Source organism: Salvia splendens, chromosome 11 (genome assembly GCF_004379255.2).
Source record: "Salvia splendens isolate huo1 chromosome 11, SspV2, whole genome shotgun sequence".
NCBI lineage: Eukaryota > Viridiplantae > Streptophyta > Magnoliopsida > Lamiales > Lamiaceae > Salvia > Salvia splendens.
In genome coordinates, this window is record NC_056042.1 from 29,578,403 (window position 1) to 29,639,350 (window position 60,948).

A 60,948-nucleotide genomic window follows, 5' to 3' on the forward strand; every position below is an offset into this window, starting at 1 on the left:
TCGTCGCAGACACTCACCCACGCCTTGGCAAGCGCAATGTTCTCCGCGTCCGTCCACTTCCTCCGGACCCGGCTATCCTCCTCCGGCTGCGACGACTCGCCGACCTTCTTGGCCTTGCCCTTCTTCTTACCTCGCCCTACTCCCTGGCTTTGAATGAGAGTTTCCGGAACCTCGTTAATATCAAAACCCAAGTCCACTAAGGAGAAGGTCTCCGTATACTGTGCATCCGTTGGGGTCGATGTGTGCGAAGAACCGGTGGAAAAATCAAAAGTCGATCGATAGGCATTGTCCCCCCCGGGCGTCCCCTGCGGCGGTGAAATCATCTGCTGCGCCGGTGGCTGTATCCCGGGTGCCCACCCCGGCATCATCTGCATAGAGGCTGCATGCCGGGTGCTCACCCCTGCATCATCTACTGCCACGGGTACATGTTGTAGTACCCGGTCATCGGAGGCCAACCACCTCCCCCAGGAGCCGGGGAAGTCTGGGACCCTACCCCGGGAGTCGGGGGAGTCTGAGACCCTACCCTGGGAGTCGGGGGAGTCTGAGACCATCCCCCGGGAGTCACTGGAGTTCCTGCGTAGTTGTTCTCCATTGCTCGTTATTGATCTTGTACAGAAAGAAAGATAGAGAGAGTACTCGTTAAAACAAGTGGTGCGAATGAAAATGACGTTCAAAGCGCGTATATATAGTGTTTTCGAAAAAAAAAATAAAAAATTAAATTCTGACGCCGGTCTGACGCCGATCCGGGGCCTACAATGGCACCGTGAGGATCGGCGTTAGAACCGGCGTCACCACACGAATCGGCATGGGTACGCCGAAATTGACGCCGATTTCGTCGACGCCGGTCGCAATGGTTCGGCGTCAGAACCGGCATCGGCGAAAAATCGGCGTCGCGGTTTTGACGCCTCCATTGCTAATGCTCTTAGATTTCAAGTAAAAAATATAGACAATTATAGAATAATGAACATAAAAGCTGATTTTACAAATTTCGAGTCCAAATGCTTAGATGTATTCTTTAATTATCAATTTCACCCATAGATGTGGTCATTGAGTAATTGACCTGAGATGACGCAGTAGAGTGTAGCTTATTGACACTGAGCTGTGATTCTCGAAATCTAACAATAAATTGATTGCAACCGTTATTCAAATTTGTTTTTTTTTTGAAAATGTCATAGATTATGATGTGAAATTGTTAAAAATATAAAAGAAAAGAAAAAAATAATTAAAATAGTATTAATAGATAGTAAGAGTCATATTATTAACTATGTGATATGTGATAGTATTAAAGACATGAAGTTTATTAATTTGAAGGACAAAATTTTGAAATTGGTGTAAAATGATATGTTTGGATTGTCGACTGTAACAATAGTTTGATATTGTCCGTTTTGGGTCAAGCGTGCACGAACATGTTTTTGGATCACTCTCAAAAGGCCTCAAACTGATTGGAGTTAGACACGAATTATATACAACTTCCAACTTCTTTCAAACTATCGATATAGGATGAGTTTGTACTGAAATGATAAACTTGGTACAAACTAAGAGATTAATATTAATACAACACTTCAAACCAAAATTCATTTAAACTAGTGCTTAATTGTTGTAGTATGATTTAATTTGAATGTTATATGTTTGTTGAGATTGCCAATCTTCAATGAACTTAATTTTTCTAAATATGCTTGTTGATTCATTATCTTTAACCAGTAGTACTACTTTTTACTTTGACTCTTGCACCTCGATTTCTTTAAGATTTCTTTAATATACAGTGAGTGTGTTAGTCAAAAGATTCAAACTGCAAAGAATTCTACATATTTTTCATAAAAATATTATGGTTACCCAAGTAGTTGTTTCTTAAGCCTAAAGGTTACGTGCTCAAACCAATCACACTTAAGTTTTTTTGCAGCATAGATTTATTTTTTAGTTTTATTCAATGTGCACCAGCGATGTGGACTCCAAAATTCTATAAATTGAGAAGAAAAAGACATAAATCAATAATCAAATAGACAGAATTTTCCCGCCACCGCCAGCAACGTGGGCCGTTGATGAAGTTCATTTTATTGTGAGGCGTCGGATTATTTCGGCGCAGTTCAATGGATAAGTGGAAAAGTCATAGAAAAGAAACCAGTCATGTTCACATAGCATGTGCCATGAGCAAATGTGTTTTAGACTTAAATGCATCCAAATTTCTTCATTTATAAAACAAACACAAACAACAAACTACCCATCCTGAATTACTCTACAATATGAATGAAATCACAAGCATGGTTGGAAAGTCCAGATTAAAATTCTGTTAGTTAGAAGTCATAAAAATCGAGAAAAAAAATCTAAAATTTACGGCACCATACTCACAAAAGAATGCCACGGACGCAAATTGGTGACTACTTATTAGTGTATTCATTTCACAATAACTTATTTCTTTTTTATAACAAGAAACCTCGAACCGCAAATGACGTTGAATAGAGTCAGAATACTGATTAAAACAAACAAATAAAATGAACATTAACCAGTAAGTTAAAAGCACAAAGCAAGAGAGATACGCTAAACATAACTATGCACAAAACAAAAAAGGAAAAACGAAAACTATCAACTTCGTCAACAAAGAATCGAATGAAAATCACATCACGACATTTTCAGGGCCCAATTTCTGATTTCCCACCTCCATATTGAATTTTTAAAAAATTCTCAGTCCAAACATTTGATTCCCTACAATTAATTAATTAATGTAGATTACACAGTCACAAGTAATAACCATCACTAAAATTTGGTTGAATATAACAATACACACTATCAGTCTATCACAATTCACAAAGCCTATCATCGGCAATTAAAGCTTCAAGCATATATTACTAATAAGGTGTTAAGTTTTCTAGTCGTGCCAAAAAAAAATTCTTTGTCCCTCCTTATCAACAAAAGGCTTGCTTTCTTTCTTTCTTTCTCAAAATTTGATCGTTACGAGCTGGATTTTAGGTACGGACTGGGTGAGCGTAGCAGTAATGTCGCTCATGGATCATATAATTATGCTGAACGACAGAAGCAACGGTGGCATTGAAGCATGGGTGTGATCTATTCACAACGATACCATATGAGCTACTAATGTGATCTATCCACGTTAACCGATGTTTGTGAAATCGATCACGTGATCGACTGACCCAAAGAGGGAGGGCATTGTTTGCTCAAAAACAAGAGATGCCATGGAGGGACGTTAGTTGAGATATGATGAAGTAGGAAAGCTTAAACGTGAAAGTAGAAAATTAGGTACAAAGTTACTTTGTGAAGAATCGAATAATGGGGATGTTTATTGTATTGTGATTGTTCTCTCCTAATTACAGAGTTTGTAGCCTTTTTAATAGGCCAATAACCTAATTTACATAAGGTAATACAACCAAGGATCCTAATCTATTTCCGGAGAATGTTCAATTAGGATCAATCACATTAATGTGTGATTTCTTTCCAACACCCCCCTCAAGTTAAGTAATGGGATTCCCAATGCTTAACTTGCCCAATACTTCTCTGAATGACTTGGAGTTCACCGCTTTAGTCAGAATATCTGCTAGCTGATCTTCTGACTTAACAAATGGCAACTCAACAATCTTAGCTTCAATTTTCTCCTTGATGAAATGCCTATCTACCTCCACATGTTTGGTTCTGTCATGTTGAACCGGGTTCTCGGAGATGCTAATCGCAGCCTTATTATCACAAAATAGCTTGCACGGCTTGGGTGTGTCAAGATCAAGCTCTGTCATGAGCCTCTTCAGCCAAAGTATCTCGGTGAGACCACTCCTGATTCCTCGGAATTCTGCTTCAGCACTTGAAAGCGCCACCACTTTCTGTTTCTTGCTTCTCCAAGTAACAAGATTTCCCCCAACAAAGGTAAAGTACCCGGCAGTGGATTTTCTGTCATTCGGGTTCCCCGCCCAATCTGCATCAGTAAAGCCATTGATTTCCAAATGCCCATGTTTCTCAAACAATATTCCATGTTCAGCAGTGCCTTTCAAGTACCGGACAATCCGTAGAGCAGCCTCCCAATGTTCTTCATGTGGGGAATGCATAAACTGACTTACTACCCCTACAGCATATGATATATCTGGTCTCGTGTGGGACAAATAGATGAGCTTCCCTACTAGTCTTTGATATCTCCCCCTGTCTGTGAGTCTCGCCCCTCCAAGTATCTGCAGTCCGTGATTCTGTATCATCGGAGTGTCGGCTGGCTTGCAATCTATCATCCCGACTTCAGCTAGAAGATCAAGAATGTACTTTCTTTGGTTGATGAAGATCCCTCGTTCGGATCTCAAAACTTCAATTCCTAGAAAGTACTTCAGGAGGCCGAGGTCCTTCATCTCAAACTCCTTGAACAAGTTCTTCCTCAGTTCTTCGATTTCTTTTTCATCGTCTCCCGTGATGATCATATCATCAACATAGATGATAAGACAAGTGATCTTCCCATCCCTCTTCTTGATGAATAGTGTGTGGTCCGAGTTGCTCTGTTTATAGTCATACTTCTTCATTACCTCGGTGAACCTACCAAACCAAGCTCTCGGAGACTGCTTCAATCCGTACAACGTCTTCTTGAGTTGACATACTTCCCCAGGCTGGAATTCCTCTACAAATCCCGGGGGAGGGATCATGAATACTGGCTTCGGCAGCTCACCATGTAGGAACGCGTTTGTAACATCAAACTGGTGGAGGGGCCAGTCTTTGTTTGCCGCGATGGAGAAGAGGACTCTTACTGTATTGATCTTGGCCACTGGTGAGAAGGTCTCTGCATAATCAACTCCATATGTCTGCGTATATCCTTTTGCTACAAGTCGTGCCTTGTACCTCTCAATTGAGCCATCTGGCCTTCGCTTGATTGTAAACACCCATCTACATCCGACTGCTTTGACCCCTTTTGGCAGCTCTCCCTTCACCCATGTATTATTCTTCATCAATGCTTTCATTTCAGTGAACATGGCTTCCCTCCAATGTTTCTGCTTCATTGCCTCTTCTGCGGTTTGTGGAATTTCTTCTTCCTCATAGAGTGCAGCCTCGAAAGCTCGAGCCATTTTAGTCAGATTTCCCTGTACAAAGTTCGCCACTCCATATCTGCTCCTTGCACCAATCTTCTCGGGGGAGTACCTCTTCGGGGGAATGCCTCGGGTGCTCCTAGGTGGAAGAATGTATCTCCCAGTATCACTATCCACAGTGTTATCCACATCTTCTGCATCGTTAGTAACAACTGTAGTAATCTCCTCAGTCTCAGATTCAGAATTTACCTCGGATATTCTTGGAGGAGGATGCGGAGGCGATGGACGAGAAGACTCTTGTGGGGAGGCGTGCTCGGCGGTAGTGACGAATGCCTCTGTTTGATCCTCAATTGAAGGATTTGGAGGTAGCACAAACCAACTTAGACAGTCCCCGTGATTAGTTTTAAGATTTTCTCCCCCTGACTGCTAAGGTGGTGTGGGTAAAAGTACTCAGTTTCAAGGAAATTGCAGTTTATGGTAGTGACAATATTCTTAGTCGACGGATCAAAGCATCTGTACCCTTTCTGGTTTACCCCATACCCAACGAACACACATTTGATTGCACAAGGGGAGAATTTGGTTCTCTCGTGTTTAGGAACGTGGACATAAACTGTACATCCAAAGACTTTTGGTGTCATGCTGAGGGATTCGGGTATTTTGGCTTGGGTGGATAGAATATCGAGGGGAGTTTTCTTGTGTAGGATTTTTGTTGGCAATCTGTTGATAAGGTAGACGGAGGTTGCTATAGCTTCAGGCCAAAGAAAGGTTGGAACTTTAGATTCAATCATAAGGGCACGGGTAACTTCGAGGATGGTACGGTTTTTTCTCTTAGCCACCCCATTTTGTTCTGGTGTATAGGCACAAGATGTTTGATGAATGAGACCCTTCGTTCTAAAAAATTCAGACATGGTGTTGTTAACGAATTCCCTCCCATTATCTGACCGAAGAATTTTTATGGTGGTTTGGAACTGAGTTTGGATCATATGGAAGAAGAGGATAAATTTGTCGGGCACTTCAGATTTGTGTTTTAAAAAGTAAATCCACGTCATCCTAGTGCAATCATCAATAAAGGTAACGAAATATTTGTAACCATTCCCCCCAATAACAGGTGCAGGACCCCAAACATCAGCATGCACTAGATCAAACATAAATTTCATACGAGTATCTGAGGGTTTGAAAGATTGTCTGTGGCTCTTGGCCAAAACACATGTCTCACACGAAAAATCTTTAGGAAGTGTGAAATCAGGAAACAAAAGTTTAAAATAACCAGGGGATGGATGTTCTAGTCTTCTGTGCCACAGCCAAGCCTCTTCTTTCGTGGATCCGTGAGCCAGCATTGCACTGCCATGGTGAGCTACCCCATCCACGTAGTAGAGTCCTTGGTTCTTAGTGCCACGCCCAACGATCCTCCTCGTCCGAATATCCTGCAAAACGCAAAAACTCGGATGCATTAGGAGTGTACAGTTCAACTCTCTCGTCACATGACTTACAGACATCAATCTCTGAGATAAACTTGGAACAAATAAGCAGTTTGATAATCAAAGATTTGGTGAAATCTCAATAGTTCCAGTCCCGGCAACTGTAATTAGTTCCCCATTGGCAGTCCGAATAAACGTTTTAGTAATTTCCCCAAAGTCAATAAAATCAGTTCTCTCTGGAGTCATAGTATCTGTGGCGCCACAATCGAAAATCCAACCCTTTCTATTTATCCTATCCCCATTTTGTACATTAAACGCAGCGGAAATATTCTTCAGAGGTGCAAAACGATTTCCGATCCTAATTGTATCTTTTTCTGGGGCTGACTTGATGTTAAAAAATCTCGTGGGTGGTTTATCACGTTTTAAAAAATCAGGGGGCTTATATGAAAAGTGGGGTGTCTGGTGCAATTTAGGCAAACATGGAGGACTTAATTGAAATAACTGAAAAGTGGTAGGGTTTGGTGGGTGACCAAACCCTTTACCTCCATTGTTCACGCCGCCTCCCCAATTCGTCGTCCCCTCCGCTCCAGTCCGTTCCACAAAGTTCCCGAGCCGGATTCCACCGCCTCCGCCGCCGCCGTTGTTCACGCCGCCACCTCTAGGGTTGAATTCGAGATGGTGGTTGTTCTCTCGTTTGTTCCCGTCGCCAATCGTCCCCTCCCGCTGGGCGATTTGGGCGTTCTGCCTCTGGTCCGCTTCCGCGATATTGGCGATGGCGAACTTTGCCTGAGCCCGTGCTCTCTGTCTCTCGTCCCACCAATCCGGGTATCCCACCCGTAGAAAGCAATTCTCCCTTGTGTGTTTGTTTTTCCCACAGTGTGAGCACCATAGCTTGCTTTTGTCTTGTTTTCCTCCGTTCTGGTGGCTGGCTCCTCCGGCAGGTGGCGGTCGCGGTCCATTCCGGTTGTTCGGTCGGTCTTTTTGCGCTCCAAATCCGTAACCTATCTCCCCAGATGATGCATCGGCGCTTCCCGCGCTAGAGAGGTCTCCGGTGATTGAAGAGGACGCCGGTGGCATGATCTTTCGTCGAGCCGCCTCCCTCTTCACAATTTCGTAGGCCTCTTCGACTGAGGGGTACGGCTCCAGCTTGAGTATGTCCCTCCGAATCCCGTCGAATTCCTCATTCAACCCGGTGAGAAATTTGATTAATCTCTTCTCGCTGTAGAACTGTCGGAATTGCCTAACTCCTTTATCGCAGCATGTTACTGGCGACTTCTGGGTTCGGTCGACACTCACCCACAAACCGTGGATTCAACGGTAATAGGTTTCGAGATCCATATCTCCTTGTCTAATCGAGATTATCTTGTCTTCCAGGTCGTATATGAGATAAGGGTCAGCCTTGCTCTCGTAGGTGACTTGTAAGTTGTCCCACAACGCCTTGGACGTCTGATGATGGGCAAAATCCGCGAGAATATCAGTTTCGATATTGTCGACGATCCATGAGAAAACCACGAGATCGGTTTCCTCCCACTCGCGGTATCCCTTGCTATCTGGTTCGGGTGGTTCGTCGGTGATATGGGAGTATCCCCTTCGACTCCCTATCGCGACTTTCATTAGTCGTGACCACAACGGGTAGTTCTTCCCGTTCAGTTTGAACGCCACGGTAACATTCCTGGTCGTTCTCAATCTTCATTCGGTTGTAGGTTTTTCCTCCTCGGAATCTGACATATCTGTGTTTAAGGGTAAGGGTTGGTACTGTGTTTGATTTTGGTCTCTTGGTCGAGAATTAGTTAGGCGATGATGAAAGGTTTCTGAGCCAGAATCTCTCTTGCTCTTGATGCCATGAAGAATCGAATAATGGGGATGTTTATTGTATTGTGATTGTTCTCTCCTAATTACAGAGTTTGTAGCCTTTTTAATAGGCCAATAACCTAATTTACATAAGGTAATACAACCAAGGATCCTAATCTATTTCCGGAGAATGTTCAATTAGGATCAATCACATTAATGTGTGATTTCTTTCCAACACTTTGTATTGTAAAATTTGAGTAGTACTATTGTACGAGTATTGGCTGCTTTGAAAACCTACGTTAAATTGTTTTGCTACTTCCTTCTTCCCATAATAACTATACATTAGCCAATATAAAAATCTACGTTTCATTATTTACTACTCCTTTCGTCACATAATAAGAGTACATTTTTATCATTTTTGTTTGTCCAATATTAAGACTCCCTTTTCACATCTATTTTTACTCATATATTATTATATCAAACTCGTATTGAACTAATTATTTTCACCATTTATTTTACATTTTTAAAACTTTTGCTTGAGTCAATCATGAACTCTTATTTTGGGACGGAGGGAGTACAGTTATACTCTTTATTATCTAGCTAAATATGACTCACATTCACAAAACCACCCCAATTTTAAACGATGTTTTATCCATCATATGCATTAATGGTGATCTGTGGGAGGGATGTCGATTGCTCCCAGGGACGGAATCAAATTTTTAAATGAGCTGGTGCTAAAAACATTTAAAAATAGTTTGATTCTTGGATACCCTCCGTTCCTGAAAGTTTGTCCCATTTTTTCATTTTCGTCCGTTCCATAAAATTTGTCTCATTTCACTTTTTACCATTTTTTTAATAGTGGATCACATATTCCATTAACTCATTCCTACTCACATTTTATTATAAAATTAATATATAAAAGTAGGACCCACTAACCTTTTCAACTCATTTTCCATTACTTTTCAAAGTGGGACAATATTTGAGAGATGGAGGGAGGACAATATTTGAGAGATGGAGGGAGTACGTTTTAAGAGTATTAGCGATGGTGCGGATATCCCGGCGGACATCCCTGCGGACATCCCAAAAACACCTCCTGCCACGTCATACGGACATCCCACTGCGGATGCCACCTCATACGGACATCCCACTGCACAATGGTGGAATCCCACAATAATAAAAATTCACAAATTCACAAATTAACCAATTTCCGGAACTAAACAATTTACGAAATTAAAATTTCGACACAAATAGGGAAAAAATATTCCATTAAATAAAAAAAAGAAAAGTACATTTCACCAAATTAAAAAAAATACATTTCAATAATTAAAAAACTACATTAACGACGACCTCTCCGCTGCTATACTTCTTCAATAATATCGTTCTAGAGTCGAACATGAGCTTGTTTTTGGCGCATGTCGACAAATGCACGGACTCGATCGACTTCGTCGTGGGGTATCCCCATGCGTACATTGCTAGTGGCCACGCTGTGGCTTGGACCCGCAGCATCAGCATCATCATTGGTCCAATCAGTCAGTGCTAGACCTTCATCTTCGACAATCATGTTGTGCATGATAATACATGCGTACATGATGTCGGCGATGCTGTCAACATACCATAGCCGTGCTGGACCCTTCACTGCCGCCCATCGAGCCTGGAGCACACCAAATGCCCGCTCCACATCCTTGCGCGCTGCCTCCTGACGACCCGCAAAATATATCTTCTTTTCATCTGTTTGGCATCTGATCGTCTTCACAAAGACGGGCATCTGCCAAATAATAGCCCATATTGTGTTGGTTGCCGTTGGCGATGAAATTGACGGTCAGACCAACGCCCATGCACCGGTCGTTGAAAAGGGGCGACGACTGGAGGACGTTAATGTCGTTGTTAGACCCGACTACTCCAAAATAGGCATACCAAATCCACAGCCGGTAGTCAGCTACCGCTTCAAGGATCATCGTGGGATTCTTGCCCTTGAAACCAGTAGTGTACATCACTTTCCAGGCAATGGGGCAGTTCTTCCACTCCCATTGCATACAATCTATGTTGCCTAACATTCCCGAAAACCCGTGCTGATTCTCGTGCATATCCAGCAGAGCCTGACAATCTTTGGGGGTAGGCTTCCGAAGATACCTATCCCCGAATATCTCCCTAACGCCCTGACAAAAATACTTCAGGCACTCGCGGGCATTCGTCTCGCCGATGTGGAGGTACTCGTCGAACATGTCGGTCGCGCCTCCGTATGCCAACTGCCTGATTGCGGCAGTGCACTTCTGAATCAGCGTGTGGCCGGGTTTACCAGCCACATCCTTCCGCACCCTGAAATACCCGTATCGACGCTCTAAAGCGCCCACGATGCACAGAAAGAGCGAACGATGCATCATAAAACGTCGCCGGAACATGTTCTCCCCATATCGTGGCTCCGAAGCAAAGTAATCCTCGTACAACTGACGGTGTGCAGTGAGGTGGTCCCGGGGTACTATAGATCGACGATGGATGGGTCGAGGTACTGCCGGCTCTAAGGCCGCTTGTTCCTCCCTATCCGCTGCCTTCTGCACACGTGCATGAATCAGCCGCATCATGTGTTCACAAATGTTGATTACTACTCCTATTTTAGTATTTAATTGCAATATTTCCCCAAAGGATGAGGAGACATAATGTTTGTACTGTGCTAATTTTATGTATTAAGATTGAATGCATTGTTAGAATGGAAGAGGCCATTGGACAAAACAGTATTAATATGAGAGAATTTTACTTAGTTTAATGTCAATCGAAGAGATTGATCTGATTAATATATACTCTTTACTATAACATCGAAAATGTTAGTACTATATAGTTAGAATATATAGTTAGAATATAGTACATCGAAAGGAAAAGATGTACATATATATGCAATTATTATGTAGTCAAACTTTAATACAGGATCACTCCATGTATAATATTTTTAAATATAAATGGCGTAATGTTTTGTTATACTACTGCAAACACAATCATCTCCTTCCCCAAATCCTCAAAATCCTGTGTACTTGCTGAAATTGAGGATGTCTCGAAAACTTATTTAGTGTTAGCATCATCTTTCTTTTTCATAAATTTCATAACCCCGTCCCTCACATACCCTGTGATGGACATTGTTCACATTTTGTCTCATTTCTAATCTAGTTGACCTAGTATTGCTCAACTATGGTATACTAGTGGGATCTTGAGTTATGTGTAAAATGAACTAAAGACTTAACTTACTATTCATCTTTTTATTAGGGCTGACAATTTTCGATATAAAAATCCACCACGAAAAACACAGAGTTAATAGATTTGGGCCAAGTCTTATATGATTTGGATCCTTAACGGATCAACTCAATAAAAACCCTATGATTTCACGTTGGGTATGAGTACTCCCCCTGTCTCAATGAAGTTGAGGCAATTCTTTTGCGCAAAAGAGATGAAGAAATTGTGTTAAATGAAGATAAAATAAATTGTGAGAGAATAAAGTAAAAGTGATTAGATATTTCGGGTTTTGATAAAAAAAAGAAAAAGGAAATGACTCAACTTAGTTGGTATGGAAGGAGCATTATTTTATTGAATTAAAATAAATTGTACTTAATATTATTATTTAGATTTATATAGCGATAAAGTTTTAGTCGTGTCATATCATGTTTTAATTGTATAATAGTTATCAGATTTTATCGTGTTATATCAAGTTTTAGTCGTGTAATATTAAGTTTGAATCGTTGTCGTGTCAACTTGAATGGTATCATATCGTTAATGGTAGCACAATTTTTTTTTGATATGACACGAACACACACACACACATGTAATTATGTAAATGAGCTTGAGTCTTTATCAAGTCGAATCAATAAAAACCTGATGATTTCGGGTTGGGTTTGAGTAGGTAGACTTTATTAGGATTGAGTTGTTATTGGTTTTTCCGATAACAATTCAATCTGTCCGATTTGCCAACCCTGGCCATTCGCTTCACAGGGGTACTGATCCTCTACATTTTAAGATTCAAGGTACTTTTGTCTTGCTACAAGGTACTTTTGTCCTGCTACAAATATTTATACGTAATTCAGAATAAAGGGACTTTTCTGAAAAATTTTTAGTTCATGTTATTTAAACTGCATTTTTGGTTTCTAGTTTGTTCGTTAAGTTAGGTTCCCTTTAAACTCGAGTGTAAAAAATAGAATAGAAAATATTAGATGATGTCGCAACTATTCAATGTAAGACTCGGTTAAAACGACGTTATATTACATCTTAAGAAATGAAAACTGGAATTCGACTTCAACAATAAAATAAGCATATCACTCAGTTTCTTAGAAAATTAAGCAGGATGACTGACTCACGACTCCATTCCATAACCATATTCATAGCAGCACATTCGTCTTATCAATCCTAAAGTATATACTAGCACATATTCCTTTAATTATAGGCCATCTCATATAATGTGACATGGTTTCTTTAATTTAAGACTCCTTAATTATTCCTAACTGTAAATGTTATATTTTTCATACTCTTTTACATTAATTTTTAAACTTTTCTGAATATCATATGGGAGTACTTGGAGCGACAAAAAAATGTTGTGAATTTCGGTGCAATAATCCGTTTTCACTTAATCACTTCCTCACTGTGTCTACTGAGAGTGTCCAAAGTTGGCCCGGTCACCAAATGTGGCTCTCCATGGCCCTCCACAATGTTAAAACCCAAAAATAACAAGGGCCACGAAATGTGGCCTTCTCCAAAATAAAAATTAATTTGTTTACTTTTTTTAATGATATTTTTTAATTTAACTACAATAAATTTTATTAGACTATAATTTGTGATATTTATAATTTTAATTAAAATAAAATAATTTGGATTGTAAAAAAAAAAAATTCACAACCTAACCAAAAAAAAGTTTAACAAGAACTTCGTTGTATTATATTAAAATGGGAAAATTATACAACGAAATTTTTCTAGTTTAAAAACAACAACCCGAAAACCCATATCACTCTGCGGCGCTCCTTCTACGGTTCCATACCTCTTCAACCAAATCAGCCTGCAATGTTGTATGCGATATTTGGCTCCGCATATCAGTGTACCGCTGGATCAAGTATTCATTAGTACGTGGTACACCCATCTGCAGGGGCTCCATGACAATACCCAAGCTCGAACTAGCACCATCTTCCGGTGCCCATCGCTCTGCAGCAAATCCTTCGTTAGCTATTATCATATTGTGCAATATAATACATGCAGTCATGATGTCTGAGACATCATTTTCGTGCCATTGTCGAACCGGACACCGTATAATGGCCCATCGCGCTTGGAGGACACCGAAAGCTCGCTCAACATCCTTCCTAGCACCCTCTTGTTTTTTCGCGAAGTAGGTTTGCCTCTGCCCAACGGGTTGTCGGATCGACTTCACAAACAAGGGCCAGCGAGGGTATATCCCATCGGCCAAATAGTATCCCATGTTGTACTGCGTGCCGTTGGCCATGAATCTATCTTGCGGACCCTCACCCCGGCACTCGTCATTGAACAGGTGGGACGATCGTAGAACGTTGATGTCGTTGTTCGACCCAGCGACACCAAAATACGCATGCCAGATTCGCAAGCGGTAGTCAGCAACGGCTTCCGGATCATCGTGGGATGTCGGCCTTTGAAACCAGAAGTGAACTGCCCCTTCCAAGCCACCAGGCAGTTCCTCCACTCCCAGTGCATGCAATCGATGCTCCCCAACATCCCTGGAAAATGATGTACAGTCCCGTGCATATCAATCAGACTCTGGCAATCATCGGCCGTTGGCTTCCGTAGATACTCCCCTTTGAAGATATCCTTAATGGCCCTACAAAACTGCCTCAACGTCTGTAGGGCAGTCGTTTCGCCCATCTGTAGGTATTCGTCGAACATGTCAGCGGGCCCGGCATAGGCAAGCTGCCTAATTGCCACCGTACACTTCTGATATGTCGACAAGCCGGGTCGGCCGGTGGCATCATATCGCAAGTTGAAGCACTTGAACCGCTGCGCCAAACACGCCGCTATATGGATGAAGAGTTGTTGCGACATTCTGAATCGCCGACGGAAAATCTCTGGCGGATAACGGGCGTTCTCGCTGAAGTAGTCTTCCATCAACCGGCGGTCAGCCCCGACATGGTCACGGTCGATATACCGCCGATGATAGAACGGCCGAGGGACTGCCACCGCCTCCGCCTCGTCAGCTTCATTTTGCACCGCTGCAACCAGGTTTTGGAACTCCAGATCTACCGCTTCTTGGTACCGTTCATCGTCGGAATCCATATTTCAGAAGTTGAATTAAAATAGATTGGAAATATTGGAAAGAGTGGTGTTTGAATTGGGGTAGAAAAATGGAGGGAAATGGTGTGTATATATAAAAAAAGAAGTAAAAAAAAAATTAGTGGCTGGGCCACGAAACGCGTCCCGTTGCAGTGGTGGGCTGCTAAACACACAGCTCAGCCGCGTGAAGGCCACGGCTGCGGCTCCGTCTCGGCTCTCGGCCCTCAGCCACCGTTCGTGGCTCTCTGGAGTGGGGGCAGCGCACCCGAGCCACGGGCCGCGACTCTCCCACTGTGGACACTCTGATTATACTTCCTGTGTTATTAGTCAATTCAGTACAACAATAATAAATTTTAGGGTCAGAAATGGAGGAGTTTAAAAATTTTAGACTATTGACTAAATAGCCATGTTGGACTATCCAATTAATTATGAGCATGCAAATTCATATTTTGATGACAAATACAAATTTGTAAGTTATTACATAGTTCAGTCATTCAGTTTGTTGTCAGTTGCTGGTGTATTTTGGCTGTGCGTTAAAAACATGGATTCGTTGAATTTATACACTATTATTGACTTAATAGTTTTTATGCAAATATATTCAGATATTCAATTTTGATGACTCCTGAATATTATTCTTATAATACTATGTATTATGGTCGTTTACGGTCATACCACGGAAACCAGAGGTTGATTTCAAAATTAACAATTTGCGTGTTACGCAGAAAATTTACTTAATAGTACAAAAACTTAATAGATTACCTTGTTTAACTGAGACTATGCTGAGCTGAATTAAGGTGCAAATTATTTTAAATTTGATATAATTAGTGTTTTCTAGTTTGACTTGTAAATTCATGAGTAACTCTTCAGTTGCCTCGGACACTAAGCTAATACCATTAAGCTAACACGCGCACATTTATTATTTGAATGTGTGTATAATGTTGAATAGTAGGGTTGGTCAATCTGATTATAACCAATTGAATCGATTAAATCACTAATCAATTAAGAAATCACCTAAAATTTATTAAGAACAATAAACTAAATTATAATTATATTAACCGATTAACTAATCTTGAATGGAACACAAGGAGTAATAACTTTTCATTGAGAAAAAGATCCCAAGGAAGTACCATCTTTTAGAGAGAATTGCAATTTCTTTATACTTTTTTATAGTCTTATTTGTGTCTCTCATATTTAAAAATAACTGTACACGCTGTTGGAAGAGCTTTTTGCACTTTATAAATTCTTGTTCATAATATCCTTCTTCACTTAATGGCTATTTTTGTCAAAATCTTTTACCTTAGTCGTCTTTTATCCTTCTTTATTTTTTGAGATATTTTTAAAATATGGAATCCGAAGATCGGTTTTCGTCTTTTAATCTATATTTTTGGTTCTTCTTTTTTATCTATTCATCTACTTTACTATTTTTTTATATCTTTTTTACTTTATCCATATTTTTTACTTTTCAATACAATTTCTTAATTTTCATGTCAAAAGGTTTGACTCAATTTAATTGGGACAAAAAGAATACTTAATTAATTAATGCCAAATAGCATACTTTATTATTTTGAGGCATCTCCCCAAGATAATGTGAAACTTTGAACGCGGGAACATTTCTTACACCATAACTTCAAAATAAAAAAGGTCTTTTGACGGAATGAAAAGTCCAAAATAAGGTCTTTTGATAGAATGCAAAGTCCAAAATAAATTACTATTAGGCCATGTTTGGTTGTCAGGATTCTGTCTGGGAAAGTAATCTGATTCCTTAAATTTTAAATTCCCGTGTTTGTTTCCGTTTTTAATTAAACTGGGAAAGTAATCAAAATCCTGAAACAAAGAAAGTTAGTACAACTTTCTAGGATTCTGAATCCTAACTTTTCTTAGGTATTCTTTTTCCCAGTTTTAGGATTCTTACATATTTAATGCAATATAGTACAGTTTATTATTATTATTATTATTATTATTATTATTATTATTATTATTATTATTATTGTTGTTGTTGTTATTATTTATTACAATGTTTTAAAAATAATTTAAAAGTATAAACCATACTTAATTTCAGGATAATAAATAACTATAATTCAAATTATCATAATTATAACTATATTATTAATATTTATTTTTATTTTTATTATATTAATAATAATAATTTATTAAATGATTAAATATAATTATAATTATATAATAATATAATTATTAATTTATAAATTAGTAATTAACAATAAAATTGTAGTGAAATTTTCAATTATAAAATTTACTCAATTAAAAATTTAGTAAATATAATGATAATAATAATAATAATAATAATAATCTTATTTATTATTATATTATTATATATAGGGGTGAGCAAAAAAACCGGAAACAGAATATCCGAACCGAACCAAACCGAAATTTTGAAATTCGGTTCGGTTATTTCGGTTTTTCGGTTCGGTTCGGTTCGGGCGAAGAAAAAAACCGAAAAACCGAATAACCGAATTATATATATATTCTACTAATTTAATATATTATATTATATATAATATATAGTATATTCTTTTAATAAATTCTACTATATTATATATATTATATGTATTATTAATTTTATATTATATATAAATATTCTATTAGTATATATAAAATAAAATAAATTACACATATATATATTAATATTATATTTATTTTTTCGGGTTTTTCGGTTTTTTCGGTTTTGTTCGGGTTTTTCGGTTTTTTAAGTTCGGTTTTCAGTTTTTTGGTTTCGGTTTTTCGGGTTCGGTTCGGTTTGGATTTTGAACTAAATTCGGTTTTTCGGTTTTGGTTCGGTTTTGACAAAAAACCGAACCGAAACCCGAATGCACACCCCTAATTATATATTATAATGTATAATCCATATTTAAACTATCCATCGTAATAATAAATAAAATAATATAATTATTATCATTTGTAACTAATAATTTATTAAACAATATGTATTATTATTTTTTATAAATAAAAAATGATAAGTATATTTTTAGTTTAGTGTTTAAATCAAATATATACTTTCAAATCTTGATATTTTCCAAACACGGGAAAGTAAAGTTATTAGAAATCATATTCCCGGGATTCATTTTCTGAGGAATCATTTTCCTTGTCAACTTTACTTTCCCGCCAACCAAACATGACCTTAGTACTTTCTCATTCCCAACATTGTATGTAGGAATATTTCTTTTTAGAATATCTCAATGAGGTCATTTTTTATAAGTAAAATACAAAACAAATTAATTTTACTTTATCTTATCATCTGCTTTAATTATTTTTTTATTATTTTATTTACTTTATCTGTACCTCTTAAATTTTAAGAGAATTTCTTAATCTCCATATCTAACGGAAATTAAGAAATTATAACGGAAAGCAATACTTAATTAATGCCAAATAACATATTACTTTATTATTTTGAGGAGATACCTCAAAATAATGCAATATATGTTAACTTTGAACTTGGGAACATTTACTTCATTTTTACATCTATTTACCAAAATATTAAAAGTAATCCGCCATTATTTACATTAACCAATACGAGATCATTTTTTTGCTTACAAAATAAGTACACTAACCGCTTTTTTAATGAAACTCATGCTACTATTTTTATTGAATGGAAGATGTTTATTATTATTATTATTATTATTATATAGAGTAGTTAATATTTAGAAATATATATTTTCTTTCGTCTTCTAAAATAGATATAGTACGATATAAATTTTATAGTGAAAAAAATGAGAAAAACTTATGTATTGGAAGTGAATGAAGATAGAAAATTCAATTTTTTTTTACTAATTTTATAAGAGAATAAAAATGAAAAAAAAATGCTAGGCGAATAGAATACAAGAAAAAAATGGTTCATCACATGATCCATTGTGTAGGTGACTGCCCTCATCCAAAACCCTATCTCTTCCTCCTTCCCTCCTCTCTCTTTCACTCTCACACTATATATGTGCGCGCTTTTCTCTACATTTCTTTTCCATTAACACACTCACTGTAACTTCTCTATTCAACTACACCAAACTACAAAATACAAAAACACAATTCATTCATTATGATGTCTATGAATCTGGTCGATGCGTGGGCCCAGAATCTCTCATTCTTCAAGCAGCCATTCCCCTCCAAATCCCCCCTCGCATTCATCCACCACCCCAAATTCGACCCCGTTTTCCTCAAATCGCGCAGGCCTATCTCCTCCCTCGGCGTCTCCGCCGTCCTCACTGGCGAGGAGGCCAGAGTCTCCACCCGCAGAGACGACGCGCCCTTCGATTTCAACGCCTACGTCGTCGAGAAGGCCAATCACGTCAACAAGGCGCTCGACGACGCCGTCGCCGTCGGGAATCCGCCGATGATCCACGAGGCGATGCGCTACTCCCTCCTCGCCGGCGGCAAGCGCGTCCGCCCCATGCTCTGCATCGCCGCCTGCGACATCGTCGGTGGCGCTCAGGCCGCGGCGATCCCCGCCGCCTGCGCCGTCGAGATGATCCACACGATGTCGCTCATCCACGACGATCTCCCCTGTATGGACAATGACGACCTCCGCCGCGGCAAGCCTACTAATCACAAGGTCTTCGGCGAGAACGTCGCCGTGCTTGCAGGTGCCGATTTCGCCCTAAATTCTTCATTTCCGATTCAATCGAAACTCCAATTAGATGCATCAATCGTGTTAATTTTCGAAATTGTCTCTCAATTTGTTACCAAAATCAGTATATATCCCCAATTTGTAATGCTTAATTCAATTGTGATTAAATCTGGATTGATTCCTCTGTTTCAGGTGATGCTCTGTTGGCATACGCGTTTGAATTCATGGCGAAGGCGACGGTTGGGGTGGCGGCGCAGAGGATATTGGCGGCGGTGGGAGAGCTGGCGAAGGCGATCGGGACGGAGGGGCTGGTAGCGGGGCAGGTGGTGGATCTCCACTGCACCGGCGACGCAAATGTAGGGTTAGACACATTGGAATACATTCACATCCACAAAACTGCAGCATTATTAGAAGCATCGGTAGTTTTGGGGGCAATCATGGGAGGTGGAAGCAGCGAACAAGTCGAGAAATTAAGAACATTTGCTAGGAAAATCGGTCTCCTTTTCCAAGTTGTGGATGACATTTTGGATGTGACAAAGTCGTCGGAGGAGTTGGGGAAGACGGCCGGGAAGGACTTGGCTGTCGACAAGACTACTTATCCGAAGCTGCTGGGGATGGAGAAGGCCATTGAGTTTGCCGAGCAGCTCAACGAGGAGGCGAAGGCGCAGCTGGATGGCTTCGACCCGAGCAAGGCGGCTCCGCTGCTCTCCCTGGCAGATTACATTGCTCATAGGCAGAACTAATTTTGCTGAATTGTTCTGTGTTTGTTGTAGAAATGAAGAGTGATGATATTATGCTATGCTATGCCATGAATTGAAATATCATAGCAATTCTTTTGGTTGTCAAATTATTTGTATCTTGTTAATTGGAATGATAAAAGCTAAGCTTATTAACAGCTTTGGTTATGGAGTTCTTGAATGTGAAAGCCTCTTGCATGATTCTTTTGCTCACATACAAAGTTGGTTCTTATTGATAGGAGTTAATTTGCTTGATGATTAATTTTAATTTAGAGGGAACATCTTTTTGAGTACATCAACTATCCCAAATAAGCAAATTTGGTCCGTAACATTTTATAATATCTTTTGAGGTCCATTAAATATTAATTATAAGTTAATATCAATTCAACTATTTTTTGACTATTTCCAATATTTTCATGATCAAAGTATCCTTAAGGCCATGAAGGACAATTCAATCTATTTATTCATCGTTTTTTCTTTCTTCTAATTTATATGGGATTAAGTTTAATAGATCTTATACTATTATTATTAATATATACCATACCTTATTTGAATATTATGATATTACTTTCTAGTGCTAGTTAATACTTTTATATGGTTACATTCTCAATTATTTAGATAAAACTAAGATAAATAGTATTTTATTTTAATGAATTTCATAATTTTATTAAACTGAAAATTTAAGTTAATCATAATATATACTCCCTCCGTCCCCAAAGAATATACACTTTGGGTTCGGCACGAGTTTTGATGTAAAATTGATAAAGTAAGAGAGAGGTAGAGAAAAAAAGTAAATAAAGTATTGTTAGTAGAAAATGAGTCTCACCTCACTAGAGAGAAAAGACTTTCAAAATTGGAAAGTGCATATTTTTGTGGGACAGACTAAAAAGGAAAGAGTGCATATTCTTGTGGGACGGAGGGAGTTATATATACTACATTGAAATAAAAATTTAATAAAGTAAAAAAATATGATTCACGAATAGTCAAAGGAATAGATATGAGAACTATAAACAATTTTCATGATGTTGTAAATGGCCTAATGATAATATTAAGACGTGACATTGTGATATTAAACAATTGATAGCAACTATTGAGTTTTTATTTAAAACTTAGCACTTTGAATTATTTAAGATTCTATGTATGTTAATAAATTTTATATTATTTTTAATCACAAATTTTGTACTCCCTCCGTCCCGGGCTACTCGCTCATTTCCTTTTCGGCTCGGAGATTAAGGAATGAGTGTATAGGAAAGTAAAAAATGACGGCTGTAGGTGAAATTTTTTACTAAAAATGGAAAGAGTGCAAGTAACTTGGGACGCCCAAAAAGGAAATAAGTGCGAGTAGTGCGGGACGGAGGGAGTATTACACTTAAAAATAACATATTCTATAGCTTTAAGATATAAAAATTAATATTCCATCTAATAAATTGAACTACTTTTATATACAAATATTGTATAAGTATAATGTTTACATATATTTATATCTAAGTTATTTCACTATTAATATTAAATATAGTATAATGATTTAAAATATTATAAATAAGTAAAACTAAACGTAAATAATTAATAGTAATAGAATATTAATGTCATTAAGATATTTTTATTTTGAAATTAAAATTAGAGGGAACATCTTTTCTAGTACATCAACTATTCCAAATTACACATTTTAATGAAAATGAGAGGGTAAATAGATTGAATTGCCCTCATTGGCCTTAAGGGTACTTTGGTCATGAAAATATTGGAAATAGTAAAAAAATAGTTGAATTGATATTAATTTATAGTTGATGGACCTTAAAGATATTATGAAATGTTACAGACCAAATCTGTTCATTTGAGATAGTTGATGTACTAAAAATGATATTTCCAATTTAATTTAAGTGTATGAATCCGATTTGAAGAGCTATTAATAGTAGTAGTACTCTCTTGGTAATGTATCATCGTTATAAAGGAGATATGTTTATCATGTGACTCTCACCATATACCAAACATATTTATGACACTAGAACTGTAGTCAAATGGCATGATACTCTCACCCTTTTAATGTTAAATTGGTAATATAAGAGATTGAGGGAAAAGCAAGTTAAAAACAAAAGGAAGTGGTTGTCAGTTGAGTACAACAATTTTAATGCGAAATAGGTATATAAAACATTAATATGGTTGAATTGTTGTTAATGAAAAGTAAGACTTAAAAAAATTTAGATATAGAAATTAATTTTGATGGGCAATCAAAAATTATAAAAATATGACTATTTAACGGTGTGGTAATTATTTTTTGTGGGAGGTTAATAGAAAAAAGTGAGTTCACATTTCGGAAACTATCATAATTCAGACTGGAAATTTTGGTTGGCGTGGGTAGCAGCATGTTCACTCCATCTTAAATATTTGGTCAATTTTGACTTCTTAACTAAATTAATCAGATAAATTGACTGTATAGCTAACTTATTAGTAGCAAATTAGTACAAGTAGTATATAAGTATATTATATTGCTCAGATTTAACGAGGATTTGAACCAGAGCAGTTTAATACTAATACATTGTTGATTTTCCAACAATGACTCACATAGTTATATATGACTATTAGTATTGAATATGACTACAAATATGACTATATAGTTAGAAAATATCGGAAAGTAAATATTTAATGTGATCAGCTTCAATCGAGATGAGTGTGACAAATTGTTGTTAACTGGTATTCGAGCCCTGCCAATTTTGAATAATAAATGAAAAGTTATTTCCCAAGAAAACTTAATTCAGTCATTTTTGTTTTCTCTCATGGTATATTTTTAACGATTTATAATTTCTTCTGTGTGGATTTTAACAAGATTATCCTTACATAATACTCCGTATTTGTTTCTTTGATAAATTAACATTCTAATTTTTCATAAGTTTAATTATACTACTACTTACTCTAATCCGCAAAAAGATAATAAACTCTATAGTGAATTTAAAAACATAAAAAATACTAGTAGTAATTTTGACAAATTTATGAAAATATTTAAGAGCTCATTAAATAATACCTAATCCATGAGACCATGATTTATAATAATATGCTATCATACTCGCAATTTTAAAACCTAGCTATATACTATATTATTATAAAAATTTGACAAAAAACTATGAAAAATTACTTCTGAAGTAAGTACTGTATATCTCAGAAATAGTAAAAATAATTACAAAAAAAAAGTTGGTTTATTCATTAGTACTTACAAGGAAAAAAATCCAACAATATTGAACAAGTAGGCTTTAGAAAAACAATGTAGCTCCTAAGGGTGTCCACTATAAGGTGGACACGCCCAATAGCCCCGCCCCAGTTTTTTGTCCATAGCCCCAATTTTTTGTCCATAGCCCCAAAATTCTATTTCCGCCACTATAGTGGACAACTCCAATAGCCCCAAAATTTTATAATCAACTTTCATTTTATAATATATCAAGTAATTATTAACAAATTTATCGGGCTCTAATTAGTGGATTAAGAAAGGCCGACTATACGAATTAAAAATAAAAATAAAAATAAAAATAAAAATAAAAATAAAATAAAAATACAAATACAATACAAATTAAAATTAGAATTACACACTAAATAAAAATACAAATACAAATACAATACAAATTCGTCGCTATATAGTTGAACAGCCGCTGCGACATCCTGAATCTCCGACGGAATATCTCGGGTGGATAACGGGGGTTATCCACGAAGTAATCATACATTAAACGTTGGTGAGCACCGACGTGGTCTCGTGGGATTGTCCGCCGATGAGTAATGGTGCGAGGGATCGGATCCTCCGCATCCTCCGCCAAACGGGCCGCTACATCCTGTTGCACCTGTTGAATCAGAGCATTCCAGTTGTCTCTCCACAAATTGTTCATTTCCGACCCCAAATTGTAGTGAGAGAAATTTGTATAGATGTTGTGTTTGAATGGTGTGAAAATAATGAATGGAGTGGGGTGTATTTATAGGTGAATTGAAATGTAAAAAAAAAAAAAATTTCGCGCGCAATAGCCGCGGCTTCATCCTCGTGCCACTATAGGCGCCGCGCCTATAGGCGCGGCTATAGCTCCATCGCCGCGTCCTCGCCCCGCACACGGCTATCCCGCGTCCGCCGCCTCCCTCCCCCCTCGCCGCGTCCACCTCCGGGGCGGACAACTCCGCCACTATAAGGCGCCCCGCTTCCGCCCCAAACGCGGCTATAGCCGCGGGCGTGTTATAGTGGACGCTCTAAGTCCTAACTCAAATAAAATTTTATCTCTATTAAAAAAAATCCATTTCATTGATGTATTCTGCTACTAATTACTATGGCAATCCTCGCCTAATTCTCTCCCAGACACAATTAACATTACAATATACTAGAAAAATGGAATTGGAATCGTTGTGGTTCATTGAAGTCTAATGGCAAAGAATAGTGTATTTATTTTGGTCTATTCAGTATCATGTCATTCTACGATGTTAGGCCATCACAAGATCCACAATCTACCTAAAACTCAATATTATAATTTATAGCAATAATTACTATGTTCAGTTCAATAATAAATAAAGGAATGTGATAGGGTCCTCGATTTAGTGAATCTCGCTGAAGATCATCACCGCTATCTTTTACTTTATTTGATTTAGTATATTTTATTTTAGTTAGTTATTTTCCGTATCATTTGTAATCTTTTATTTTAATTATCTTGCTTATTAGCAAGATAGGTTTAGGCTTTAGAATTCTATAAATTATAGAATTCTCTAGTATTTTGATTCATTGAGAAATAAAGTATAAACTTGTTCTCATTCCGGTTCTGCGGAAATCGCCCCATAGCACCTCAACTAGGGTTTATCTTCCTTTTGTTCTTGTTACAAACGTGTGTGCTCAATCCCGTTAGAACAAGGTTCTATCAATTGGTGCTTTCATTGAGAACTCTTCCTCCATCCAAATCTCTCAAAACTCACGACTCACGACCAAATCTTCACAATCTCAATTCATACTCCAATCATCACAACCACGCAACCACCGCTTGTTTCCATGGCTTTTCTCCAGGAATCTTTACAACAACATGCTCTCCGTGAGATCCTCGTGGACTTGCGCCAACTGGTTGCTGCTCATGGCGAATTTCTAGCCAATTTCAGACGTCATACACTGACCGAGTTGTTCTATCAGAATGTTGCAGTTATTAGAAACTTTAATTTTTTTCATACACTTTGAATGTATTAGGAAATCGAAAATATATGTTGTAGACTTGTAGTACTCTCTACTAATTAAACAAAGTATAGAAATTAATTTTTTAGTTGATGGACCTAAAATGATATTTTCAAAGGGAAATTTGGACAATTCTTTCCGGACGATTTGGACAATTCTTTCCTTCAAAGAATTTGGACAATTCTTTGAAAGAATTTTCCGGGCGAAAGAATTGCCCAAATTGACCTTTGAAGGTCTTAAGGGCATTTTCGTCCGAAAAAATTTCAAAATACCTCAAATGATATTAACTTGTAGTTGATAGACCTAAAATGATATTTTCAAAGTTCACGGACCTAAAATGATACTTTAACAAAGTTCGTGGACCTAAAAAGATATTCCAGGTATTTATTTTAATTATGATCTTTATTATGTATACCACCTAGTAGATGGCATACAAAGTCGCACAAATTTGTGGAGTATAATATTTTTGGACTTCTAGATTAAAAAGGAGTAAGGACCTGTATTTTCTATAAAATCATAGATATATTACTATATTGACACTCTAATCATTGATAGTATATTATATTGAGAATGAGCATATCTATCCTATTTAATAGTTCAAATATCTTTTATTAGATACATATAATAATTGGTTAGGCTAAAAAATAAAGACTGGACCATAAATCAATCTTGAACTTGTATGAATTCACCTTGAAAGTATGCGAATTCAAAATTTTGCTCCTATGAAATTTGAAATCGTTCAATAAAAAGAATGAATCTACCTTAAATCTTCATGATCTAAGGATAAAAATGGTTAATTATGTTTATTAGAAGAGGATTTTTTAACAATAGGGATTTTTTATACTACAAATTAAGAATATTTGCTATAAAAATTAGTTACACTAAAAATAATTACAATAAAATATAATTACACTAAAATATACAAATACAAATTTAGTACTCATTTTGGTTCGATATCTGTTTGGGCCTAAAATATTGGGTTTTCGCAATTTATTTCTCTCTTCCTTAATTTGTCTCCAGCAAGGCCCAATTTATGACATAACTAAGTTTAATTAATTTTATTCTCAATCTATTGAAATCGTTCAGTTATAAATGACTCAAAAGGAAAACTAAATATTACTTAATCTCCTAAATTTTCCGTACTAATTTAATGTGACCAATTCTCGATTTTCTTAAACTCTTGTTATTTGTAATTTCCATTTTTGTGAGCGTTTCAAAAAGGCCAGGAGAAGGAAACGGCCCATGAATGGCAAGTGTGGTCTAACTAAAAGCATGTTGTGAAAATCTTTTGTTAAGGTTATGTATTCTCAACTTTGGACCTAATTAAAAATTATTACAGTGTTAGGTTTTGTTAAGGTTAAGGATAAATGTATTTTATATGTTTGAAGTAGCAAATGATACATGTTTGAGGGGTGAAGAAGCTATAGAATTGGTAACTATGATTGTTACAACTTACAATCCCAAATAGCCCTCTTCCTTAAAAGAATTCAGAACGTATTTTTATGTAACAAATCAAAAGCCATCAAATTGTTTGAATTTGATGTCTTGTGTCTTACAGTCAATTACTTGATATTGTAGGCCACTTTTTGAAGTCTTGTAATAGGTATTTTGCACATATTTCCAATACTTCACATTTATTTCAGACCCTTTTAATATGGAGTATTGTATACTGCGTAAAGAGGATGAACACGTGACCAAAATTATGCTGCTTGCTCACATCGAACTACTGAAAAGTTTGCGGTGAATTAGTTAACATTCATTTGCAATATCAAAGTTTGTATAAATATGTTGAAATTGATTAAATCCCATCACCGAAATTATTGTACTAACAAATTTGGTATTGTATATTTTGCATCTGATATATTTGGTATTGTAAATTTGGGATCTGATATAGATTTGATTTTACCTATGCAGAAGTATATACTCCTATTTCTTAAGTCCCTTGATTTTAGTAATGTCAAGTAGTTCGAGATCTTTGCTCAAGCTTATCATTAAAGCGAATTGAGTTTATTTTAGCTAAATTTCTTTCTATAAATAAGATCTATGTGAAAAAGTATTTTTCGTTCATGTTCTTAAGTTGCCATGTATTCTTATATTTTAAATTAAAAATTATAAATTACTATAAATAAATTTTCAAAGTATTTTCGTTTATAAGTATTTTTCAAAGTTCTTGAATAGGAAAGTAATTGAGGCCTTGGTGACACCTATTTTTTCAGCTGGATGAATTAATTATGAGGCCCCACACTGCCTACTTATCTCACAACTCTGTTTCAGAATCTCACTTTCCGAAATAGTTGAATCATTTACTGAAAAAAATGATATTTCCCCCTCAAAAATTATGTTTACATGGAAGGCTAAGCCAACAATTTGCGAGAAAGTGTTAACTGTTTGGCTCCAGCTGACGTGGGAAGACATGATTGGTTCGTTGACCAATTCGACAATCGAGGAGAGACAACTCTGGTCCCATGCTTCATCAAAACACTAACTCAATTTTTTGTCCAAAAACTTCTTTTTGCAGTAATGTGATTGTGAATGTGATACACCAAAGATTTCTCTTTTGCCTTTTCCACCCTCAATCTATTTCTCAAAAGAATGAATAAATTGGGTTCAAAGATAAACAAAATGGTTAATCCATCATTTACAATTAACAATCTCATTTACTGAATATATTATGAGTGTAATAAGTGAATCCAATATTGTTGGAATCTTGAATTTAAGATATTCGGTCAATGAAGTTTGACCAATAATAAATGTAACGAGACATTTAATTTTGGAAAATTAAATGACATAGCGTCGATCTACGTTCCGCGTAGATAACCGTAGTATATTCACTTTCTCAAATCCGATTCCCGGTGAGTGAGAAATAGTGGATAAAAGTTGGTCACATGTAGCTTTTGATAAAACTATGAGTTGAAAGTGTAGGGAGTAATTAACTAGTGTTAATTATCCCACATAGGAGATGAGACACATCTTTAAATGTGTATTTATTAAGTGACTAAGTATACTTAGTAATTATCGTGGACTAAGATGGGTGAAAGAGTCCACACTCGCGCCGAGCCGAGCCGTACCCGAGCCCGTGCCCTTGGATCTTGGATCTTGACAATTGGTCTTTGGGTGGTCTTTGGGCTTGGTTCTTGGCTTGTCCCTGGATCCAGACTTAATATTTTAGGGACATGTTGCGCCTTGATCAGCAGCCTGATACAACAGAACAATTAGAACACAAGCATCAAACTCTCTGCATAGTCTTTCTTCCCGAAGCTCTGCCCTCTCCCCCATCCATTTCACCGGAGCTCTGTTGATTGCGGTGCTGCTTCATCAGAGACGTAGCCGTTTTATCTTTGGGGACGACACGCCAAACTGAGAGCACTACCGGGGCGTATCTCGTCTTGCAGAAAGAGGCCTCCTCAAGTAATTAACGATACAAAGGCCATGCTAAAGAGAAACTTTGACATGAAAGACATGGGTCTAGCTGATGTAATTCTTGGAATGAAGATTCTAAGAAAGTCTGATGGAATCATCTTAACACAATCACATTATGTTGAGAAGATATTGAATAAATTCAAAGCCTATGATGGAGCGCCAGTTAAGACTCCAATTGAACTCGACGTTCACTTGAGCAAGAACAAAGACGAGCCCGTTGCACAAGAAGAGTATGCACGGGTCATCGGATGCATTATGTACTTGACTAATTGCACTCGACCTGACATTGCTTGTGTTGTGAACAAGTTGAGTCGGTACACGAGCAATCCAAACAAAGAGCATTGGAGAGCTCTCGTGAGGGTTTTGAGATATTTAAAACCTACTCAAAATCTTGGGCTACACTTCTCGAGATACCCCCGGTACTTGAAGGGTACTATGATGCAAATTGGATATCCGACAATAGAGACTCACTTTCAACAAGTGGATACGTCTTTACTATTGGGGGTGGTGCTGTATCATGGAAATCCACAAAACAGACATGTATAGCCCGATCAACTATGGAATCGGAATTCATTGCCTTAGATAAGGCTGGTGAGGAAGTCGAGTGGCTTAAGAACTTACTTAAAGATATTCCATGTTGGTCTAAGTCAGTGCCACCATTGCTGATCCACTGCGATAGCCAAGCGGCTATTGGAAGGGCAAACAATGGCTTTTATAACGGTAAGTCTCGACATATACGTCGACGACATAACACCGTGAGACATTTGATCACAACAGTGGTGATTACAATTGACTACGTGAAGTCAATAGATAATCTAGCGGATCCGCTAACCAAAGGGTTAAACCGTGATCAAATGAATAAGTTGCTAGAGAGAATGAGTTTGAAATCCACAAACTAAAGAATTGCCATGGTGGTAACCCAACCATGATGACTGGAGATCCCAAGAACTTGGTTCAAAGGGACAACTAAGCTATGAGAGTTCATGAGAAACACTCACTATATCTATTCCCTAAAGAGCAATAGAGTGTTGAAAAATATGCCTAAGTGGTAAGGCTAAGTCTATGACTTTTAATGGTTCTTAAGGATGTCAAAGAGATGGAGTTCTCAAAGAGACCGAGTATGGCAATGTACTTTACTAAGAATCACCTATGTAAGTGCGAAGTGTGGTCGCTTCATAAAACGCACTTATGAATCCAAAGTGGTGTCCAAGACCGCAATGGACACAAAACGTGAGAACGGATGAGGTTGAGGTGTTTAAGCGTTAACACCATTGTCTCGGTGCACGCCGTGGGGGATTAGTTCAAAGCATCGCGCTACTAAGCCGCTTGTGTATACGATGGTGTCGACTATGGAGAGTTCAAAGCCAAAAAACTACATATCCTTATGCTTATATACCTCGTGAGGGTTGAGCTTGTGTCTGCATGCATATGCATTTGGCTATTTCCACTCATGTGGGGGATTGTTGGAATCTTGAATTTAAGATGTCCGGTCAATGAAGTTTGACCAATAATAAATGTGACGAGACATTTAATTTTGGAAAATTAAATGACATAGCGTCGATCTACGTTCCGCGTAGATGACCGTAGTATATTCACTTTCTCAAATCCGATTCCCGGTGAGTGAGAAATAGTGGATAAAAGTTGGTCACATTGTAGCTTTTGATAAAGCTATGAGTTGAAAGTGTAGGGAGTAATTAACTAGTGTTAATTATCCCACATAGGAGATGAGATACATCTTTAAATGTGTATTTATTAAGTGACTAATTACACTTAGTAATTATCGTGGACTAAGATGGGTGAAAGAACCCACACGCGCGCACACGCGGGCCTAGCCGAGCCGTGCCCGTACCCGAGCCCGAGCCCGTGCCCTTGCTCTTGCTCTTGGTCTTGGACTTGGATCTTGGCAATTGGTCTTTGGGTGGTCTTTGGGCTTGGTTCTTGGGCTTGTCCCTGGATCCAAACTTAATGTTTTGGACCACCTCAGTTTTAGGCAGCAGCCTGATCAACTTGACATGATGCGCCTTGATCAGCAGCCTGATCAACTCGGCCTGCTGCGCCTTGAGCGATGGCTTGATCAAGTCGCTTCACGAAGCCCACATGTGACGATTGAACTAGGGCGTGTACAACGTCTAGATTCAACGTCGACCACTCCAGCTTTCAAACTCGTAACGGCCGGCGGTTACAGCCCCTCCATAATGAGCCATGATGACAGCCATCAAGGCTGAGTTGACTCCCGCAGTGGACCAAGCCTATAAATAGGCTAGTCATTCCTTGCATTAGTACAACAGAACAATTAGAACACAAGCATCATACTCTTTGCATAGTCTTTCTTCCCGAAGCTCTGCCCTCTCCCCCATCCAGTTCGCCGGAGCTCTGTTGATTGCGGTGCTGCTTCATCAGAGACGTAGCCGTTTTATCTTTGGGGACGACACGCCAAACCGAGAGCACTACCAGGGCGTATCTCGTCTTGCGGAAAGAGGCCTCCTCAACTCGACTAAGTTTTATTTCCAGTTTACAGTTTCGATTTGATTGTAATTTTCAGTTTTTAGTTCTTCCTTCCTGGGTTGTATTACGCCCGGTAGTATTATTTATCTCTTGTAATTCCAGCAATATCCCCAACAAATATTAGTCTCACTATTATAGTGGAATGGATGGAATGTAAGTTCCACTAGTAAAAATAAAATGAAACATTGTATTGTGTAGACACTCAAGTAACAAACTGAAACATTTTATTGTAGAATAACAGATTGCTTATGTTATCTTTGGACCTATAAAATTATTATTCACACAATTAATACCTCTATTTTGTGTTTAAATCATGGATCATTAATATGTAATCATGACAGAAAGATAATACTCTTACTCCCTCATTTTTTCATATTTTTTGATATGATAATAATTAACTCATTTTTTCTTTTCTACTATATTGGCTCTTTTACATTATTCTTTATATTTTATTTATTTTTCTAGTTTATCTTTTTTATTTTTTTCTCTTTTATCTACTTTATTACTTAGTCACTTAACTCTCTAAACATCAATTTCTAAAATTATGTATAAAAAAGTGTTTTGCCTATGATGAAACCTAGGAAGTACAATTTAACTATAGCAATACCAAATTTCACAGATCTTCTAATACAAATAATACGGTAAATTATTGATTTTTTTTAATATTGGTCAAATTTTGGATTGCTTAGCAACTTTCAAAATTGGCCTTTAAAAATTATACTCCCCCGTTTCATGGCAATAGGAACATTTCTTTTGGACATAAAATTTAAGAAGTTGATGTGTTAAAAGTTAAAGTAAAGAGAATAAAATAAGACATATAATAAAGTACGAGAAAGAAAAGAAAGAGAGATTAAAATATTAGAGAGAGAAAAGTTTTTACTTATTAAGAAAATGACTCAACTACATTGGGACGATTCAAAAAGAAATACGACTCAACTAACTACTTACAAATATATAACAATTTTCTCAATTTTCCACTAACGAAATATTTCGGTTGCCTATTTTATAGGTTTTGATGTTAAACACTTATCAAATTGATAATGTAGTTGGATTAGATGCTAATTGTGTTGAAAAACGATGAAATTAACCATCGAGTTTCCTTAACCTAGAATTTTTTGAATGTCATTAAATACAAATATCACACAAATTAGAACTCGTGAGATAGTTGATTTTTATTAAAAATTTAATAATTTTTAAAGCCAATTTTGAAATTGCAACACATATCAGAATTTGACCAAAAATACTTATGAAAAATTCCCATAAATATTATACATCCCCATATTAGATTGAATAATAATGAACATGGGATATTTCTCTTTGCTAGAAGCCAGTTATGTCATGCTTTCTTCCATGTTTCACTATCAGATACTCCATACCATTGCACAAACTTATGCTAAATTTTCAGAAAATTTCATTTCATTTTTTTTATTTTTGACACGTTTTATAAACTATTACAAATAATTTATAAATTGTAGCAAAATATACATGCCGAAATTTTTATGACTGTCAGAAAAATAATGTGGCGTAATTTTCGAATAACTAATGTGTACTATCCATATATATATATATATATATAATCACATATCAAAGGTGGAACAAGGTCGAAGTATTATTGAGTCATAAAAATGTTAAAGTGTAGTATTAAACACGTACTACTATTTTACTACAAAATGTAATTATTCGAGCAATTAATAATTATACCCTATGTCCCATAAAAATAGAGGAAAATTGATAAGTTACAAATAGATAGTTGGTTTGAGAGTACGTGTATTGTTAATGAAGAAGATAGTGCATCTTATTAAAAAGAAAAATTTACAAAAATTGAAAGTTGACTTTTTAAGGGAGAAAATAAAATGAGAAAAACAGACTACTTTTTTTTAAGACAGAGGGAGTAACACTCGGTAAAAGTGGATAAATTTCTATATCAAATATCGACCTACCTTGTTTTTAATTAATATTGACTAATTACATATGTAAATGAGTAGGATTGCATGATTAAATTGGAATCGGAGTGATGGTAAACAGTTTGGTAGCGAAATTCTGGTCAACGAGCCGAATTGGAATGAGCTTCACAATTTAGGTACCTGTTATCATTACAAAGTTTTTGATTGATAAATCGACAAGAATGCCGATTTTAGCCAAAAATAAAAATAAAAATAATAAAAAAAATTTGTCGATTTTGAAGTAGAACCGAAACGGTTGATTTTAGTTCAAAACCGAACCTCCTTGAAAATTTTCGGGCCAATTCTCGTTTAACCTTCGGTGAAACCAGAACCGACACCGAAACAGACGGCTGCAAAGTGCAGACACGAAAAATAAGCGAGTGAGCCAACAAGCTGAATTGCAGTGCAACATTCCTCTCCCTCAATTATTGCTTTTTCTCTGTAAATGTAAATAAAAGAAAAAGGCAAAAAGAAAAACATGCACATTAATATCATGATATGAACACACAAACACACACTCTCTCTGATTCAACACTTGGCAAAGCTAATTCCTCATCAGCATTGCATCCCCAAATTCGCAGCTCTCTCCTCTACCCTATAAAGCACAATCTCATCTCTCACCACTCCCAAAATTCGACTCACACACAGATCTAGAGAGAGAAAGAGAGAAGGGAATTATGATGTGGGAAGCTGGAGGATCGACAGCCTCATCGTCAGGCGCCGGCGTTGCTGCCGGAGCTGGCGTCGGAGACGGCGGCGGCTCGGGGAGGAGAAAGCCGTCGTGGAGAGAGAGGGAGAATAACAGGAGGAGAGAGAGGAGGAGGAGGGCGATTGCAGCTAAGATTTACACAGGGCTGAGGGCGCAGGGGAATTACAATCTGCCCAAGCACTGCGACAACAACGAAGTTCTCAAAGCTCTCTGCAATGAGGCTGGTTGGGTTGTTGAGCCCGACGGCACTACCTATCGCAAGGTAATTTTCACTCTTCTTTCTCATTTGATGGAAAATTGGAATTTGATTTTAGTTTTTTTTTAGGTTGATTTTCTTCTGGTTTCCTTGTGGCTGTTGGTGAATATAATTTTATAGTGTGTTTTGCTTCGTTTTGTTTGGATCTGTTGATTGTGATACTTGTTTCTTGGTTTCTACATAAAGATTTATTTTTCCCCACACTTAACGGTTTGTAGAGATGGTTTTCTATTTCATTTCTCCCATTACTTTCTAGTTATGTTTTTGCTCCAAATTTGAATGTTACAGAAATATTAGGAATGGAGTTAGCACTTGGATTAAATAGTTAAATAGTAGAATTTTCAATTTTGGAAGTATAATTTCGTTACAGAGAAGTTTAGAAGCAGGTTAATTGGAGTATAAATTAGTGAATGTTTTACAATCTCATATTTTGAGCATTACCAGTTAATCTGCCCATTTCCATATTTGTTTGGGTGTTAATTTGATTGAATTGGACTAATGATATAGGGATGCAAGCCAATCCCAATGGAAATAGGAGGCACCTCAACCAACATCACTCCAAGTTCTTCAAGAAATCCAAGCCCACCATCTTCCTATTTTGCCAGTCCCATTCCTTCATACCAACCAAGTCCATCGTCGTCGTCCTTCCCCAGTCCATCCCGTCTTGATGGAAATGCTTCGTCGCACCCATTCGCCTTCCTCATGAACTCGTTCCCTTCGTCTCTGCCTCCTCTCCGAATATCCAACAGTGCCCCTGTTACCCCACCCCTCTCCTCCCCAACAAGAGTCCCCAAGCAAACTTTCAACTTGGAGACTCTTGCAAAAGAATCCATGTCTGCCTTGAATATTCCCTTCTACGCTGCTTCTGCCCCTGCTAGCCCAACCCGTGTCCATCGCTTCACTCCAGCTACCATTCCGGAGTGTGATGAGTCTGACACCTCCACTGTTGATTCCTGCCGCTGGATGAATTTCCAAGCCTATACAAATGCTGCCAACATGGTCCCTACTTCTCCCACCTTCAATCTTATGAAACCCATGGCTCAACCTGTTCCTTCCAAGGATGGCATGTTGGATAAGGGAAAGGCTGCTGAATTCGACTTTGAGAGTATGGCAGTGAAGCCGTGGGAAGGTGAGAGGATCCACGAGGTGGGAATGGACGATCTTGAGCTCACCCTAGGAAGTGGCAATGCTCGTTAGCATTCCTTGCTCTTGCTGCAGACTTAAAAGGGCCTGCCTAGTTCTGCTCAAGTTTTAGTTTTCATGGAAGACTCTCATTCGGAGACGAACCTTGGCCCATAAAGCTTGTATCGGTTCGCCTCTAGGTTGGATAATTCATTCATATTGTTTCTGTCTGGCCTTTCATTTGATCTTTTTATGCTTTTAGCTATTATTATTGGCCCCATTTTAAGTTACATGGGGTTCTATTACATGTAGATATTTGTTCTCATTTTTTGGATTGTGATCAAGGTCATTATAGACTAGTATGATAGCCCTCCATGTGTGAACTTTTTGATGTTTCCTCTTAATCAAAGATTAGTTTTTTCAAAGTTTTAGCAGAACTCAACAGCTCACTTTTGTTGAAATCAGATCATTTTCTTCTTGCATCTACTGCAGATATGTGATTTAATACTGGTCCCAGACAACATGGCCTTGGCAATAATACAGTGAATTATTAGACATTGTAAGTTAGTTATGAGATGAAATAAAGAAATTTAAAGATTGGATTTGTGGAAATGATTTGGGGGGTTTGTATATTTTTGTTTTGTTGTTAAGTGAGCGCAATATGTGGGCTTGTTCACATGTAGTGCTTGATGAATGATTGTGGTGTTGGTCTACTTGTCAAGAAAAGAAATGGTTGCATTATTATTTGATGCTCATGCTTTATAGGAGTATGTGTTTGGTCAACCAATGATATATCACCACAATTATCCGCACAAAACGGACTAAAATGAATCCAATATGATTAGATGTGGTCGTGCTTGGGATTAGTGTCATCCATAGAGTGATGATGTTTGGATTGATTTTGATTTTGGACTGATGGTCAGTCAAAATTAGTTAAGACATGATTCAAAAAGTAACTAGTATTTTTTCATTGATAAGGGAATTCACTCCACCATTGCATTGATAATAGCATCCACACTAGGTGTCCTATGCTCCGCCACACCATCATTCTATCCTCCTACCCTTCTACCTGCAGTGGGACACCCTAAAGTCTGCCTTATAATTTTCACTACTATTTTATTAATTAATTTTATGTTTTCAAATATGTCATATAAAATAATAAAAAAGCACCACGATTTAAAGGCAAATCCTACATTACTTAATTAAAAAAAAAGTTACAAGAGTTAGAAATAAAAAACAAATTCACTACAGATAAAAAGGGCATACTCTACATCATTCCTAACTTGCGGCGCAGATCATCGATCATCCACTTGAAGTATTCGGCTTCGTCCGGGTCCTCGCACTGCCTGAGGGCGGGTGCGTGTCCAACAACGTCCTCCGGTTGGCGGCCGCCACCAACTCCGCGTAGGCATGTCCCACATCGGAAGTCGGGGTCGCGATCGGGGCCGGGGCCGGGGCCTGTGAAGATGTCGCCTTCTCCTTGCCCTTGTTCTTGGAGGCTGCCAATGGGACGCCGGGATGACATCGGTGTGCCGGAACTCTCATCCTCGTACATCGGCTGGTTGAGGTCCATCGGAGGTGCGCCGCTGTCACTGCTCGTATAATCACCGGCGACGGTGTTCTTCGTCCTCTTCGCCGCAGCCGATAGGGGCAGAATCCCTCCTTGGAACTTCTGCTTGTCCTTCAAGAGGGGCCAGGAGTTGTAATGCTTGAAATCGCCGTACAATGAAATGTACGACGCAAGCGCTCTATCGCGCACATCAGTCAAACTCTCGCCGCTGCCCTACTCCCTCAAGCACTTCTCGTACTCTGACGAGAACAAATTGACCTGCTTCTTCACCTGATCCCAGTGCTTGCGGAGCTGCGCCCTATGGAGCTTGTAGGCTGCCACCGGCTTGGCCTCATTGTAGCGATCATCGATGCGCTCCCAGTACACGATTTGCTTTTGGTTGTTGGCAAACACCGGGTCCTTTGAAATATCAATCCAACACTTCGTCAAGACAATAGTTTCATCCGGGTTGTAGTACGTCCTCCCCGGGGTGAATTCTTCATTTTTCTCCGGAAGCGGCAACTTCTGGGCTCTTTGCCTGTTCCGCTTCTTCTTGGTGGCGGCGGCGGCGGCGGAGCAAGAGGCGCGTCCGCAGGGTGGGGCGGGGGCGCGGGTGGGAGACGGCTCCATGTCTGACAGTCCGTACGAATCCGTGCTGAAATCGGGATCGTACTGGGTGTTGGAGTCAAAGGGCCGGTATTCATCAGGGTCTGTACCCAGCCACCGTGCACCACCACCGAACATCGGACTATTCGGACTTGGGAAATCACCGGGATTCATTTGTAATAAGTGAAATAGAGAGAATGTGAAGAAGGAGTGAATGGAAGAGTGTATATATATAAATTTTGAAGAATTAAAAAAATGTAAAACGCGTTGCATCGTCCCGCGTCGTGGGGCGGACGATACCGCGGACGATGCGTGCTCCAACACCTATCGTCCGCATGGCTACAGTGGCGGACCCGATGCATCGGGCGGACTATCGTCCGCCCCACTGTGAATGCTCTAATTTCAATATTTTACAAAAAAAGTAGTAGAATTTATAAAAAAAAATTGTACACCATTTTTAGAATAATCAACAAAAATAATTGTTTTTAATCAAAATATTCCAAAATTATGGTGTAATTTTTTAGAATTATTATTATTTTTTATATAATGTATTGTGCAATACAAAAATTTATTTCATAGTAATAAATTTTATCATTAAAATAGAAAAATTATTTATGGGACATTGTGAGACACTAAATTATGAGATAGAGGATCTCATGGGAGGGCCGACCATCGTCACACTTAGAATTTTATTGAAGTTATTCATAATTTATCTTGTCCCACAAAAAATATATAAACAACATACATATTGCCCTCTAACCCTCTAGGGTATGTCTCAGTCATCACACTTGCTATTGAGGACAATGCTAGGTAGGGTTGACAGTCTATTGTCGGTCTGGTCTGCCGAAACGCGAAACCTTCATAAATCTAAGGTTGCTACCTCCATCACAACTCTTCTCTTTCCGTTGTGCCATTTTTGAAGCCTCATTATAGTTTATAATCATAACATATTATAGAAAAGCCCATAAAGGATTTCTTTCTTTTTCCTCTAAATATTATTCGGTTATATTTTTGGTGGAAGAAACGCAAACATCACATTATTATAATGAACGACTTGCTTATTTTCCGCATCGACAAGGTTGCTTCCACAAATATGATTGTTGGTGATGTTTATATCTAAAATCAATAAGAGGAAGAAGAGAACATATGGAAAAGACAAATAAACTGTTACTGTCATGGTTTATTTTCCAGGTCGCATGTTGGAGTTGTTACATCAGATCCATGGTTCCATACATTGTACCTCATTTATTGTATGTCCCAAACATTTCAATCACACAAACATATTAGAATTATACCTCTTCATTATTACTTCTTCACTATCTACACTTGACAGAATACATACATAATTCAATACTAAATCTCAAATTTTGAATCTTGATACAGATTTATCCCTCCGCTACTGATACTATCGTCGTCTCCTCCTCCGTGGACCAATAGCCGAGCAACATCAGAATGTGAACTCAAGAGAGAGGAAAAAAAAAGAGTTCATCACACAGAGAAATTTGGAATATGTAATGTATCATATCCTGCCTGCTTTTCAAGGGTAAAATTATGATGAAACAATAAAACATGATTATAACTTTAAACACTACCACAACATAATCCCCAATTTGATACACTGTTGAGGCTTTGAAAGACTGTTAGCTGTGAGTGAAACTAAGATTCTATAACAGTTTAACCTTCGAATCCGACAACCTAAACTAGTAGAAGCTGTTAGATATAATCAAAGAATGAGGTTTCCCAGATATATACACAATCAAATAAACGAAATTTCGCAAGTAATAGCCCCATGGCCATGTCCACTGCCATCCGAGCTTTCCATGATCACTTCTAAGTAATGCTGCCTAATATATGAACAAAGAGAGCACAGAGAAAATCCCACCAAAGCTGAATATTTAGAGACCATATAGACGACCGGTGATTTTCTTCTATCAGCGTTAAGTTTTCACTTTTATGGGGTCAAAAAATACATTCATTATATGAATATATACACGTCGGACTCGGGTTACCTTTCACATAATAAACCTGCAGGAACAACCAAAGAGATCCATTCAGATTAGCCACATTTTTAACCAGAGGCTGCAAGGGCGAATTATTACTTCTAGGCCATGCATGAAATGAAGAATTAGTGATACGGAGACAAAAACACGATGAACAAGAAGCATTATAACATCTCATTCGGACCATTATTTGTGTATAAAATAGTTACAGATGATAACATAATTCTTATAGATTGTGGCTCCAGGTAAGTCTCTGGCAGCCTAAATTTTAGTTTTTAGCAAACAAATGGACTAACTAAACATTCACAGCAAGGCGATGAATTTATCAATCCTCTTTCTGATGCAAAACAGTAGGCATACTTATATTACCATTAAGAGCAGCATGATAGACTCGTTTCTCTGCTAATCCAATGTCTGAAAGAATCAGATTGCCCTGCAACATAAGAGCTTTTCCTTTCAGATAAATGTAGTAAATTGGAATTCTTAAACAAAAACTGGGCTTCAGTGTTCAGTTTTTATAAGCTTCTGCCTATTAAGGGAGTATAATTTTCAGTAACATATGATATGATGTAGTCAATTTCTAGACATCCTGTTATTTGGTCAAGTAATAGTGGGAGTCCGACTCATCAATGCAAGAAATGACAGAGTGGACTCTAGAAAAAGGAATTTTATATGATTCCACACAAGCAACCAATTGATGCTAATTTTGACACTTAATAATTTTAGCTTGACGTTCAGAAAATAGGTACCTCTAGAGCCATCAGCTGTCTCACATTTTCAGCATAAAGTTTGGGATCTTCCTTTTCTTGTTCAGAGGGGTGATAAACTGGTAACTTCTTCACTTCAATGTAATTCACAAACTGGCATAGAAGAAGAATCACATGGCGCACCTGTGAAAGATATAAACTTTATGAGCACAGTAATGGGACTATTTGGACTGCGACTGCACACAAGCAAGAGTATTTTCTTGGTCATTAGTAACAACTATACTAAGTTCACAAGGACAGACAACCATAAGGGAATGATGTAGATCAGCCAGTAGTTTTATGAAAATAAGGCCTATTAACTCAAGATTGTCTGGCAAAAATAATACAACAGTCTCATACAGACCGTAGAATCAAAACAGTTTAGAATTAAATAAATAAAACCAAATTGAACAGAAGAACTTCACCAACAATTTTAACTTTCTACCAAGGCAAATTCTAGAGCACATGCAGCAATGAAAATGTCACCGAGAGAACTAAACAATGAACTCTAACAGAGCACAATAGAACAACTCACTCCAGATATTGAGTCCCATGCAGGACTAAATCTCTGATAGGGATATCTTAAAATGACAGGAACTACTGGAGCCTTTGCCAAAAATGCACCACTCTTGAATGGGAGGAGGTAGTCACCATTTGTGGTTGTGCCTTCTGTTAAAAGACAAAAAACTAGTTAGACAAACTAGAGCTTCTCTTGTTACTAGAACATCTAAGATAGTGAAATCCATCTAATGAGGAGATAAGCAAATTTTACAAACTACTCCAAAATGACAGATTAAGAAGCAATTTTGAATGCTACTTTTTAATTCATTTGCCAGTATACCACAGAAGAAAATACTGACATTAATATGCATTGTATTGTCATAAAATCATGCAGAAGTGATTATTCAGAAGCTTTATTGTTATTTCTCACTACAACCTCATTCTTTAAAGGCATGGATCAGAGTGATTAACTTAGTCAACAGATAATAGTCTGCAAAGGGTGCAAAAACCAGAAGATATAAATGTCATCACAAAGATAACCTGGGAAAAGCAGCATCTTTGGAGCAAAGTTATCTTGAAAAGCTTCTTGAACTCGTTCAGTGATAACACCTGCCAAACAACAAGGACACCTTGAGTATAAAATTAGCATTTCATCACAAAAATTGATTTATTGTTCCTATTTTCACCCATCCCAGGATTATTTCCTTTAGTTTATAATCTACAGCCAAATTATTCACTTAGTGCAGTGAAAGAAGATTTACCTGAAACCCCTTTGAAATCTGATGACTTTGATTCACGCTGCACATAGACACAACCGAGACACTTGCTGTAATGAGAAAATGATAAGGTAAATAGGTACACCTGTGACATGCATCTTGGAATAATATACGGGTTCATATACAAGAAAAGAAATTGGGTGAGCAAGATCTATGCTTGAATAAATACACTTATCCTGCTCCGTTAAGATGTCAAAGTAGAAAAAAAATTGTACTGTACTTTTTACAATGGAAATATCAGTGTTACTGGGCATATTAGATTGCGAAAATAATCTAAAAGTGGGACACAAAGGCAGTTACGTTACCAGTTCCTAGTGAATTGGCAAAAGGATTATTCATTCCTATATGTTAAACCCCATAATAATGGAACTCCATAATTTGATGTGATCACATTCACAAATTTGAACTGAAATGTGTTACACTAAACAGCACATGGAGCATGTAGGAATTGGATTTCACTTGTATTTTTCTAACAAATACATATTGGAGAAGCAAACAACAGGTTTTCTGTTACGTATTGAAATATAAGAACCCACCTTACAAGACCAATAAGAGGAAGTTTAGCCACAGATCTCTACAGCAGCAAATCGACAAAGAAGATAATAGGCATGTTAGCATTGCATTTAGTTAATATGCCTATGAAAGACATACATATTACTATAACAGGAAGTATTAACTCACCTTGGCAACAAAGCTTGGGAAAGAGGAAGACATATGATATAATATATCTAAGTAAGATACATGGTTGGAAACAATAACCCCATATTCTTCCAACACTTCAGATTCATTACTATCTGCAGACTGAAAACATTGAAAAAACTCATTAGGCAAATTAAGAATATCACTTAGCCAGACATATTCTTTGAATCTTCAGGAAGCAAATCTTATAAAAAAAATAATAATTATGATGCAAGCAACCCAATCAGTAAAAAATTTGATCTACTAATCAAATGATTATATGCTAATTGTAATATCATCTTTATAAACTCATCATAAAGAAAAGACAAATATTGAAAATCTCAAACAAACAGCCTTTTCAAGAGTGTATTACCAACTTAAGACACCTCAGCCCATTTTGCAATTTTAGCCCATCTCCCAAAACACTGCCCATTCAATTTTTGGTAACTACCGCAATTATCAGTCAGACCACAAAGACAACCAGAGAAGAAACTGATGTTCTCTTCCCCGGAACATTATCAGCATGCCCTGTAAGCAAGGCAGGAAATGATCTCTTTGTTTGTTTTAAAGCAAACTGATTCCCATCTCAGATAATGTCACGGCTTGTTTAGTAATTCTGGAATGTTGAAAGTTGAAACAGAATTTAGACATCCTCTTTAGATTTTCGAGTAACACATTTGATCCAATGCCATTCCACTCATCTCATTTACCAATTCATTACACGCACAATGTTGTTTTCACTATCATATAAAGCTTATTGTATCTCTAGACAAAACTCCGTTGTAAAGCAGGTAAAAACAAGCAATTGAGTAAGCTCAGATGCAACAAAACGCATCAGGCAATGCCCGAATTCATTAAAACAAATAATTTAACAATAATTCAATCTAAGGCAGTACCATATTACTCAATCTACTAAACAAAAGCACTACGAATCAAACGAGCAAATCAATTGCAATACTAAATAAAGAAAAATTCAAGCCAATAAACAACAGCATAAAAACAAAAACATGAAGTACCCGAGTGATCGCGGCTCCATCAATCTCACCACCCCCACTGGTATCCGAAATCGAATAAAACCCGAAAACGAAGAGCAAAACCCTGGACAAAAACCTACCGCTCCGCACAATCACCGCCCTCCGCCAGCCGCCCATGTGGGCGAAATCCTCCTGCTCATCCTCCCTATTCGGAGCTAGAAACGCCGTGCAAAATCGACAGATCAAGTAATAAAACACCACAATCGCCGTCCCCGCCGCCACTCTCACCGGAAACAGAAACATGAGTGCCAATCCGAGTAGAAACTTCTCCACCAACGGAAGGTCCCCGCGCCCCATTGGCCCGTACACATCGAAGCGGACATAGGGCGCGTACTTTTTCTCGAGCTCCTCGATGCTGGTGCTAGGGCTAGGGCTCGAAACCGGTTTCTCGGATTCGGGTTTGAGGAGCGGGCGGGAATCGGATTCGGGCTGCGGCGGGGCAGCGGCGACATTAAGCTCTTTGAGCTCGGATTCCATTCGTAATCAAGAAAGATGGAGTTTTTTCTTTCTTTTTATTAGGGCGGAATTGGTTCGAGGAGTTTCAGCGGGCGCACATTGTTGTTGTGATTCGAAGAAGATAAATTCTGCGGTGAATTTGATTCAGTTGGGATTTGGGGAAAAGGAGTTGGCGCGTGGAGTGGGATATGCGGGGCGCCGCGTGGGGACTTTTATAGTGGTGTCGTGCGTGCGACGACACGTGCAGTCATGTTTTAACGGCGGAGTGGGCCCATCATGTTTCTTGGAGTACGTTTTTTTTATCCTTTTTCTTATTTTCATTTGACCTAATTATATTTAATAATAAAAATTCTGATTAGGAATTGGTGAATTATAAGTGTTGTACATATATAATAGTGATGAATTAAAATGAATTAATATTATTTGTAATAATTTATAAAGAATTAAGTTTTTTCAATTTAATATCTATTGTTTTAGAAAAATATTTTTCAGGATACGAGCAATTTATTTAAGTAAAAAATAACAAATTAATTTAAATAAAATTGGTGTGCATCAATTTACAATTGAGGATCTTTATATATTATGTACTACTGAGAAAAGATCTGCTGCACAGTTAGAGCATCCACAACCGTGCTCTTGCCAGCGGCACGGTTGTGGGCCCGGGCGGTACTATTCATGCCTGCTCTCTGGCAAGAGCACAACACCCACAACTGTGCTCTTCCGCAAGGACGAGCACAATTAATATAAAATTCAATTACACAAAAACATTTTCATAATACTAAAATTCATTAAAAAAACCACAATAAAAATAACAAATTACAAATAAAATAAAAAGACATAATTAAAATCCTAAAAATTAAAAATTACATAATTAAAATACTAAAAATTAAAAATTACATAATTAAACTCCTAAAAATTAAAAATTACATAATTATTGGCTAATATAACCCGAGGAAGACTACGCATCCGGCGGCACCAACCCCAATTGTTTTTGGAGACCCAATATCATGGACTCGTGCGTTTGAAGTTGCGTGGGGGTCATAGTTGACCTATCGGCCATATTGAGTTCGTTCCAACCACCGCATCTTCGGAGATTTCCAAGTACGCCTTGAACAATCTTTCCATCTCCGCCGGTGAGTACGGTGTGCGGACACCGGCGCGAGATGGAGGATTCGGCATTTGGGAAGGGGCGCGAAGCCTAGGCTCCGGTGTCCACCCGTAGCGCCCATCGGAGGCACCTTGATCGTCGATTGGGTATGGCCGGTAGCCACTCGGAACGCCCGAATCTTGGGTGAGAGGAGGGGCCGAATATTCCGTTTCCGGACTATGAAACGGTTGCGAACCGAACCATTCGGGGTTCCAACCGTGAGAGCCGCTTGGGTTGTCGTCGTTACCGGACATAGTGGTGTTGTAGGGTGTGAGAGGAAGATGAAAATGGATATGAGAGATTGATGATGAGAATTGTGTAGTGAAAGTGTGAATTTTTTGGAGTGAAATTGGGGGTATTTATAGATGAAAGTGTGTATTTTTGGGGTAAAAAAAATAAAAAAAAATTAAAAAGTGGGGAAAAACGGTTATAAACGGATATAATTTTTTGGGGAAGTGAAATTTTTTTTTTTATTTTTATCGATTTTTTTAATAAAATCTGATTTTTTTTTAAAAAAAAATAAAAAAATGTTTGAAACCAACGGCTATGCCGTTGGCGAATGGGAGACCGCCACGTGTGCGTCCGCTGGCACGGACGTGCTCGATACATCGAGCAGCGCCGTGCCAGCGGCGCGGTTGCAGCGGTGGCGGTCCTTCGCCTTGCCGCTGGCACGGACGGCGGTGGCGCCAACCGCCACCGCTGCGGATGCTCTTAATCGATATGGGGTATTGTGAGCGACTAATCCCACGTAGTCTAATTTCCTTAAATACAATTCTCTTTTGTTTATCTGCATGTCAGCAATATCATTAATTTTCTCGTTTCATTAATTTTCTCGTTTATCTTTCTTTTATGTATCTTTCTTCCTGCAACCATAACATCAATTCTTCTTCCTAACTTTCTCTAATTCACCTAAATTACACTATTTCAAGATTAGTTTTTGATCAAATAAAATATCATTTTTTATTATTCCCTAGTTTTTTTTTTATCAATTTTAAGTATTGAATTCTTTAGCTCTGGTTTGTGATTTGATCGTATCTCTCTCATTTTTGTTTTCCCTACTTTAAAATTAAGTAGAAAACATGTAAATTATATTAGAAATTCAAGCATATATGAACCAAGACCAAGGCTAAAAAACTAACCTCATGGCTAGCACTTCTCGAGAGAGACGGCGCTTGAAAGTTCTAATAAAAATCTAGGAGAAAATATATAATACTACAAGATGAAAAGATACAAAAACTAAACAAATAAAAAAGGAGAGATATAAGAAAAAATTAATGATATTGCTGATACGTAGATAAATAAAAGAGAATTGTATTTTTGTTAACAGAAATCTTAATTTTACTACGTGGATTAGTCGCTGCCCATATTAATTATGCAGCAGATCTTTTCTCATGTACTACTATATATTTTGTCGTTATCGGTATCCATATATAACTCCTTTTTTATAAAACTGGGATTAAGAGCATCCACATCCGTGCTCTTACCAGCGAGCACGGATGTGAGCCCGACCCCATTTTTTTGTCTACTCTTAGGCAAGAGCACAATACCCACATCCGTATTCTTCCGCAGGGACGAGCACAAGAGTTCCACTATTCTATTATTCAATTTAAATAAAAACATTTTCACAAAATTAAAATTCATTAAAATACCCGGAATAATATTATAAATTACAACGAGTTGGTGGGGGTTTGAGGTGGCACATAGGGAGCGGGAGCGGGTTCGGGATCGGAGGCGGATGGAGTCGCGGCGCGACGGCGGTTGGCCGCCGCCTTCTTCCTTCCTTGCGGTCGGCATTGGGAACCGCTCGGGCCGGCGTCGGGGCTACTCAAGTTAGCTCCGACAAGTTGGCTAGCCACGTCTTCGGGGCCGGCGTCGGATAGGGATACTGACCTTGACCGTGTGGAGGAACCACTAGAGGAGGATGTTACGCCTCCCCTATACTTCGGATGCGACCGCGTCTCCTGCCAAATGTTGAGGAACTTGAACGGCTTGTAGTTCATGGATTGGTAGGTCGACAAGGCGGAACTGATGATGTTGACCTCGCTCCGGCCGCTCCCCGCCGACCGCTCTTCCTGGAGGTAGTACCCCTGGAACTTTTGGACTTCTTCGTTGGCTCTGTATATGGCGTTGCGCACCATACTCTCGTTGCGCTCTATTGTTCCAGCCGGCCGGTTTTCATTGTACCGGCAACAGATGCGCCACCAATAATGATCGACAAACGATAGTGATCGCCGGATTGGTTCGTGCCAACCTCCGGATCTTCGGAGATTGACAAGAACGCTTTGAACAATTGCTTCATCTCCGCCGGAGTGTACGGTGTGCGGACACCGCGAGTAGGAGGAGTCGAAGTTTGGGAGGGGCCGCTCGACCTCGCTCTAGGCTCGGGTGTCTACCCGTGTTGCCCTTCGAGGGCATCTTGGTCGTCCATCGGGTAAGGCCTGTAGCCACCCGGAACTTTCGAACCTTGGGTTTGAGGAGGGGCCGAATATTCCGTTTCCGGACTAGGAAACGGTTGTGAACTGAACCACTCGGGGTTCCAACCGTGGGAGCCAGGGGGTGATCGCCGTGGCCGGACATTGTTATGTTGTAGGAGTGGAAGAAAGATTGAGAATTGAGAATGTAAATGAGAGAATGTAGATGAGAATTGTGTAGTGTGCTGTGAATTTTTTGGTGAGAAAGTGGGGGTATTTATAGATGAAAATGTGTATTTTTGGGGAAAAAATTGAAAAATAAATTTAAAGTGGGTAGAAAACGGATATAATTTTTTGGGAAGTGGGAAAATATTTTTTTTTATTTTTAACCGAATTTTTTAATTAAAATCCGATTTTTTTTTAAAAAAAATCAAATTGTCAACGGCTATGCCGTTGGCCAATCACCGCCTGCCACGTATGTTGCTCGCTGGCACGGACGTGCTTGATGCATCGAGCAGCGCCGTGCCAGCGGCAAGAGCGCAGCCCGCTGGCACGGACGGACGGACGAGCTGCAGCTCGCCGATGTGGATGCTCTAGTGTTTACATGTATTGAGAAAACATATTAATTCAAATGTTTGTCCTTCGTAATTGCGTTTTAATTTTGTATTCTGAAAAATATGTTTGTTATAGTGATATACTAATAAAAAAAGCAGTTCATGGAAACCATTTTATAAACAAACAAAAAAAATAAAAATTGTTAAAAAAGGCAGTTTATTGAAACCCTTTTATAAACAAACCAAGCAAATTAACGTGCACTATACATTGGTATTCATTTATTCTTGCTTTGTGAATTGTCATAAATTAAAATGATTGATATATGCATTCTGCACTATGCTGGACCGAGTATATATACATGCTTGCATGAATGGTTAAACTGGACAAGTATTGTTGAAATGGTCCCATGCTTCCTGTATCAAATTTTAAAAACCAAGATATATTCATCAATCACGTGATCTCTCACAATTCAAGAACTCTAAATATATTTTTCAACCCAGATCTAAGAAAATTTCTCTTTGGATCTAAATGAACGAGTAAAGATAAGCTCGTTTCTGTTTGCATGTGAGCAAATTAAATTATAGTAGTTGAATTTTGGCAGTTAAGCCTTTGCATTTTGACATAAGATTTTAAAAAAAAGTAGTAGTAGTAGTAGTAGTAAGTAAATACCTGAAGAATATCAAAAACTTGAAGGGCAATATACTTGTGATGAGAAGCAGCGCCTTTCTGCTGAAGTTTATCTGGATGTAGGCGGAGCAACGCTTTCTGATAGGCTCGTTTCACCGGATTCTCCTCAACTAGATCCACCAACGCGATTGGCTGCCATCCGCTTCCTGGCCAAAGAACCTTCCTCATGACAAAAATTTAAATAGTTAAAACATGGAGTACTATATATTTGATTGTTGAATTAAGAGTTAATAATATAGTACTCACATATTGTAGGGTGGACAGGAGAGACCGAATGTTCCCTTCCTTCCCTGCTGACCACTGTCGAATTTTAGCATCAGCCTCCCTCTGCTGCAACAACTTTACATTTCATGAATTACTCTATATATCTATATTCAACACAAGAAAAGATGGTGTCGCTACTATATATATACTATATCACTTACTATAGTGTCCTCACATAGTGTAGCTTCTTCAACACCATCATGCAACTCCTTCAACTGTTAAAACCAATATCCCAAAGTAATTCAAAATCAAGAAATGTGGTACCATTTTGGAATGGACCAGTACCTATTCTATATATGCTCTTGCACATGAAGAAGTTCCATAAAAAACACAACAACTACTTTACCTCGAACAAGTCTTCAAAAGGGTCGATCAAATCTTCCTCTAATATCTTAGAATCCAAGCGTGGTGACTCTAAAAGTGAAATCATCACTCAGGATAGAGGTAAAACAAGGAGTTAATAATCGATACTACGATAAGTTACCAACCTGATGAAAATGCATTCTTCTTATTGATCCAAGCATTGTTACCTGCATAACATTCTTGTGGTTCCACCTTTCTTAAACTCTCATTCACCTATTAAAATTTTAAATAAAAATTAAAGATAAGAAAAATTAAATCACAGAAGTTGTAATCTCAATTATATATCTCACATGCCTTGCTGCCGGTGTAATATGCGATAATGTGACAACTGTTTGTTTAAATCCGGGATCGCATATTTAATCACAAAATTTATCTTTCTGAGATTTGATTTTCAGATTTTGAAAAATTGTAAGACTGACTAAAATTTGTATCACTTTTGGTGATTTATTTAACAATTTGGCCAATAAGTAGTACCAATGTTTTCAATTGGACTGACTTACATGATTATGATTTTCCATTAGGTTGACTCCTATAGCCGTCCACCTGCAACTCTGACTTTGCATCTTAACATAGGATTTTGGGCTTAAATCTGTTTCATTGTTGAATATCTTGGCAAAGCCTCCCTTCACATTATCAGCACTGAAATGATACCTATCGCTATGACTATTCAAATCCTTTCCCATGTATGGAATTGGTACACCATCATTTCTTCTATGAGAGGTTTGATGAACTCCATAATTTAGCCCTCCATTTTTATCATTTGAGAGTCTCTTGCTCTTATGCTCCAACACATGGTCACTTATTGATGAAAAGGTAGGAAATTCCACTACTAATTTGCTCGATTTGGCTGGAAAACTGTTACATATAACCACAATTACACTACAGGCATGTTTGATATAAACTGGAGTAAAATAGATAGGGAAAGAAAAGGTTTTATTTTCTAGTAGTATTTCGATACACACAAGTAAATGGATGCTGAAAATGAACATCTTGATTGATCATCTTTTTTTTATGAAAAAAACACAAAGGTTTTATAGTACCTTGATTGATGACGAGGATGAGTTCTCCATGGTGAACTATACGACTCATGGCCTCTAAATATGTCATCAAAGAAATCATCACCATGAAGATGTGGCCTCCTTGGGCGTCGCGGCGGCCCCCCAAAAACATCACCGAAATCCAAGCCTGTGTATGGTGATTTAAGGGATGTGGTTTTGGAACGATCAGACTGTCTCAAATCATCTTCATCTTTCATGAATACATCCATTGATGTCCACAAACAAATCTCACGTATGACTAGATCTTTCTTGATAATTAACTAAGTGGGATTCTTGAATATATTGAACATAGTTTTCATTTTCAACTGTTTGTTGTAGGAAAGGAACTGATCAGTTGGGAATTTGGAGTGGTTCAAGAAGGGGGGGAGGGTGATAGTGATAAATTTTTGCGAGGAAAGTGAAGCCACATGACGGATCAAATGTCATGTTTCTTTCTATATCAAGATTTTCGGATAAGAGAGGGGAAAACGTTGCTAAAATACAACCAACTTTGCTATTATTAGATGGGGACGCTCTCTAGTTAATTTCAATTTTTGGTGTCCCCAAAAGTAATTTGGTAAACATAAGTTGCTACACTAATTTAGAGGCTAAATAGCATAAGGTCAAATAAAAATTTAAGTATTAGGTTTTTTTGGATGTTACGCGTTCACATCCCACAAAGTGTAAGCTCTCTTAATCTCTTTGACTGTTTGACATGATACATGTATAGTTTTTTTTTTTTGGACATATAGTCACTATACACCGAGTCCAATTAATATGACACAGAATTATGTATTCTTCAATAGTGATTATATATGTACGAGTATGGAGTGATTGCGCTAGGAACTCGTTAAAACTTTAAAATTTGATCAAATTGTCATTTAGCATCACAAATTGTACGAGATATTTAAAGTATTTAACATTTTCTCACTTGAAATATGAATTGTGAGTTTTCTCGTCGAAGCAATCTTTCCCCTCCACAAAAGATGATAAAGAAAAGAAAATCAGCAATGATTTGGCAATAGACTACCCAAAACTGCCCTGTTTGTGCAACTTGTCATCGGTGATTCGTTCATTAAAGTACTCCATATATTACTACTATTATACAATAACCAAATTTGACCACTTTTTGAATTTCTCGTAAACTTAAAAATAGCATATTACCGATGTATACTGCATCACGGTACGGTAACAATTTTCATATTTTCATATACTGAATTTTCGGTATACCGAAAAAATCGGCACGGTACGGTATCGTGTTTTCTCATACCGTACTTTTCAGTACAGTATGCGGTATGCCCATTTCGGTACGATATACCGTACCTATCCAACCCTACACTAAACCGATAATTTTTGGTGAATATTGAAAAATACGGTGTCAATCTCACAATAGAGGTTATTAGAAATGAGTCACTCACCCTTAAAAGGCCTTTTAAGCGGTGTGTGACCCATTTCTAATATGGTATCAGAGCGGGCCTAAGTCGATGATAGTTTTCTCTTTATCTCTTATCTACCTCATGAGTGGAAGACCGATGTTCATTCCAGCCTATTCGATGTGTCATTCCAGCCCACACGTGAGGGAGCCTGTTAAAACTCTTAAATCTTGTCCCACATCGACTTGATGATCCTAGCTCCTCTATAGTATCACTCACCCCTTAAAAGGACTTATAAGGGGGAGGATTATCTACACTTATATAGATTAGATGAGATCTTCACCAAGTCGATGTGCGACAAAATTTTAGAGAATTTAACACGTCCCCTCACGTGGGCCGGAAAGGACATCGGTCTTCCACTCGTGAGGTAGATAAGAGATAAAGAGAAAACCATCATCGACTTGAGCCCGCTCTGATACCATATTAGAAATGAGTCACTCACCCCTTAAAAGGCCTTATAGGGGGGATGGGGTGTTAATGTGTTATCCATACTTATATAGACAAGCTATGATCATCACCAAGTAGATGTGAGATAAGATTTAAGAGAATTTAACACGCCCCCTCACGTGTGGGCCGAAATGACACATCGGACTTCCATCACGTGGGTAGACAAGAGAAGAGATAAATCAATCATCGACTTAGGCCCGCTCTGATACCATATTAGAAATGAGTCACTCACCCCTTAAAAGGTCTTTTAAGGGGTGAGTGGCTCATTTCTAATAGTAGTCACTCTTACTGTAAGCATAGATTTTAAAAAATGTAAAGAATAGTGGATTGAAAAACTTAGTGGAATATGAGACTCACTTTTTTATATTGGTTTTATAATAAAATGTGAGTGAAGGGAGATAGTAGAATGTGGAACCTACTTACCATTTATAGTAAAAATAAAATATGACTCTTATTGTGGAACGAATCAAACTGACAAAGACTCGTACCGTAAAATGGAGAAAATATGTACAACTCTCTTAAAAGTAACTTCGGTTTTCATTTTCTTTTTCCTATTCTACATAATATTGGGAAAAGAAGTAACTTCGGTTTTCATTTTCTTTTTCCTATTCTACATAATATTGGGAAAAGGAAAACTGTTGGGCCTCTTTTTTAGTTGTAAGTTGGTAACTCCTTGCCTTTGTAGGCCATAGGCCCATAACTAGTCGAGGAAAACTGTTTGATTAATTAAATTCAATTAACTAATAAATCTTTACATACATTCAGATGTTCCCTCTCTCTGTAAAATGTTATCCCGACGGGCTGACCCGTAACCCGACCGGGCAAACCCGTCTAACCCGGTAACCCGACCGGGTCAGCCTGAATGGCCCGATTTTAAATTCGGGCTGCGAAATTGCATCCCTAACCCTTTATTTTTACGGGGTTATTCGGGCCGGCCCGCGGATTCCGGGTTACATTGACATCCCTAGGTGTTATCCATACTTATATAGACAAGCTAGGATCATCACCAAAAGATTTAAGAGAATTTAACACGTCCCCTATTCTACATAATATTGGGAAAAGAAGTAACTTCGGTTTTCATTTTCTTTTTCCTATTCTACATAATATTGGGAAAAGAAAAATTGTTGGGCCTCTTTTTTTAGTTGCAAGTTGGTAACTCCTTGCCTTTGTAGGCCATAGGCCAATAACTAGTCAAGGAAACTGTTTGATTAATTAAATTCAACTAACTAATAAATCTTCTACATACATTCATATGCTCACTAGTTCGTGAAATGTTATTTAATTTTGTCATTTTATCTATCCGTGAAAAGTTATCCACTTAATTTTTTTCTATTTTTGTTAAATAATGCTCATTTTCTACTAACTCTTTATGCTCAAATTCTGTTATAAAACTAATATATAAATATGGGACTCTCGTTTCACTAATATTTCAACTCACTTTTCTTTATATTTCTTAAATAATATTTCATGGATAGAGGGAGTATGATAGTACTACTCGTATCTGGTGGTTGGAGCTATGATTGAGCTACGTTTCATATTAAAAAGAGGAAGATTGAGCTACGTTTCATATTAAAAAGAAGGCAGTAAGAAACATAGATACAATGATACAAGGAAATGGAGGGAGTTACAAATGAGGCACAAAGCATTTAATCCAGCAACTGTTGTTCAATGATACAGAAGAGTGCAGTTGAAGCCCAAATGCACGTTTATACCACTTGACAACATACACACATCCACGCAAGAGATCCTCGAGATGCAATCAATCCTACACAGCCAACGAAAGACGCAGCCATTATAAACACGAAAGCATTGCAGTCAAAACCAGACTTATTGCACATAAAACATATAAACACGATGCTGAGAACTTACAGAATGGGACGATCTTCCAGCGTTGATTGGAATCCTTCTTCCACTCCCAAAGCACGATTCTAGTGCCATCATGGACGCCACCATGGTTCTTATCCCCGTTGAATGCATCCACGTTTAGTTTGATGTTGCTGACCATCCTCACTGCATGATAGCCATCGCCTAAGTCCTTGCTCTCGGTCCACAAAATGGATTCATCGAGTTTGTTAGAATTGTAAGGACTCAACTCAACCTGTTAGAGACAAGAATAATGAATCTTGCCAAATAGTTTAAGCACCAAAACCAACAACAAAATTGAGTCTAAACTCCAAACCAAACTTGATCCACACTTTTGGCAGTGAAATAAACTCAAAATCTAGAAATAATTTAACTGAATCAGGACATCTTTGATTATTTGGAAATCAGATTACTAATGTCACGACCGCCCTTTAGGGTTAATAAATACGGGCGATCGTGATTAAAAGAATTTTATAAATAGACGAAGAGAACTAGGGTTTTAATAAAGAGTTTGACCAATAATTAATATTTAACAACAAAGGGCCAAGAGGTCGACGTTATCCAAATAATTAGGTTCAACGCTAAAAGAATGGTGAGTAAAGACAATGTCTCAGCGGAAGCGTTCAAGAGAAAGAGTGACGTCATGTGTGGAGACACAACGACACTCGTAGTTCACAACTAACCAACCATGCTTCAATTTTAAATTGCTCAACACCACCAACTGCTCGTCGCCGCTCAACCTGCACATAGGGAAAACACATGCAGGGCTGAGTACTTAATATACTCAGTGGGCTTATGCCGAAAACATTTGATGAAAGTTATGTCATCCATACCATAGTGAACTCGAGTTTTACATTTAGAAAAGAAATATTATCGAGTATCACAAACAATTTCATAGACTGGCCAGTCAAAACAATCTCCCCACTTTCTCATCAATCATTCAATCACATCCTCTTTCCATCATTTAATCACATCTTCTTTCCATGGTGCGACGAAAGTGTGGCCACACTATTCGCCCACGAGACCGGCCGACTAGCAAGGACGGCTCACGATCTCACCCGTGTACACTAGCCTGATAGGGTTTGCGGCCCTACTCAGACCCGAATTCGTTTAACATAGCCCTATAGCCTAATGGAGCGAACTCACAAACTAGGCATCAGGCAACAATCTCAACATAGCCCTATAGCCTAATAGAGCAAACTCACAAACTAGGCATCAGACAACAATCTCATCATCAAAACAAACATGGCATGACATAACAATTTAAACCACCCTTATCCCACCATAATCATACTTTTGAAAACGTAAAAGAGTTTAGTAAGAGAAAGCCCACCTCAATTGATTAATTCTCTACACTTCCTTCCCTTTGGTATCTCGATTCCCTTGCGAAGTCTACCTTTAACAATTTATATAATAGATAAATCAACACATTGATTCAAACAACTAACTGAAAATGCATGCATCCTAAGCAAAGTCTTTTATCTCGATTTATTTCGGTTTTCGGTTATTCGGCGGCCGCTTATGCCGCTAATTTTCCTCCGTTGGCTCCTCGTATTTTCTTAATGATATCGAAATAAAATCCCCAAAATTATTAAAGTATGTAATTAAATTAACGCAACCACTTTCCCTCGAACTATATTTATTTCGGACTTAGGATATAATTATTCATTCGTAGAACTATTCCGGAATTAATTAAATAATTCCCCACAATTAATTTAATTTTTACTCAAAAAAATTAATTAGTTATTAGCCCAAAGATTTAAATGGATCCCATAGATTTAATACATCCTCCCATTTAAAAGATGAGGCCCAACTTAAATAAAACAAAAGCCCAATTTATTAAATCAAGGCCCACATTATTTCTTAAAAAAAAAAGCCCAAGAACCCAAATTCCTTCCTTCACTCACGTTTCCTTCTTCCTCTCTCTCTATCTCTCTTCTTCTCTCACTCTCGACCAAATCGGAAGAAATCCTCCATCCGTTCGTCGCCTGCTCCGATTCACTCCACGCCGTCGGCCGCTGCTCACCGGGAAGACAAATTGCGGCTGCCACGGTGTCGTCGGAGCGGGGGAAATCCGGCCGTCGATCCGTCAGACAACCGCTGCTGTCGCGTCGCTGCTCCGTCGCCGCCAAATCCGTCTGCCGTCGCTGCTGCTGCCGTCGCTGCTGGGAGGTGTCGCCGGGTCAGGCTGCTGCTGCCGCCGCTCCGTCGGTGGTCGTGCAGCCCCGAAACCACCCCGAAACAGACCCGATTCCCTCCGAACAGCCCCAAAACATCCCGGAACCAACCCGTTCAGCCCCGCAAGACCCCGATGGTAAGTTCTTTATTTGATTTCGTGAATTTAAACTTGTTTCTTTGGTTTAGTTTGTTTCAATTCATTCGATTATGAGGTATCGCAGATTGTGGCAACAGTAGGATGAAAAGTATATGGATGTAGTAGAATGAGATTGAAATTTGGATGGGAGAGGTGTATACCTTCAATTGGCAGATTGTGGAAAAGAAGCTTCAACTCGATAAATCCCCCGGCTTCTATTTTAATTGTCAATTTCTCCTTAACTGTGAATTGAAGAATTGGTATCATGGAATTAATTCATGGAGGTTCGTATTCATGGAATTGTGAAGAAATTACCTTAGTTGGATAGACAACCACAGATAAAAAAAACTGGAGTCTTGATCTCACGGTTCCTCCTTTTTTTTCAGATTGCTGGTAGAATGAGGAAACTAGGAAACTAATTGTGAATGTGATATTATAGAAAAGGGTAGTTGATAGATATGGGAGAGATTTATGGGGTGAGGGGAGAAACGTTTTTTTTACGTGGGTTAAGGGGGAGGGTTTTCAATTTTTCTTTTATTTTTCTTCCCTCTATTTCTTTGATTTAATTGAATTTATTTGGTATTTTATTTGTAGATTACGGAGGATGAATATCTCATTACGGAGGATGAAGATATCTGTAGGATCTTTATTTAGTAATTGAATTAATATCAAGGAGAATCTTTAATTCACGGTCCATTGTATTTTATTTTAAATTGTGTAGTACATAATTTATTTATCACGGACTGGACCTTTATATTATTGTCCAATTATTCGATCCAGTACGCAAATTGAGTTCAATAAATATATTCCTCACGGAAAGGAATTATTTAAATTCGCGAAATATTTTATTTCGCAACTTGTAGTCCAACGACAAATTTCACTCAACAATTAATTCACTAGCAATTAATTCACGGACTTTGCAATATTAATAGCATTAAATACCAGTACTTTAGGGTTCACAAAATAGGTTTAGAAAAACGGGGCGTTACAACTAATCATGTAGGCTGTCATCTTAGATGAGTTGTGCTCAATCAAGAAGCTTTACAATCCAACTTCGAATAGAACCTAAAATCCAATAATCTAATTTCAAAAACAGAGATGAACACTGAAAACATGACAATTGGCAAACTTTTCAAGAATTTTGCATATTCAGGATCTAACTCAACACACACACAATCAAATTCACCTTTGATTTGCAATAAACAGACTAATCTAAGAGAGTGAGAGAGTACAGGTTGAGTAACACCAATAGAGTGCTTCATGGCTTGCCCAGTGGCTTTGTTGACCAAAGCAAAACTCGGGAAGCCCTCTTTGTCCTTGACTCTCGTGCTGAACTTCTCATCTTTTATCCAGTGCTGAAATTCCCAAATAAAAAATACGATCTTGGCAATCAAAATTGAATTTTTCAAAGAAATAATCGAAGCCCACCTGCAAAGGATCGGCGGAATTCGATGGCGCAAGAACAACCTTCCCCTCGCGAATGGTCAAGGAGAAATTGGGCTCAGCCTTACAATACATCCTCACAGAAGGCTTATTCGCCAGCTCGTTGTGGGCGGCGGGCGGCGGGCTGTGGCTTGGCACGTGCGACGGCGGCGGAGAGTAGGAGGTGTGATGGACTTGCGGCGGAGATGGATTGTGGGCGTTTATTGTGTAGACTGGTGGCGCGTTCGGAGTTGGGACGGTGTGAGATGTGTGGTGTACTTGCGGCGGTGCTGGCCCAGTGTGGTGAACTTGCGGCGGCGGCGGTGGGTGGTTGTATTCTTCTTCACGGCGATCGTGGTGGCGGGTGTTGTGGTGGTGGCCGTCCATCTTCGTGTTTGATGCCGATTGAGTGCTTTTTCAGCAGATCAGAATAGGCGGAGATATATAATGATTAATAATGGGATGGTTGAGTTTAGTGTGCAATTAAAAAGGTTAATAATTGATTTCTTGATTTAGAGAGAGAATGGGAAAGTCGGTGACGTGTATCGTGTGAGGATGTGATTGGTCGAAGTAAATTAGGGACACAAATTTCAAGAAAGCTAACAATCGTGGTCAATGATACGGGTAGGAATGTCTACCGGGAGTTCATTATCTAATTTTAAGACAATTCTACTCAAATGGTAGATTTAGGGCATCATTAACCCCGTCTCTATTTCCGGCCCCAAGTCCCCTCCACGTCATCATTCTTCTACAGTTGTGGCCCAGGCCCCAACTGCTGTAACCCTGCAGATTCCGGCCCGGGCCGCAACTAATAAATGACACTATTCACAACTCTAACATATTTAACTCGTAAACGCAATTCGTTGAACAATTGAAACCGGGAAAATGCATTGTTCATTAGAAATTAACATTACATTACTAGACGAAGCAAATTTGAAATAACATTTCATTCGAAATTAACATTTCATTCCTCTACGTTGATCGCTGTTGAACCAATCCATTGGCGCCGAAACAAAGGGTATAATAGAGTATTGAAATGGAACGCGGGATTGAAATCGATGGAACGCATGCTCGTATTTATAGACATCGAATTAAAAAAAATTGGATTTGCGGCCCGGCCCGAAGAGCGTGTAACGCTGGGCCGGGACGCGGGACATGCGGCCCGTCACCGTGCAACCCCGTCCCGGGCTGGGACGCGGGACGCTCCCCAGGCTGGGAACGCGGCCCCGGGACGGGCCTGAGCCGTGCCGCCCTTCCGTGTAATGCATGGGACGGGCCGAGACTCGCGATTTGCGGCCCGGCCCATGGCGTTACAGATGCTCTTAAGGCTGATAGTTTGAATCCGTGATCTCGAGGTCATCATAATTTCGTTTGGCCAATTATGCTCCATCCCATTGGTGCTCACTTTTTTTTCCTCTTACTTTAATCATGCCGTTTGAAAAATTATTATTTTCAATGACAAAGCTAATAATATTCAAAACGGCACTTCATTAAAATAAGTACTTTTTTATAGATTCCTTTATGTTCATCTTCTTTTCTTATTTTATTGATATAAATATTATTTTATTTTAAAAAGACGTTGATTTTTTATATGGATGAAACGATCAAGAAAAATTAAGATTTCACAAATTAATACTCCAATTCCAAAAGTTACGAGATAAATTAAAATTTGACCAACCTTCATGATTTAAATAATAATTATCCTTTATTAAAACTAATACGAATGAAATAGTACTCCTTCCGTTCCATAAAATAGGCTATTTGGAATTAACACGAATTTTAATGTTTAATTAAATAAGAGAAAATGAGAAATAGTAGTTGAAATTGTGTAGTGGATGATGTGACCTATAAATGATAAAGTAAAAAAAAGAAAAAAGAAAAAAGAAAAAAGTTACCATAAATGAACATTAGCGGACACACATGTTATTAGGGAGGGGCTTAAACCCTTCCCAAACTAATTTTTTTATTATTTTAGTTGTATTACATTATAACTTTGTTAGTATTTTGTGTAAAATGATGTACAAAAGCCCCTACCAAAATAATAAAATATAGAAAACTTATTATTTCATCCAAAAGTTAGAATATACCCCTTAGGTCATGTTAAAATGCATAACTATACAATCCACAACTAAAACCAATCATGCACCATTATATCTTAAAATGAGTGGATGAAATTAAAGCTCACGTATTTCAATAAATAGTAGATAAAATATAAAAAAAATGATAAAATAGTAAATCTGTTATAACATAATAATTTTCACGGTTTTTTTATATCAACGTAGTGTATAACAAATATCAATATAGTGACATGAGAATCTCAATACAAGTACCAGAAAATATCAACACATTTATATTGATATTGTAAATGCATTATATTGAGATTGTTTGATGCATTTATCGATATAAAATCTGCTTCTCAATATATACGAAAATTGAAATAAAAATTATAAATTTCATCGTCTGATCATCGGCAGAACACATGCAACTGAGATCTCGTTAGAATCCTTATGAAATTACCTTTAATTTGATATATTTTTTACGAAAAAATAATTTAAATCGAGATAGTTACGTAAATTTTAAAATTTTAGATGATTTTGAGGATATAGAATGTGGTTAGTTTTAACTATCATACATAAAAATTGACCTATACACCCTTTAAGTTTATTTAATAATTTTTTTTAATTTGAAATATAATTCACGTGACATTATTTCAACCACCAGATCTCTTAATTTAATTGCTAAAATTTGGTCTTAATTTGGGATTGTTAATTGGTTAGCAATTGATTATAATCCTATAATCCATCTATAACAATTTTCTGCGTCACCACTGCAAATGAATATAGATTATTTGTATGGGACGGAGGGAATAGTATATTAATTCAAGACATGACGGACCAGACCACATTCGGTGTAACTCCGCAGACTGCGCGAGCTCGTAAGGAGTGTGGCTCTTAATAGTGAAAGTGAGAGTACTACTACTATTAGTTAAGAGCATCCACTACGCGGCGCGCCGGCGTCCCGCGACGCGTTGCAGCGCGCCGACCCATCCCGCGTCCCGTGTCTCCGAGACAAGCGACGGGCCGTCTCGCCACGCGCCTCGACGACGTGGCGTGACCCGGCGTCGTGCGTGACGCTCACTCGCCGGCCCGCGAGTGGGCGTCATCATGTGCTGACGCAATAAATATTTTTTTAAAAAAATAAAAGGAAAAAATTTTCTAACGGTAATAATACCGTTTTTTTGTTTTTTTTAAATTAATTTTTTTACTCTATAAATACTCCTAACTCATCCTCATTTCACACACAACTACTCATATATTCTTCCTAAATCATCTCAATTTCCTCTCCAATTTTCATCTAACAAACTCTTCTCCAAGATGTCCGGCGACGGCAACTACGGCGGTTCCGGCGGGTGGGATCTCAACGCGTTCGGCGATTGGGAGACCATGATCAACACACTGGGAGGTTACGGTTCGTCGACGCCGAGGACCCAGGGTTCGGCGGTGCCGGGGGGATGCCAACCACCCAATTTTAACGTTGATGCTTATGCCCGTCCCTCCGCCCCGCGGTATTCGCAGGGATTATCCCAGATTCGAGAGGATTTTCCCGTTCATCCCACACCGGGAGTAGGCCGAGGCGGTGGAGGTGGCCGAGGCGGTGTACAACCCCAAGCGGGCGAGGAGGAGGAGGAGGAGGAAGGGGAAAAGGAAGAGGATCTAGGTCGGCATCCGTACAGCAACCTCGAAACGCTGGC

At 38.1% G+C, this 60,948-nt stretch overlaps 5 protein-coding genes and 1 long non-coding RNA gene across 11 annotated transcripts; 3 read left to right on the top strand and 3 right to left on the bottom strand.

The window, feature by feature from the left end:
* The first annotated feature begins 18,362 nt into the window (after positions 1-18,362).
* On the top strand, positions 18,363-19,948 carry LOC121755319 (geranylgeranyl pyrophosphate synthase, chloroplastic-like). Its single transcript, XM_042150633.1, has 2 exons — positions 18,363-19,059; positions 19,236-19,948. The coding sequence occupies exons 1-2, from the start codon at positions 18,516-18,518 to the stop codon at positions 19,784-19,786; spliced, it is 1,095 nt and encodes a 364-aa protein (XP_042006567.1). The 5' UTR covers positions 18,363-18,515; the 3' UTR covers positions 19,787-19,948.
* Positions 19,949-33,245: 13,297 nt separating this feature from the next.
* Positions 33,246-35,333, top strand: LOC121755323 (protein BRASSINAZOLE-RESISTANT 1-like). The gene is made up of 2 exons (XM_042150638.1): positions 33,246-33,792; positions 34,294-35,333. The coding sequence occupies exons 1-2, from the start codon at positions 33,499-33,501 to the stop codon at positions 34,981-34,983; spliced, it is 984 nt and encodes a 327-aa protein (XP_042006572.1). The 5' UTR covers positions 33,246-33,498; the 3' UTR covers positions 34,984-35,333.
* Positions 35,334-38,208: 2,875 nt separating this feature from the next.
* LOC121755316 (lysophospholipid acyltransferase LPEAT1-like) lies at positions 38,209-43,423 on the bottom strand. Of its 2 annotated transcripts, XM_042150629.1 has the most exons (9): positions 42,781-43,423; positions 41,768-41,887; positions 41,623-41,660; positions 41,072-41,136; positions 40,851-40,919; positions 40,345-40,478; positions 39,813-39,953; positions 39,433-39,496; positions 38,209-39,088 (listed from the first exon to the last, which is right to left on the bottom strand). In XM_042150629.1, exons 1-9 carry the CDS (start codon positions 43,273-43,275, stop codon positions 39,069-39,071), a joined length of 1,146 nt encoding a protein of 381 aa, XP_042006563.1. In that variant the 5' UTR covers positions 43,276-43,423; the 3' UTR covers positions 38,209-39,068. The 2 variants fall into 2 exon arrangements, with proteins under 2 accessions (XP_042006563.1, XP_042006562.1); XM_042150628.1 differs by lacking the exon at positions 38,209-39,088 and having other exon boundaries at positions 39,215-39,496.
* A 4,143-nt stretch (positions 43,424-47,566) lies between these two features.
* LOC121755318 lies at positions 47,567-50,170 on the bottom strand. 2 transcript variants are annotated; one of them, XM_042150631.1, is made up of 8 exons: positions 49,722-50,170; positions 49,182-49,536; positions 48,807-48,894; positions 48,665-48,732; positions 48,480-48,533; positions 48,301-48,393; positions 48,037-48,213; positions 47,567-47,780 (listed from the first exon to the last, which is right to left on the bottom strand). In XM_042150631.1, exons 1-8 carry the CDS (start codon positions 49,946-49,948, stop codon positions 47,742-47,744), a joined length of 1,101 nt encoding a protein of 366 aa, XP_042006565.1. In that variant the 5' UTR covers positions 49,949-50,170; the 3' UTR covers positions 47,567-47,741. The 2 variants fall into 2 exon arrangements, with proteins under 2 accessions (XP_042006565.1, XP_042006566.1); XM_042150632.1 differs by having other exon boundaries at positions 48,301-48,384; positions 49,722-50,169.
* Positions 50,171-53,135: 2,965 nt separating this feature from the next.
* LOC121755325 (ricin B-like lectin R40G3) lies at positions 53,136-57,682 on the bottom strand. Of its 4 annotated transcripts, XM_042150642.1 has the most exons (6): positions 57,372-57,682; positions 57,204-57,341; positions 57,008-57,130; positions 54,145-54,201; positions 53,468-53,696; positions 53,136-53,363 (listed from the first exon to the last, which is right to left on the bottom strand). In XM_042150642.1, coding segments are annotated over exons 1-6 (762 nt in total). In that variant the 5' UTR covers positions 57,585-57,682; the 3' UTR covers positions 53,136-53,361. The 4 variants fall into 4 exon arrangements, with proteins under 4 accessions (XP_042006576.1, XP_042006575.1, XP_042006577.1 ...); XM_042150641.1 differs by having other exon boundaries at positions 57,204-57,676; XM_042150643.1 differs by lacking the exon at positions 54,145-54,201 and having other exon boundaries at positions 57,204-57,674.
* LOC121755370 lies at positions 54,926-56,607 on the top strand. Its single transcript, XR_006040710.1, has 2 exons — positions 54,926-55,775; positions 56,370-56,607. It is a non-coding gene; the product is annotated as an uncharacterized LOC121755370 (long non-coding RNA).
* Positions 57,683-60,948: the final 3,266 nt, after the last annotated feature.

Excerpts from the sequence above, each read along its gene's own strand:
- LOC121755319 (XM_042150633.1), top strand. The coding sequence starts at position 18,516 with ATGATGTCTATGAATCTGGTCGATGCGTGGGCCCAGAATCTCTCATTC. Across the intron at positions 19,060-19,235 it reads GAACGTCGCCGTGCTTGCAG|GTGATGCTCTGTTGGCATAC; the intron begins GTGCCGATTTCG and ends CCTCTGTTTCAG.
- LOC121755323 (XM_042150638.1), top strand. The coding sequence starts at position 33,499 with ATGATGTGGGAAGCTGGAGGATCGACAGCCTCATCGTCAGGCGCCGGC. Across the intron at positions 33,793-34,293 it reads ACGGCACTACCTATCGCAAG|GGATGCAAGCCAATCCCAAT; the intron begins GTAATTTTCACT and ends CTAATGATATAG.
- LOC121755316 (XM_042150628.1), bottom strand. The coding sequence starts at position 43,275 with ATGGAATCCGAGCTCAAAGAGCTTAATGTCGCCGCTGCCCCGCCGCAG. Across the intron at positions 41,661-41,767 it reads TCCCAAGCTTTGTTGCCAAG|AGATCTGTGGCTAAACTTCC; the intron begins GTGAGTTAATAC and ends TTGCTGCTGTAG. Across the intron at positions 40,920-41,071 it reads AGATTTCAAAGGGGTTTCAG|GTGTTATCACTGAACGAGTT; the intron begins GTAAATCTTCTT and ends GTTGTTTGGCAG.
- LOC121755318 (XM_042150631.1), bottom strand. The coding sequence starts at position 49,948 with ATGGATGTATTCATGAAAGATGAAGATGATTTGAGACAGTCTGATCGT. Across the intron at positions 48,394-48,479 it reads CACTATGTGAGGACACTATA|TTGTTGCAGCAGAGGGAGGC; the intron begins GTAAGTGATATA and ends TGAAATGTAAAG. Across the intron at positions 47,781-48,036 it reads AAGTTTTTGATATTCTTCAG|GAAGCATGGGACCATTTCAA; the intron begins GTATTTACTTAC and ends AATTTGATACAG.
- LOC121755325 (XM_042150641.1), bottom strand. The coding sequence starts at position 57,584 with ATGGACGGCCACCACCACAACACCCGCCACCACGATCGCCGTGAAGAA. Across the intron at positions 57,131-57,203 it reads ATTCCGCCGATCCTTTGCAG|CACTGGATAAAAGATGAGAA; the intron begins GTGGGCTTCGAT and ends TGGGAATTTCAG. Across the intron at positions 53,697-54,144 it reads TTAAAATTGAAGCATGGTTG|GTTGAGTTGAGTCCTTACAA; the intron begins GTTAGTTGTGAA and ends TGTCTCTAACAG.